The sequence below is a fragment of the Aplidium turbinatum genome, chromosome 11 (assembly GCF_918807975.1).
Source record: "Aplidium turbinatum chromosome 11, kaAplTurb1.1, whole genome shotgun sequence".
Classification (NCBI taxonomy): domain Eukaryota; kingdom Metazoa; phylum Chordata; class Ascidiacea; order Aplousobranchia; family Polyclinidae; genus Aplidium; species Aplidium turbinatum.
In genome coordinates, this window is record NC_137482.1 from 21,857,191 (window position 1) to 21,929,279 (window position 72,089).

Here is a 72,089-nt window from a genome sequence, read left to right on the forward strand (position 1 = left end):
TTAAATCTGAGCAGAAACAAGAAAACTACAGCAAGTTTAGTTGAAGCACTATTTACCGATCACTGCAAACAGGGGGTGGCTTATACTGAATAAGGATCGATTCGCCTTTACAATGCATTGAAAAAAGCTTCGCTGGGCGGTTAAGTTTTAACGACGATCGCTCGTTTGGTAGATGAGATATAAATCTGAAACTTTTCAGGTGCATAAAGCAAGACATGTTCTTTCAATTTGTAAAGGATTAATGATTTTCTTGTGAAAATTAAATTGCTGAGAATCGTCACAAGTTGGTGAAGTTTAAGTTATCACAAGATAAATCTGGTGCTTAAGTTGTGCTTGCATTTAATTGATTCGGGTATATATATAATTTTACTTTCCAACGATGGCAAAATTGTTAAAATCCGAGCAGAAACGTATAAACTACAGCAAGTTTAGTAGAAGCACTATTTACCGATCACTGCAAACAGGGGGTGGCGTATACTGAACAAGGATCGATTCGCCTTTACAATGCATTGAAAAAAATCTTCGCTGGGCGGTTAAGTTTGAACGACGATTGCTCGTTTGGTAGATGAGATATAAACCTGAAACTTTTCAGGTGAACAAAGCAAGACATACTCTTTCAATGTGCAAAATATTGATGATTTTGTTGTGAAAATTAAATTGCTGAGAATTGGTACAAGTTGATGAGGTTTAAGTTATCACAAAATAAAGATAGTACTTACTTTGTGCTTGCATTTAATTGATTCGGGTAGATATATAATTGTACTTTCCAACGATGGCAAAATTGTTAAAATCCGAGCAGAAACGAAAAAACTACAGCAAGTTTAGTGGAAGCACTATTTACCGATCACTGCAAACAGGGGGTGGCTTATACTGAATAAGGATCGATTCGCCTTTACAATGCATTGAAAAAAATCTTCGCTGGGCGGTTAAGTTTGAACGACGATTGCTCGTTTGGTAGATGAGATATAAACCTGAAACTTTCCAGGTAAACAAAGCAAGACATACTCTTTCAATTTGCAAAATATTGATGATTTTGTTGTGAAAATTAAATTGCTGAGAATTGGTACAAGTTGATGAGGTTTAAGTTATCACAAAATAAAGATAGTACTTACTTTGTGCTTGTGTTTAATTGATTCGGTAGATATATAATTGTACTTTCCAACGATGGCAAAATTGTTAAAATCCGAGCAGAAACGAAAAAACTACAGCAAGTTTAGTGGAAGCACTATTTACCGATCACTGCAAACAGGGGGTGGCTTATACTGAATAAGGATCGATTTGCCTTTACAATGCATTGAAAAAAAGCTTTGCTGGGCGGTTAAGTTTGAACGACGATTGCTCGTTTGGTAGATGAGATATAAACCTGAAACTTTTCAGGTGCATAAAGCAAGACATGTTCTTTCAATTTGTAAAGGATTAATGATTTTCTTGTGAAAATTAAGTTGCTGAGAGTCGTCACAAGTTGGTGAAGTTTAAGTTATCACAAGATAAATCTGGTGCTTAAATTGTGCTTGCATTTAATTGATTCGGGTATATATATGATTTTACTTTCCAACGATGGCAAAATTGTTAAAATCCGAGCGGAAACGTATAAACTACAGCAAGTTTAGTGGAAGCACTTTTTACCGATCACTGCAAACAGGGGGTGGCGTATACTGAATAAGGATCGATTCGCCTTTACAATGCATTGAAAAAAATCTTCGCTGGGCGGTTAAGTTTGAACGACGATTGCTCATTTGGTAGATGAGATATAAACCTGAAACTTTTCAGGTGAATAAAGCAAGACAAGCTCTTTCCATTTGCAGAATATTAATGATTTTCTTAAAAAAATTAAATTGCTGAAAATCGGTACAAGTTGGTGAAGTTTAAGTTATTACAAGATAAAGATAGTACTTGTTTTGGATTTGTAGCCAATTGATTCGTGTAGATGTATGATCGTGCTTTCCAACAATGGCTAAATTGTTAAAATCCGAGCAGAAATGTGAAAACTACCGCAAGTTTAGTTGAAGCACTATTTACCGATCACTGCAAACAGGGGGTGGCGTATACTGAATAAGGATCGATTCGCCTTTACAATGCATTGGAAAATAGTGTCGCCGAGCGGCTACGTTTGAACGACGATTGCCAGTTTTGTGGATGAGATATAAACCTGAAAGTTTTCATGTGCGTAAAGCAAGACATATTCTTTTAGTTTGCAAAGATTTAAAGATTTTATTGTAAAAATTAAATTGCTGAGAATCGTTACAAGTTGGTGAAGTTTAAGTTATTACAAGATAAAGCTAGTACCTATTTTGTGCTACTGTTTAACTGATTCGTGTAGATGTATGATCGTGCTTTCCAACGATGGCAAAATTGTTCAAATCCGAGCAGAAACGAGAAAACTACAGCAAGTTTAGTGGAAGCACTATTTACCGATCACAGCAAACAGGGGGTGGCGTATACTGAACAAGGATCGATTCGCCTTTACAATGCATTGGAAAAAAGTGTCGCCGAGCGGCTACGTTTGAACGACGATTGCCCGTTATGTAGATAAGATATAAACCTGAAACTTTCCAGGTGCATAAAGCAAGACATACTTTTTGCAGTTGCGTTAGATTGGTACTTTTATTGTAAAAATTAAAATGCGAGCTGAACTTAGATAGCTACAACACATTTAGTTGCAAACGTTTCATATTTTTATTTTTAAAGTTTAATTGGGTAAATTTTTAGCTGAATTGATGCAATTTGGTAAATTTTATGTCATTCTAGGTAGTTATATTCAACACTCGACGTTGGTTTAATGTTTTTATTGTAAAAACATTATTGTACAAACTTCACTCTGTCAATCTCGGTGACCGGGCCTGCGTCAGTGATTCAAAGCCTCTACGAGTATGCGAAACTGCCAGGATTAAGCTCTAAAAGAAGCTTTCCCAGTCCGAGGATAAAGATTCAATCAATCAATCAATCAATCAATTGTTAAAAAATCCATATCCATTCCGCTTTATCACCTTCATTCCGCCGCTTTTCAGCATCCTTTTTTTCACCCCTTATGTAGTAGTTGCGTCCGTTTTGTGACGTCATGTTGACTAGGGTGGCGGATTCTATATTTGCACCTAATTTTTTTGGTATGAATGTTGTTCAACTTGTTTCAGTCAGCTATACATTTTAGGATATTAGTAGTTTGGTACAATGATGAAAGTAGTTGTAGTTGGAAATTTAGCCATTTTGCATTTATCGCTGGGTATAGAAAAATGGAAATTTGGAAATCCAGGTGTTCTTAATTTTCAAAGATATTTTGATTTTAAAAGTTTTGATGGTACATTAGTTTCATCCTACAAGATTGATGATATTTCTGGAGTCAGTCGCACATTTGATGGAATCGGAGGTCTTTCTGGTGGGGGTGCAACAAGTAGACTGCTTGTTAACTATCCGGTTAAAGCAAGAAATGAAATTTTAGATTATTTGTTTTTACCTGGATTTGGAGCATCTTTGCACATCTTGAAAGTTGAGATTGGTGGTGATGCTCAGAGTACTGAAGGAACGGAACATTCTCACATGCGAAGTGCAACTGATGAAAATTATACCAGAGGGTATGGTCTGCAAGCTTTTTTTATTTATATGCATGGTTGCATACTGCATAGGTTATGAAATTTAGTATGTTGCTTAATTTGTATGTTTACTATTAAACTATTAAAGCATGCTTCTGCACTCAAATATTTTTGTTAACGTAGGTGTTAATGGTCCTCTTTTAACTTGCAATGCAGTTAATTTAAGGTTTTATTCCACACTTTTTCAAAAATTAGCAGATATTAGAATATTAAGACCCATTTCATTATGTCCATTTTAATTTTACATGTTTTTTCTCCTTAGGTACGAATGGTGGCTTATGAAAGAAGCAAAACTTCGAAACCCAGAAATTAAGTTAATTGGCCTTCCTTGGGGATGGCCAGGCTGGATAGGGCAGGGGAGTTCTTGGCCATACGAAAATGTCACATTAGCAGCGACATGCATTGTCAAATGGGTTCAAGGTGCAAAAGTTTACCATAACTTGACCATTGACTACATTGGTATTTGGAATGAAAGGCCGTATAATGTAGCATACATAAAGGAACTGCGGAAGATTCTAGATGCTTTTGGCTTTAAGTGAGTGAGTATATGTAATATCACTTACCCTTGCTTTACTACATGCTACAATCATGTATAATATATTAATAAAGAACATCCTAACCAGAGACCTACCATTTTTGAAAATCAATGTAGTTTTTGTAGTCATTACTGCACTGATGAGACTTAAAAAGTCGAAACAGTTTCTGCAGTGATTGTTCTTCAAGATACAAGTTTTGAAGTTATTGCTATTTAATTGTAAATTAATTGGTTGTGTGCAACTGCATTGTAAAAAAGAGTTTACATCATCTGCACAGTAGGCTATTCATTAAGTTCAAAGTATGGTTCGCAATTGTTGCAAAATTGGTTGTGAAAATTGTACTCTGATGCTGAGAAAGCTTCAAAAGCCCCACCTTTGCAAATGGCATGCTTATGTAGGTTGAAAATATCTGACACAAGTTGGGTCATTGACAGTGTAAAATTTTACACTTGTATCTTACAAAATATCACATCCCTTTAATGCTGCTGAATAGGGTGGAGTGAAAAATAAAAAAATTGAATTTCAAAAAGTGGTTTTGATATATGGCCCCAAATATCAAATGAAATACTTCTATCATAATTTTGGGTTCTTGCACCCTCTAGTGGCCGTGCAATTTCACCAAACGAGCTGAAAATAGCTAATTTTGCCATATCTCGATAACCGCTTATACTAGAAAGTTAGTTTTTGGCTTAAATGCTGCAGAAGTAACATGTTTCTATCTTATTTCCAAAGAACTTTCTCTTAAAAATGTACAGAAAAAAAGTTACAAGCAAATTACTGATTTTTTAAAGTAAAATCAAGCACTGATACAGTGGGTGCGATGTCAAAAGTGTATAATGATTGATCTTATGACTGTGAAACATACCCCATCAAGTAGAACTACTTTTAAAAACTTACTCAAACAAATGAAGTCCTCTTCTAGTATAAATGCACTTGATCTTAGCAATCAAAGAATCAATAAAACAGTCTAGTTTTAAAATGGACTTCGGGTAACCCACTATTTTTATGGCTGATTCACACTGTCACAGTTCGGCTTCGATGAGGCAGAATATAGTTTTGTTTTAGAAATTCTTAAATAAACTAAATTCATTGTGTGCATATTTAATTTGTATTTCAAATGTCATATTGAAGTCAAAGCGCTTAGTGTGAATCAGTCCTTCACATTCTTACAGCTGTTGTATGGTTTGTATCACACAACTCCATATTGAAAACACAAAAATTTCAAAGCTGGTTTCAGCATCACACAGTATTAGTCTGCACAAACATTAAAATCATGTTTGGTATTAAAGAATTTCGTCAGCTTTCGGGACTTTAGTTTTTGTCTGATAGTGATGAGGCCATCTCTACGTTTTAATCCAGATACATGAGCAGATGCTTCAGTCACCACTTTCACATGTCTTTCCACTGCCTGGTTGTGGCAATGATGATTGAGCCTTAATGGTGATTTTCTCAGATTTTTTAGCTCGAAGTCTGACAAGTTCTTGATTACTGGCGGCTGTTCAATATCTTTGAGGTTTAAGTTGACAACTTGGTGAAAAGATTTAGCCTTGATGTTAATAACTGGAATTTGGAACAATCTGATGTTGGTATCAATGTTGCTGTTTGGAGGTTTGGGTTCATTTACATAGATACCCACCTTCAAAGTTGTCAATTGGAATGTGGTATTGTGCGTTTGATTTATGCATATCTGTGATCTTGTTTATTGCAAGTCTTCGGAGGCCTTCATCATTATCACCAAGCATTCCCAGCAAAACATTTTCTGGATGTGCAAAATATGCATTTCTTTGTAACACAGATAGTGCAATGGTGCGAATTCGTGTATTAGGCAGCTTTGTGACAAGGAAAACAATATTGAAGAAATTCTTAGCACTATCAACAATGGAATTGTGCATTCTGATTTCAAACCACGATGGAAAATACACCTCCATACAAAATTGTGCAAGATATTTCAGATTGCTTGATGGCTCACTCTGTCCCACATAGAACCTCAATATTCGACATGCAAGAGTCAATCATCTTGAATGAACAATCGACCCAACCTCTAAATATTGAAGATCTAGTTCAACTCAATCATATTTAGCAACATTGACACCAACATAAGATTGTTCCAAATTCCAGTTATTAACATAAAGGCTAAATCTTTTCACCAAATTGTCAACTTAAACTTCAAAGATATCGAACAGCTGCCAGCAATCAAGAACTTGTCAGACCTCGAGCTAAAAAATCTGAGAAAATCACCATTAAGGCTCAATCATCATTGCCACAACCAGGCAGTGGAAAGACATGTGAAAGTGGTGACTGAAGCATCTGCTCATGTATCTGGATTAAAACGTAGAGATGGCCTCATCACTATCAGACAAAAACTACAGTCCCGAAAGCTGATAAAATTCTTCAATACCAAACATGCTTTTAATGTTTGTGCAGACTAATACTGTGTGATGCTGAAACCAGCTTTGAAATTTTTGTGTTTTCAATATGGAGTTGTGTGATGCAAACCATGCAACAGCTGTAAGAATGTGAAGGACTGATTCACACTAAGCGCTTTGACTTCAATATGACATTTGAAATACAAATCAAATATGCACACAATGAATTTAGTTTATTTAAGAATTTCTAAAACAAAACTATATTCTGCCTCATCGAAGCCGAACTGTGACAGTGTGAATCAGCCATAAAAATAGTGGGTTACCCGAAGTCTATTTTAAAACTAGACTGTTTTATTGATTCTTTGATGGCTAAGATCAAGTGCATTTATGCTAGAAGAGGACTTCATTTGTTTGAGTAAGTTTTTAAAAGTAGTTCACAGTCATAAGATCAATCATTATACACTTTTGACATCCCACCCACTGCATCAGTGCTTGATTTTACTTTAAAAAATCAGTAATTTGCTTGTAACTTTTTTTCTGCACATTTTTAAGAGAAAGTTCTTTGGAAATAAGATAGAAACATGTTACTTCTGCAGCATTTAAGCCAAAAACTAACTTTCTAGTATAAGCGGTTATCGAGATATGGCAAAATTAGCTATTTTCAGCTCGTTTGGTGAAATTACACGGCCACTAGAGGGTGCAAGAACCCAAAATTATGATAGAAGTATTTCATTTGATATTTGGGGCCATATATCAAGACCACTTTTTGAAATTCAATTTTTTTATTTTTTACTCCACCCTACTGCTGAATGGAGTAACTGTCCTTAAAGTAAGCTAAACTGCATACCCTGAGAGTTAGTATCATTCCTTGATCTGATTGTAATTAATATTTCTGTAATTAATAATCTGATTGTAATTATACTGAAACAACAAAAGCTCATTACAAGACTACTGATGTTATAACCGGAATGGCCCGTTTCGGCTAGTCCGATTCGGCTGATCCGATTCGGCTAGTCCGATTCGGCTGTTACCCTTTTCGGCTACAGCCCGATTCGGCTAGTCCGATTTGGCTGATCCGATTCGGCTAGTTCCCTATTGGGCTACAGTCTTTAGCGGTTAGTTCCTTATTCGGCAATTTTTTGAAAATCCAACGATAATCCTTCTGTAATCCAACAAAATCCAACATCGTTTCTTTTGCATTCCGACAAATTTAGCGAAAACTGTTCGAATTATTAAATTTCTTTTATAGTTGAAATTATCGAAGCTTTAGATGAGTGGGGTTTTGACCTAACCATTGAGATCTTAAAACTAAAAAGCGAATTAAATTTATTTTTGAACTATTACTGTTTGCTCAGATGAAATTGACATGTGTCATGCATCGCCGTCTGCATGCAAACTTAGAATATATTATAATCCTCAACTATTACAAAATTCCACTATTACAAATTTACACAATTCCACTATCAACTATTACAAATTATTAAAAAAAACAAAATCTAACGACTCCTTCTGTTTATTTACAGTAGAGAATTTTGTATTTTGATCTCGAAGCTTTAGATGAGTGGGGTTTAGACCTAACCACTGAGATCATAAATCATATTTATGACACCGGCATAGGCGCCGACTTTTATTTTTGCACGGGGTGGCGGATAGCACAATATGGCAACCTAAAAACTTTCAAACTGCATGTTTTTGTTTTTTACTAAGCGTGTTTCGTAGATGCAATTGTCTTTTCACACCTGATTTGTAGCTCGATAATTAATTTACAAAGCAACTTTACAACAAAGCACAGGAGGTATGTCGTGAATTTTATTGTTACGTTGTCGCTCTGACACTTAGTATTTGGCAAAAGTATTTTTGCGAACGGCAGCTCTGTCAATCCAACTGTTAATCAACTGGTCAAGTTGTAACCGTTAAGCTTCAGCTTGATAAACATTTAAAATTAGGATGTGGTTCTATCGCTGTTGCGTCATGGTAGATCACAAGTAGGTTTTTATGCGCCTGAGTGCACTACTAAACGATCGCTCCGCCTCGCAGGTGGTGGAAGGCAACAATAAGTATATTTTCACAATGCAGACCACGTTTGGAAGCATTAATGATCTTGTTTCATTGCTTGCAAATAGATCAAACAGTTGCGACAGTTGAACGCTTTTTCGGTGGCATCTTTAAGCTGAATAAAACTGGAATGTCGGAGAAAACTTTTACAGGACGACTTTGTGTAATTTTTTCTATGATGTAACAAGCAACTCCTATGTCAGACCAATAAATTCCCGCCTCACAATTTGTCACGCATTGACACGCAATATTACTGCATGAAGTAGATAACAAAGTAGAAATTAAAGCAAGAAGTAGATGACAGTACACTCCAATTGAAATCGGAAAATAATTCAAAATACAAAATCTTGACTAATTGAAAAAGGCTGCTTTCATTATTGGGAATTGGCAGGGGGTGTAGCTTTCCTCGAATAGAATCATGTAAACGTGTAAATTTGCAGAACGTTAAAACTGCTGCTTTACTAGGTGCACTTTTTAAATAAAACTCAAAAAGTTTCGAAAATTGCATTTTTTGAATAAAATTTGAAAATAAATATTCATTTAGGGGGTGGAGCTATCAATCATCGAGATAATTTTATTTCCAAGTATTTTATAGCTGTCATAATTTATAGCGATTTTATGAGCAGTTTAAAATTTTTCAAAAAAGATTTTTGAGGGAGGCAATGGAAAGATCGTATTTTATTGATTAATAAATCCCATTGTAAACCTAACAAATGTAACAATGACTTATGACAAGTATCAAATAAAACGATCGCAACAACAACAAGGAAAAAATCGTAGCCACGTGTTGCGTAATCTTCACGTAGCTTGCTTGATGTTACGCGAGTATCATGCTTGTGACAAAAACAATCATTTTCTTTGCAATACTGTATTGGTTCACCTCTTGCTTTACGTTGACTTGAAGCGAAAACCAATGATCAAAAAAAGATTTAAACGTCCGTTCAAATTACATTTATTTGCAGTAAGTAATGTAACCTAAGCGGGGTGGCTGCCACAGCGGTTATGGGATGGCATGGCCACCCCGTAAGTCGGCGCCAGTGGACACCGGTTACATCCCTAGTGATATGGTACTTTCCATATTCATAACTTTACCAAAGAAAATCGGAGCAACAGAATGCTCACTCCACAGAACAATTAGCCTTGTGAATTACGTAACAAACAGCTTACTCCAAATTAGGGATGTGCCGATTACAAAATTTTTGCCGATGCCGATTCTTAAATATTTGCCGATTCCGATGCCGATTTTTTGGTTAAATGATTAAAGCTGCTTTTAGTTGGCACTCTACAAGTGGTTGCGATTTTGTTACAAGTTGCTGCCTTTGAAATGTCTAAAAGCGTTCACTTTGTCGCCTGCTCTAGACAGCGTGATTTTTTACGGTAGTTCTTCACTTCTTGCGCGCTACAAAGTGGTGATAGACACGCGTTTTATTTGTTGCGGAAATCAGTGAAAAGAGAAATATCGCCATTGCTCACAGAGTTCAAAATAAACGTAGCTTAATGCAGTGTGCAAAATATTATCTTGTGCGGTTTGCAGTATTTTTCAAGAAGGTGCCAGAAACAAGAAGAGAAAAAGACTAGAGTGTAAAAGAAAATGAACGCAGCGGTATTGAATATACAAAAACCTTTAAAAAAGTAACACACCAGCCTTGCATTCAAAGTGTATCAATAGGCGAAAAAAGAAAAACATCTTGTGAAGAAATTACTATTGTTTTTGAACGCAGAGTTGCAGCCAATCTTGTTGCTTAGCAAACACGTGAAGATTACCGGGTAGCTGGTTTGATTACGTTTGCGCAATCACACGATTGTTTGTTGAACGCATTTAGCGTAATCGGCCTATACAGTACTTGGAATTTACTTCTCTCTGCTTGGTAAATTAACATTAAGCAACTTTCAGTAACTGCAAATTTTACAACGATTAAACAATAATTACAAAGAACATTTCCGCTTTTTAATATTCAAAATTAAAGGCACGTAAATTAAAATGCAATAACATCAACTTTTCTCCAGTTGCTGAAGTAAGTTTGTTCCGTTGAGGCGTAAAAATATTGCCACCTGTGCTAAAAATTCCTTCGCTTTCGATCGACGATGGTGGTGACGAAAGCAATTTATTTGCAATCTTTTAGGTAATCTTTTTTCGCGTGTTTACTAAGTGACAAGATTAATTCACTGCAATTCAGCGTTTGAAAAGATATAACTTGCAACTTCACTCGTTGTTTTCCATTGGCGCCCTTTGTTTTTTTCTAAAAGCGTTTTGAATCTTTCAGACAGTTGCTCTCATTTTCTTTGCAGTTTATACTCCCTCGCTTTTTATCTTCTTGCTTTTAGCGCCTCGCATACTGCAAGCGGCACTAAAATAATAACTGTTACGTAACAATCCATTTCTCCTTTAACTTCTAACGGTGAAATCATTCAACTTTTATACTTTATCTGGTCTGATTTTCACTGAACGTTTTTCGTCATTTGAAAGAAAGAAAGTATTTTGATCTCGTGCCTACTAAACAAGAGTTTACAAAATGGCGGGCAATCGTCATAATTTAGATTTTAGACTACCGCTCTCCGAATGCTAGTTAACTCTGATGCGGTTGTTCAGAGAAGCCATTCTTTGATCGGTATTTCCACGCGCTCGCGCTACTTTTGATTAGGAAACTTTGATAAAGAATCGGCATTTTTTTCCGATGCCGATTCTCCAAAAGTTGCCGATACCTGCCGATTCCGATGCCAATTAATCGGCACATCCTTACTCCAAATCATGATGATGAGATTGAGACCAAAACTACAATCGGAAACTTCAACAGCACAGTTTTTATTTGTTCCTGACAAAGGGACCACAAAAGGAATTTTTACATCAAAAATGATAACAGAGAGATGTGTCCGATCTCCAGATCTTATCAACGCTTACAGTGAGATGATTTTAAGAGACATCGAACATATGAATGGAGTAAAGGTTGGGGTACAAAATGCAACAAGCTTGAGATACGCTGATGAATGATGATACAGTCCTGATAGCAGAATCTGCAAACGATCTACAGGACTTATTAAATTGTGCTGTCAATAACAGTACACCAATGGGTTTAGAGTTAAATTCAAAAACAGAATGTATGACCGTATCAAAAAAGAAAACTTATCCAAATTGCAACCATACGCTCAATGGTGTGTTGCACTCAATGGTGTGAAACAAGTTGATAAATTGAAGTATCTTGGGTACACTATAACTTGCGATGGCAAAGTGACACTGAAATTAAAAAGAGAATCGCTATAGCAAAGGATACTTTCAGTAAAATGAGCACAGTCTTCAGGAATCGCAAAATGACAACAAAGACCAAAATTAAACTTTTGAAAGCATATGTAGAATCAATTCTAACGAAGGAACTAACCAAAGGAATTTCAGGTGATGTAACGCCGAAACCCAGGTTTACTCTAAACTGCCACTTAGGTTTTAACTTCATCTTTTATGGCAAACGCTATTTGGCAACTGTGTTTTTTTCGTTGACACGTTTTCGTTGAGACTTTATCTCATTAACCCCTATTGGTAATCATGAAAACTGTTGTTTTCATGTAAAACACATATTTTGAACGAACCCAGACATCAAAACTCGTCATTTTTACATTGATTCAACGTCTGCAGACGTTGAATGAATGTAAAAATGACGGATTTTGCCGTCTGGGAAGGCACTCAAAGGTAAGCACTGGATAAAATGCAAGAATGCAAAAGATACCATATTGTCGAATTAAAATACAAAATTCTCTAAATAAACAGAAGAACCGGACATACATTTCTCTGTTATCATTTTTAATGTAAAAACTCCTTTTGTGGTCCCTTTGTCTGGAACAAATAAAAACTGTGCTGTTGAAATTTCCGATTGTAGTTTTGTTCTCAATCTCATCAACATGATTCGGAGTAAGCTGTTTGTTACGTAATTCACAAGGCTAATTGTTCTGTGGAGTGAGCATTCTGTTGCTCCGGTTTTCTCTGGTAAAGTTATGAATATGGAACGTACCATATCACTAGGGATGTAACCGGTGCATGGCGATCTATACTACTGGCCATCCCAACGTGGCAACAGCCAAATAATGTGGGGGCCTATACAAAATTTCAATATAGCGACTGAGATAAATGTTACAACATGAAATCAGCAATTTTCATTGGTCAAGTAATGTTTTTTAGCCTAAAAATTGTAAATACAGTGCCAAAACGTAATTAAGATGTAACATTATTAAATAAGTGGGAAGAAACCAGGACAATAGCTACGGTACATGTTAAGAATACCATGAAAATCAAGATATCAACAGAATCAAGGTACACGAAATCAAGAGTGACCCAACTTTCACAACAGTCCGTATGTTAAAAACTTCGTTTTCTAATCCAGAAGTATTTGTTTTTAGTAATAATTCATGCAAAACGCCTTTTTTACGCCTAATATCTGTTAGTTGCCAAAACTTAATAGGCCCCCACATTATTTGACTGTTGCCACGTTGGGATGGCCAGTAGTATAGATCGCCATGAACCGGTGTCATAAATATGATTTATGATCTCAGTGGTTAGGTCTAAACTCCACTCATCTAAAGCTTCGAGATCAACTATTGTGGAATAAAATACAAAATTCTCTACTGCAAATAAACAGAAGGCGTCGTTGAATTTAGAATTTTGTAATAGTAGAGGAGTCTAATATATACTAAGTTTGCATGCAGACGGCGATGCATGATACACGTCAATTTTATCTGAGCAAACATTGATAGTTCAAAAATAAATTTAATTCGTTTTTTTTGTTTTAAGATCTCAATGGTTAGGTCTAAACCCCACTCATCTAAAGCTTCGGTGATTTCAATTATAAAAGAAGCGATATTACAACATTCTCTAAATAAACAGAAGACGTTGTTGTCCATTTTATGTGAGCAAACAGTTCAATTTAATAGTTCAAACATATTACGCTAAATTTCATTTCAATTTGTTTTTCTTTGTCGGAATGCAAAAGAAACGATGTTGGATTACAGAAGGATTATCGTTGGATTTTCAAAAAATTGCCGAATAGGGAACTAACTGATGAAGACTGTAGCCCAATAGGGAACTAGCCGAATCGGATCAGCCAAATCGGACTAGCCGAATCGGGCTGTAGCCGAAAAGGGTAACAGCCGAATCGGACTAGCCGAATCGGATCAGCCGAATCGGACTAGCCGAATAGTAGCAGACCCGTTATAACAGTATTATATATATTTCACATGCTGCATCCTGGATTACAACTATCAAGAGTTTAAATTTGTATTGTTTATTTTTGCCACAAGACGTTCTACTCTCAATTTCTACAGCAATGATGTGCACATTGCACAAATGATATTTTCTGTGGAAAATATTGCCATTATACAATAGCACTGCAAAGCTTATTGCTAAAAGAAATCATGAAACAATCCATATAACTTATTGAATGTTGTGTGATAATATCTTTATGACATATATACATCTTCCTCTAATTTCAACAGTAACGTGATTATCATTGCTGATGATGACTCTTTTGTGAGTATTTCTTATTCCATTTTGGATGATGCTGAATTGGCAAAAGCTGTTGGAGTCATCGGAGCCCATTACCCTGGAACAGTATCAACTGCCAAGGCTGTGGAAACTAACAAACCATTGTGGGCTAGTGAAGACTACAGCACTTTCAATGATGAAGTTGGTGCCGGCTGCTGGGCAAGGATATTGAATCAGAATCATGTAAATGGAAACATGACAGCGACCATTGCATGGAATTTGATTGCAAGTTATTACGACGATCTTCCATACAAAAGGTGGTTTTAAGAATAGTTCATGCATTAATTCTATGCTCATTGCTTGCTTTGGTTGTGAAAAAGCATTTAATGTCACATTTTGATTATCGAAAGACTGTTTATCTAACAACAATTCATCAAAACGACAGTTCATCAAACCGACTGTTTATCGTAACGACAGTTCATCGACCGACTGTTAATCGAAACGACACTTTATCAAACGACGAAGCACATATGCAATTGAACACTCAGGGGTTAAGGGTTAGGATTAGGGGTTAGGGTTAGGTTTTTGATTAACTGTCGTTCGATAAATTGTGTTCGGTGAACAGTCGTTTCGATAAACAGTCGTTTCGATTAATTGTCGTTCGAGAAACTGTCGTTTCGATTAACTGTCGTTCGATCAATAGTCGTTCGATAAACTGTCGTAGTACCATAATTCATATGTGACATATATAAGACATATTCAAGAAGTTAAAGATTTTAATATGTTTTTCTCCAGATCTAGTTTAATGACAGCTAACGAGCCATGGAGCGGATACTATGACCTTGCCGACCCTTTGTGGATTACAGCTCACACCACTCAGTTTACAAAGCCCGGATGGTCGTATCTGCACACTGTTGGCCACTTGGCTAAGGGAGGTAGTTATGTGTCATTGACAGATGGAAAGGGCAGTTTAACCATCATTATAGAGACAATGTCACACGATCGCTCCATCTGTATACGGCCTCCTTTGCCAAAGTATACAGTGGAGAGCCAAAATGCATCATTTGTGATCGGAGGAAGTTTCAAGGGGAAAATCAATAAATTAAGATTCTGGATGAGCAACCTTGGATCATCTTCCACTCCGGAACAGATCTTTGTTGATAAAGGTACAATCTTTCAGTGGATCCGATAAAAAGAAATTTCTTTACTGTTTTATCACTTGATAAAACAACTCCTTCTTTAGTGTTTGGCCTCTATTATGACAAGGATGACAATTACACATGCCCGGCAACTTCATTGCGAACCTGAGACTTTTTTAAGCGTGTTTTGTGATTTTACGTACATTTTCGAAACCACGATAAGTTAATATTTAATGTGTCTTACCAACTAATCATTAATTTGATAATCTGTTGTGTGATGTTATGTAACTTGTCCCACACACTACCAGGGCTGCGATTTTTTCTTTCTTGTCGAACGACCAAAAATTCTGCGTTTGTTTGTCGAATAGTGGTATGACGTCACAAGAGTTAGATTATAAGCGTTCGATTATAAGCGATCGCCCAGTACGTTCATCGCATCGATCAGCGATTTTGTAATGGCGAGATGGTTTGCCTTTGAAGCGAATGCTTGATTCGTAGTCGCCGTTTGCTTTATGGCGGAGGAACTTGGCCTGTTGCGTCGAGTTTCTTCCACTATAACGCCAGCCATTTTTTTATGATTTAAATTTTTCTGTGTTAAAAACTCTTAGGTAAGAATGGATATACAGCACTGCAAGTTACAGAAATCAGCCGAAGATGTTAGATGTGTTTACCGTAGTTCGTCTCGTAACTCGTTGGAGAGCGTTCCAGCTTCAGACCTAGATCTATCGATTGTTGGTGGTACTTCAACATGAGATTGAGACGTCGTTGCAACTTCCTGATCGCTTCCTGATGAGCTTGAACATCTAGTGAAGACGTGCTATCGCCAGGGCCTGGCCTTATATTTGCAGATGGAAGCTCACCGACCGAACTTGAACTGCTTGTTGGTTGTGCTTGGGCAAACTCAGAAACGTTATCACTGTCTCGTCGAGAAGCATGCTTTTGCTTACCCCTTTTCAATTAAACATGTTCAAAATTGAGAATGCTTTGCGACGCTAGGCTACTAAACGCTATTAGCCGGAAGTTTACCTGAATGATAAGTTCCAAAGTGACGTGGCAATGCTTCTCTCGATAGCTCTTTCGAACAGATCGCGCACTTCACTCGCTGTTTGCTGAACCATAACCGCTTCTCGGTAAGACCGACCGAAGCTTTTGCCATCCGTGTTGTCGGAGGATTCTATCGTTTTTTAGTCATTACCGGATACTGACTAACTGAAGATTATCCTATCTGTAGTTGGGCAAAGCTATGCTGTGTTTACAACTTGCCTATTACCTTGCCTTGTCCAATAAATGTCCACTCCCAGTGACTACCTCTACCTACTATTCTTCTAAAAGCGAACTCTTATATATAGCGACCTTTCTTATCTCTGATTCTGAACATCTGGTCGGAAACTAGGCTATTTTCTTGATGTAAAAAACTTGCGTAATAAGTAGGCTTTATTGTGTTCTTTTATTATGTGCTTCTGCGATTATTTTCTCGTGTATCAATCACCTGCTTTAAGTTATATAACAGAAAGGAAATCTTAAATTTGTTTTCGTCATCATGCACTGGCTACATAAATCCATCATTGTTAAATCTTTCAAAGGATGGCATCTCGCCTGGTGCGAGACAAATTTCCTGCAAATGTCCAGACTTCCCAGCCAGCAAACTTGTTGATACATGTCATGCATTGTGATTCAACATCTGCAGACGTTGAATCAATGTAAAAACGACGGGTTTTGCTAGCTGGGTTGTGTGCTTTTGTGAATGTGCAGCATCGCCCATTACGTAATCACAGAAACTCTTTTAGTGGAAGGAAGTCGACTTCCAACCGTGTTTATCTGTCTACTATTCTTTATTCACATTGCAAAACATTTCAGCAATCTTGGAACAACAAATGCATAAGTCAGACATAAATACACACTTGCAAACACGTTGACAACTAAAAGTAGCCTACTTCAGTTATTTTATCTATAAAAGAAACCCGTTGTGTCGAATAGCACGAAACGTGTGTGGCGAAATGTTTGATGGCAGGCGTTAGAACTTCGATCAAAGCATTTTCCCGCAGTGTTCAAAATGTTCTGGAAGAGAACTCCTTTCCATAAAAATAGCGGCTTTTTTATTTGTATTTCTGAACATCTGGTCGGAAACTAGGCTGTTTTCTACATGTGAAAAACTTTCATAGCAAGTATCCAACAGTCATTTTACCAGAGCAATATTGTTAATTGGCTCAAACGCGAAATACAAACTGGCATAGACGTTGACAACTCAACGTAGCCTAGGTTATTTCATCTATAAAAGAAACCCGTTGTGTCGAATAGCACGAAGCGTGTGTTGCGAAATGTTTGATGCCAGGCGTTGGAACTTCGATCAAAGCATTCTCCCGCAGTGTTCAAAATGGCGGCGCTGACGCCTTGGGAGTTTCGCGTGTGAAGCGTCGCTTTTAGACCTTGCTTTGAAGTAGGCTACCTGGCGCAAGAAAGTTTACGTAAGTCAGCACTTTTATGATTGCATCACGTGATGCCCCCCCCCCCCGATTGTTCCTCGACCTGACGATGTTTAGTCCTCTCTCAGCTTTTTTTTTTATTTTTATTTTCCTATTTTTTTTTTTTTTTTTTTTTTTCATAAGGCACGGCGTTTGTCGAATAGTGATGGCGCGTGTCGAGTGACCTCGTCACCGAAAAAGGCAAAAATCGCAGCCCTGCACACTACCTACGGTAATTCTTTTAATGCAGTGCGGTACCATACTTTACAACCATTTTGTTAAAGATATATTTTAACCATAAGCACACAAAACCAAGCCACAACACCGCAAGTATATACAAGAAATGAAATTGTAAACATTTTTGTTTGCATATCTAGTCTTTGTCAACTGTTTGAGAAAACTGCTTTGCATTGCTCAAATAGGAAATGAAAATTTACATTTGTTTTTCGAAGGCTAAACCAGAGCTAAATGCACTGCCGAAAAAGTTCCCAATTTTGTGTGTTTGTATAATACACGCCGTGTTGTTGCTTAGTTTCTTTGCTTATAATTTGACAAAGTGCCTTGTTTACTCAAGTTGTATTTTATAAGTACTTCACTTTATTAGCCGATAGAAACACTGGAAAAAGGCATTTTGTGTTAATAATTGCTTTGATTGGAGAAACAAACCCTTTCTGTTTTACCCAAACTGAGATTTCTTTGGTGAAAGCTTTCAAAGATGTGGCGTTCTTTTTGTGGGTTTTGCTTCGGCTAGGATTACCAGTGAGAATTGCGTTCCTCAAATACGTTCTGTCCAACGCACCTTTTACCATTGATTTCATTATCTCCAGGTAATTCTTTCAATGCTGTTTTGTCCGTCTTCGCTGTGGTTTCCCTTTTTTCTCTTGCCGACTTTCAGCAGTTGTATTCGTATGTAGTTGTACACCTTTTTGAAATGCAAAATGGCACATTGACGTGATGTAGCTTCAAAGCAAATTTAAGTACAGTATTGTACTCCAAGTTGTTGTGCGGTTGGATATATTTATGCTGTTGTTCCAGGTGTTATCACTGCCGACTCACAAGGGATATTCAGCTTGCATTTACCACCGGATGTTGTTGTAACGTTATCTACGGTCAGTACTGCCAAGAAAGGAAGTTATCCTGCTCCAAGTCCATCGAAGCCTTTTCCGATTCCTTACCATGAGAACTTTGATCCCAATGGATTCAGTGAAGCAAGTAACTTCGCTGATCAGTCGGGAGCTTTTGAAAGCTTTTACAATGCAACCAGCGGTGACCATAAGTGGACACTGAGACAGGTGCGTGTCTTTCTGTTGTCAGACGTTGACAGACCATTTACTTCACAAGCTTTTCACCAATTTTTTTTGCTGTTTTCTACGATGGATTTCCTAAGATTTCTCTCCTAAGATGGTATAGACATGTAGGGAGAGAAGAAGGAATTTTTCTTCGAAAGGCATTGAATTTGAAGAAAGATAGTAAGAGGAAACAGGGACGTCCAAAAAGAACATGGAAGGAACAGGTGAAGAATGAGGCAAACAAAGGCGGACTAAAGAAAGACGATGCATTGATGCGATGGATGATGCGATGACCAGATCGAGATGGAGAATAGAAGTGAAGGCAATCGCTGCAAGCAAAGAATCGGCCACCCCCACTAGTGGGGACAAAACCGAATTTGGATGATGATGATGACATGTGTCGATCATGGCTTGAACAATTCTGTGTGGTTCATGGCTTTGTGACGTGACCATTGTTGAATTAATTGATCTTGAAGAAATAGCGAAGGTCGTTCCTTTGACAGCTTCGAAAGATTTGTTGAAAATTAAAAAAACTAAAAGCAAAGTTTCATAGCATTATTCTCCCTGTATTTGTCCAACGATTGATGTTCTCCTGCTGGCAATGGAGGGTTTGCACGCAGTTAAAGTTGTTTTTGTGACTGAAACAGTGTTCTGAGTTTTTAAACAGCAATAAAGCACAAGTGGCAATTCAGTGTTCGATTTCACCTGGTTATTTTTTTGTAGGTTGTCACTCAACGGCCAGTGACGTGGTGTGATGATCCCAATCTGGGAATAACTCTGATCGGAGACTATTCCTGGTCGGCTATTAATGCAACTGTGTCTGTGAAGAATGAGGGAAGCCAAGGTGTATTTTTGGCGTTAAGGTAAAACGGCATAGGCTCGTGAAAGTTAACGTATTTCTATGAAAAAGGAAGCGCTTGATTTGTTGAACTCAATAAGGAAAGAAGAATTTGTATCATCAAATTGTTTCTGGAGTATCGGTTCGTTAAGTGATTAATCCCAACCAAGAAGATTATTTCAGTTGGGAATGAATAACCTGTCTTGTCTTCTGTGGCGATCCCGTTTAATTACCGCAAAGACAAACTGCCACCCCAAAGTCTCAATTGTTGCGATATCATCTGCAGCCTGGTTTGATAGCAGTATCGTGACGGATATATGTGATGCCCGCCCAAAGGCTGAAGCACGTTGTCTATCGGTACTCTTGTCTTTTAGGCTCGACTGCCAAACACACTTTCATTTTCTTTATTGATAGGGTCGATAAAGGTGGTTGCGACGCCCGGATAGCGAAAGGTTTGTTTCTGTGGCTCAAAGTAGGCGGTGTTTGGACAATCAGCTCTGACCTCGAAAGAGAACATGTCCTCAAAAAGTGTTATTCTGACGAGAAGTGCTGGAATGTGCAGGTGCGGTTGTGGTTGGACTTGTCATCAGACTTATTAATTTGTTTAATTGTTTGCAACATCAAATTGTGACTTACTATGTCTGAAGGTAATTTATGTTTTTTGTATGAATACTAGGCTACACGTTGTGTGCAATCTAAGTGCAAAAATAATAAGTGTCATATGACTCATATCACTCAATCATATTCAATATTCATACTACCAAACATTTGTCCCTTGCAATGTTTTCTCTCGAACTAAGTTTATGTTTCAATGTTCTGTGCTTAAGGGTGAAAGGTACGGAAAACTAGGGATACAAGCATGGTGTGTAAGAGGTATCTCTGAGATATCGAGTATAGCATGACAGGCGATGAGTGCAGTTTATAAATAAAACGAGCTAACCCATTTTGATCATATATTGAAGTGTATTTTTAGAGACTACACCCTCGTAGCACCGTTCTCATTATTTAATTCCATCGTGGGAACATTTCTGTTCAGGTGAGCAAGGGTGGTTGGAACACAATCAGCCTGGCAATTGGAAAGGAAGGCAAGATGAACGCTTACATCAATGGGGTGGTTGTTTGGGAGAGAACCATTAAAGACACGGATGGAATTCCAGCTAATGGATTCGTAGCCATTGGGACCAAAGACTTCGCCTTAGCTCAATTCGATGACTTCAGCGTTGAGTCATTACAATAGCTCTCGCAACCTAGTGTCAAACTACACTCAGGCAGCAAAATCCGAAATTTTTACGTTGATTCAACGTCTGCAGACATTGAATTTATGTAAAAATGACAGATTTTTTTTTCTGGGAATATATTCAAACATAATTTAACTATAACTTTAACTTAACTTTAACTTAAACTATTAACTTAAACTTTAACTATTTACCTATCTTACAGCTATTTGTAATACAATGACATGTCGTACTAAAGTCTTTACCACGTTGATTTATGCGTAAACTTCTGCGGGTATCTTTGACGAATTGTTCAATGACTTGAAATGCAGCAAGGTTACTTGGCCCGATGTAACAGCTTAGCGAATATGACATTCCGTCTCACGCAATAACTGCTTGAGAATTAAGAGCAGATCTTGTGGGTAGAGTAAAGCTGGACTACTACTTCACTTTGCAAGCGTCAAAGTTTTTTCATTCTTCGACGGCTCTAGTTGTAACGTTTGCAAACCACCTTAGTGCTTTGGCTAAACCCTAAGAACTGTATATAGTTTATCCTTTGATCTGTAATTGGAAGAGATTGGTGCTTTTATATTTCATTGTTGAATGCTTGATCACTGATGTAGTTGTTTACAGTTTACAACGATTTTTTAAATTGTAGCAGCATTAATTTTTTACTTTTTTTTCTGTCGCCGTGCAATATAAGAGAATTACCCTTCAAATTGAATGAATATGTTGTGTGCTTTATATTCTGCTGATCATTTTATGTGTCGCAATAATTTTGACTTGTTACTGAATGGTTTATGCATTGCATACCATGGGCTTTGCCACCTACACTGTAATGTTTCAACATCGGTGCCAGTTTCTATGCGATTTGAAATCACTTTGCAATTGACCTGATGATGCAGTATGTTTAATATGTTACGAAAACCGACGTTGCATAAAAGTGTGTTGGTCGTTTATCTTCATTTTGTTTCGTAGGAATCATGCCAATTAATCTTTTTCTTCTTTCGTTGCCATTTTGCTCATTTGTAGCAATGATTGACTATCTTGTGTGCAGTTTCGAACTTGAAACACTCGCAACTCAGCCAAAAAATTAGTCTTTTTTTATGCTCATTTAACGTTTGCAGACGTCAAATCAATGTAAACAAGAACTAATATTGGCTGGGAATGTCTTCAATGAATGTCTTCCGGCTCGCTATTAATTCGTCCTGTTCGCATTAACCTATGGAGACGTTAATAAATCAATGTAAAAAATGACCAATTTTTCTATGTGGGATGGTTTGTTTTCTGGACCTTACACTTTCACCGAAGTTATGTTTTTGTTCTATCGGACGTCGTAATTGAATTGAGTTGTCGCAAAAAAATTTTCACCAATTTTCTGAGTTTCGTCTGCATTTGCTGTGAGTAGCCACAGCACGTTTTTTTACCATTTATAATTTTTGCAACTTCATGTCCAACAATGTAAAATTTAATTGTCATAGGCATCACTCCGTCCCGAGCGTCATTGAATAAGGTCGGATAAATTTTATGAATATGCTTGCTCAGGTTTATTTCCACAGCGTTAGACATCGCCATGCTGCCAGCAGGTCGCCTAGCAGCTATTCAAACATCTTATCTTTCTTGAGGAAGCGGGCTTCACAGCAGCTGTAGCTTATTACCTCGCATAGGTTGATAAAAAACGTCATATGGGGATTTGGGAGGGTGAAGGAAGTCATAAAATTTCATGATGTCTGAATAGACCGCCATACCTTTCAAACAAAGGCATGTCTTCAAACGATACTGATCTACACAGTTTGTACCTACATTGTGGGCGTCGCTATAATAATAACATCTGGACTGATACCTAAAACGCTAGGCCTCAGCTTGGCAGCAAACAGGATTGCCGTATTGTCGGTCTTAATGCCAACTTTTAGAAATTTGACGACTTTTTATTAGATTCTCAGGTTAAAATATGGCGTGGTCGCAACACCTTAGGGTTTAGGCTATGGTAGTAATCATGCTGTTGACAAAATTAGCCAAAACTACAATATTATGAAAAGGTGTTTTGTAAATAAGCTACTGCGCATTGATAAACAGAGTTTTAAACTAGTTACAATGCTGAAAGAAATGCCAAAAGCATATCAAAGTCAAAATAGCATGCCCAACACATTAAAAAAGCGCTCAAATTTGATGTTAAACCTGCCAATATGGCAACCTTGTTTGCTCCCAAGATGAGGCCTAGCGTGTTAGCTTTCAGTTCAGATGCTATTATAGCGACAACAGATTCATTATAGAAATGGTTGAGGTCTGTAGAGCCAAAGAGTAGATGGATGCTGTGACGTCGAATATCTTCCATTTGAAAACGAGTCAAACTTTGCGTTTAGTCAAGAGAAACCAGAATTTGCAGCGGCAAAGAAAAAATAATGCTCGAAACAGCAAGCAGGTATCACTTATTATGTTTCATACTCATACCACAGCTTTCGATGTGGAGCCAATTTAGTGGGCTAGCCTTCGCTCAGTCAGGGTAGTTTACTTATGTTTGCGTTTTATATATATATTTTTTGGTGGCTTGCTTGAAAAAAGACCAGGCGCTTCGGAGTCTGTAAGATTTACCTGTAGTTTAATTTCCGTTAGCAATCAATCATTTTATTTTTCGTCATTAACGCGTCCGGGACGAAAAAGATACTAACTACAAAAATCGATATAAACCTACCAGCACGTTAACGAACGGGAAAAGGTGGCAAAACCTTGAAAAGTTTAAAACGTGCCTGAATGAAAAATTATGTAGTAGGCTATATATCAGTAGTTAGCACGGCCACAAAACCCATCATCATCATTTTCAGCCTGTGAGAGCCCACTGCAGAGCGTAAGCCTTCCCCGTTTCACGCCAATTTACATGATTATGTGCTAGTTGGTACCAATTGGTTGTATTGCATTGTTTATCAATGTCGTCCCTCCATTTCACTTTTGGTTTTCCTTTCTTTCTTTTGATTTCTCGTGGTGTCCATGTTGTTAATTTTTTAGTCCATCTATTGTCCTGATATCTTGCTATATGACCATTTTAGTTTCTTGATTGTGCTTAGAATATCTCGTAATTTCGTTTGATTTCTGATCCATTCGGCAGTATTTTTATCTCGCCAAACCCATCATGATTCGTTCATGTGCTCTCTGCATAGTTTTTAGTTTAAGTGTTAATTTCTTTGTAAGGTTCCAAGTTTCTGCACCATATGTAGCGGTTGGAAGGATGCATTGATCGTACACTTGTTTCTTGAAAGAAGCAGTTTTTACTTTTGACTTTAGCAGGATACAGTGCCCAAATTACAATGAAACCATTACACATTTTGGTCGCCAGAAAAATGACTCTAATCATCTGCTTGGCATAAAACTGTACATGTCACCTCAAGAGTCTCTCAGGCGATTGATGTCAAATCACCTCTTTGTGCTAGCTGCGCTTGAACTAACACAGCCTTCATGACATCAGCTGGAAATAGCACATGGACTTGATGTACCACCAACTTTACAGTTTTGTACCTCACCCGGTGGTGCGGCCCAGTGCCCCAGTCCGGCCCACTTGTTCGAACTCAAACGATTATGAGTTAACCGCTTCCACTATAGTGCAATCAAATGGAATTTGGTTCCTTTAGCAGTCTGCAAATTTAGCAAACAGACTTTTGAGTCGTCTTTGAATGCCACATCCATAAAGTACCAAACGGAATTCATGCTAGAAGGTGTTTAGGCTGTATATTACCTGCCCTGACCAATACAAATCTCATTTTATGCGAAAAAAACACCTCGTGCAGTAGAAAAACAAATTTTATTATTTTATGCAGGCAGTTTATAAATAACCTACTCTGCGAAATAAACTTTTTATGTAATATCTACTATTACTGTGTGTTAAATAAAATGTAGTAGTGGGTGTTACATGAAAAGTTTATCCTGCAGTTAAACAAGTTAGACATTTGGCACGCCAGCAATAAAGGGTGCACAATACACACTTTCGAGTGATATTTCAACTTGAAGATTTTCTAAATTTGTGACAACGATTTGCGTTTCCAGTTGGTTTACAATAAGTAACGTAACTTGGTTTGGCTCACGAATCGAGCAAGATCAAAGATATTTGGTTTTGTAATAGGACTCATCACATTACTGGCGTAATAAACATTTTCGCTTTATGAAAACAAGCAGCCGACTTTAACGCACATCACCAAAGTACTAATGCCTCAAGTGCAAGGATTGTGAACAATAACGATGAAGTTTTTCGTCAAAACGATACATAAAATATGCGATAATAATCGACAATATTCTACCACAACTTACACACTACACAGGCAAGTCGAAAGTCCAGAAGTTTCCCAAACCCGTCTACTATGTATTCCCTTCTAAGTATATTACGTCCAAATGATTACTTGGAGAATTCAAATCAATTGCCAATTGGCTTGTGTGAGGACCTTCCGGAAATTCTATCATCGAAGGATCCGTCATTTCACTGGATTGTAATAAGTTAGGATCGACAACAGTGGGGATGACAGTCTTGGATTCAATTGCGTTAGTCGGTTCAGGGTTTTCGTTCCCTTGAAAAATGATAATTTCAGTCAAAGCTTCATCATCTTCTTCGATATTTATAACCAAAGCCGGATTATTATCATTTCCGCTCACATCGAACGTTTCTTCTGTGTGGTCCATGGCTGACTGGCTTGGCCTTTTCCGTTTTTTCTTTACTGGAGAGGCTGCTTCAAAAGGCTGGCTCTGTCGCTTAACGGTGTTGATAATTTTTTTCATGCTGTCCTTCGCTTCTATAAGCGCCTCTTGGTGACAATTCTCTATCAGGCCAATTAGTTCGTGGATGCTTCCTTCCATTTCACCCTTTATGCCAGGCTGCGAGTGGAAGTCCTCTTTTTCCACTATCGTCGTGGGTTTGTTGGTAATAGAAGACATGTAGATGTAGTCGGCGATTTCCAGTTCAGACGGGTAAAGCACCACGTTATATTGATACACTTGACCGTTGTCCTGCTTCAGCAAGATCTCTTTCACGTAATCGTGAACAATAATGCGGACGTGACGGGCGTCATAGATGCCTAGTGAGAGCAAGCTGTCTATTTTCTCGGTCACAGACGGATGTATTGTTGGCCCTATACCACCACAAGGCTGAGGATGGCCGATATGAACTTCAGGTAGCGGCATGTTTATGTAAAAACGACGGACACACTTCAAGGGGGCACCTTGGGTCTTGTTCAGGTTAATAGCGTCTTTGAGCTTGAGAAGAATCTGAGACTTTTCCTGTCGAAGATGAAATTTCGTGTCGAACATTCGATCTAAGTCTACAGAGAAGTCAGGATACATGACGACCTCTCGTACGTGCATGATAGCTGGACAATCACGCTTTTTTGAAGGTTTGTTCCGTCGCTTCTTCACTTCTGGCAAAGGAATTGAAGGATCGTTCTGATGGTCTTGATATTGTTTCTAAAGACATATATGGTTGCATAGTTATTCATTCTAGGATGGCAACTGACTGGTAGACCATACGGTTGTTTCGTTATCACCTTACCGAAAAACAAAACTTTGAACATTGTGTGTATTTTTGTTTTATGTCACTTTTGTAATTTTCTTTCGTAATGAATAGACAATATTATAAATATTGATTGACATAAAACGATGATTACTTGCAAAACTCAATAGCCTGCATTCTCAAAGTTCAGTTTCAAACAATATCGTGGTACTAAACCTCTTCTAATTGAATATATTCTATCTCGATTTAGATAACTTCAAAACAATACGATTGAAGTTATAATTGCATTAAGCTCAGGGTTGTAGTGGCTAGGCTGTTTATAAAAAAAAAACGGGATTTTAACAACTCTGATCAAGGTCGCACTAAAACACTAGAACAAACAAAACATGTTACCGTCACTCGCTCTGCAGTGGTCTTGTAATAGTGAGAACCATATTGGCAATGTAGGGTCAAACAGCTTTTTACAACGAATGGTGTTCCAGAAAATGGAACTTCTAAATTTCCTGAATGGTACTCCCAATAGATGCGATCTAAAAACAATAGCAAATTTGATGAAATTGAAAAAAAAAGATCTGAGAAGACACAGAAGTTAAACACCACAGCAAATGCAACAAATAGTGATGAAGACTCAAAGACATTGATAGTGGTCTACCGTCGACTTGTATGCAGGGGACAGACAACAATCACTGATTTTACAGTCGTAGTTGGAAATTACAGTATATATATCACAGGTTATAATATATGGATGGGTAAGTAGAAAAAAACTAAAGAAGTGCCTATCTATAGAAGATGCGGTGTAGATGCTGTTGACACTGTAAACTGCTTTTTGAACCAACACTGTCCATTCCGACAAGAGGCACATGTGGATCATCATGGTGATAAAGAGAAGATAATATTTGGGGTCCACGTCTTTTAGGCGCAGACAGTTAGGCGCCAGTCAAACAGGCGCGCACACTGTGGCGTCTGGATTTTAGGTGCGGAGCACTGTGGCGCCTGTTCATTTAGGTGCTATTCCTAGTAAAGTCTGCAGATTGTATCAGCTTGGCAGGTAGGGCAATGCTTTTCACACAAAATGTTATATTGAACAGAAAAATATGTTGTTTTTTTAATGCGCTTGTTCGGTATTTATTTGTTGTTTGTCCAGGTTTGCATCGGCGGATAAAGCAGCCCACGCCAAATTACCTGGTTATATAGTCTAAATTACAGATACTAGTATCCGTGTGAATTCGAATTTATTGATAAAGCTTTGGCCGATGCAAACCTGAACTAACAACAAATAAATGCCGAACACGCGCATTAAAAAAACAATATATTTTGTGTGAAAAGCATTACCGGTTTAAGCAGCTTCACTCACGGAAGCCATGACATATTTTTCTGTTCAATATAATATTTTGTGTGTAAAGCATTGTCGGTTTAAGCAGCCATATTTTTCTGTTCAACATAATATTTTGTGTGAAAAGCATTGTCGGTTTAAGCAGCCATATTTTTCTGTTTAATATAACATTTTGTGTGAAAAGCATTGCCGGTTTAAGCAGCCATATTTTTCTGTTCAATATAATATTTTGTGTGAAAAGCATTGCCCTACTAGTAAAGTTGATACAATCTGCAGACTTAGGAATAGCACCTAAATGAACAGGCGCCACAGTGTGCGCGCCTATTAGACCGGCGCCTAATTGTCTGCGCCTAAAAGACTTGCTCCCAACATTTGCATGGCTCCAAAAACACGGACTACACTCAATTACCACAAAGTATGGTTCAGTGTAGTATAGCTGAGAGCTGACTTCTTGTCAGGCATGTAAGTTTTTCGCCACATTTATATTTTAGGTACCAGTAGCCTATATTTATACTGTACTCCTAAAATTAAGAAGATCAGACCATATTCATTTCCCAAAATTTGGCAATAAGGTTCAACTGCAATTGAATTTCATTATAACTTTTTAACAGAAAGTTATGAAAACTCCCTTTAAATAAGTTATATATTTATACCTTCTTTGCCATAACGAGATCTTCTTGGTACATTGGATGCCTCTTTTCTCCAAGAAGTTCTGATGATAAATTTAGTTTTGCACACAGCATTGAACTCCTTTAAAAATGTTTGATATGTGTCGTCTCCATCGACATACCCTTTCACATAAAGGCCGTTCTTTTCAGCATTGTTAATGTAATTCGCAAGAATGCTAAAAATTGATTTGTGTTCCTCTAAAGACACTAGAATCTCTTCATGGCTTATTTGCTGGTCCACCATGATAGTAATAATTCATTTAAATACCCTATAAATTCCCTGAACACCTTCAAAAACCAGTGAAGTAAATGAACACAGGACACCAATGTTACAAAATACAAAAAAGATAGCATAGTACAAAGGTTTGCATTTACAATTCAACCGTTTTATGACTGCAAATTGGAATTTGTAACTTTGACATTTGGAGAGCAGCAAATTAAACAAAAAATAAGACACTAGTCATAAAAACTATATATAAAAACATATTGTACATGAGGTGTTTGTGCAATAACAACGTTACAACAACTGCTATTTTTCCGATATTTCAATAGGAAGTAGAACCTGCTAATTGCAACCTCTCCAAATTAAACCCTTATAGTAACTTAAAGTACTTGAATCGCCAAAACAATCCCAGTCACTGGTCAACTGTATTATACTATGTTCAGTGTAAAAATTATCATGCAAAACAGACAGTCACATCAAACAAATTTCCCTATATTTTGCAACATTTAATTGAAAGTTCAGTACACACCATAAAAAGCATTAGAAAAATTACTTACTGAACATTGAACATAGTATCAACTTGTAAGTTAAACAAAAAATACAAAAACATAAATTGGATATTTGTATAGCACACAGTTGAGCTAAAAGTAGTTCATATTAGAAATTGAACATAAATGTAGTTTTATAAATATGATAAGTTCCAGCCCAAAAAAATGGAAACCATTTCTACTGGGTGTAGCAGTGTAGCATTGTTGCTGGGGTGGGGAATAAGTCTATTTTCATATGGTACAAACAAGTTATAAGTTTGCATTGTATACAATGCAACTATAGAATTGTGAAGTTTCAACAAAAATTTTTTTTTAAATCTTCCACATTCTATGTAGGCTACATTCAAAATTGGATTTTCAAACAAGCATTTCCAAATTGTTGTATGTTCTCCGGTTTGATTCAATAAATTCCACGACAATGCAGGGTTCGATCTTAGCACTGGTCCTCTGGCCAATGTCTAGTGCGAGTTCCCCACGGACCAGTACGAATCGTTTCGCACTGGTCCGAGTGCCCAGTGCGAAAATGTCATCATATTATGTCGTTTGATTGTTTAGAGTGAGTGGTTCTCGACTTCTCGTTTGCGCTTCTCTTCAAACAACAAAACACGTGATCTGTGCGTGTTAAACCCAAGCCTTAAAGCAGCTGGCGGCCATCGTAGTGCTGGAATGACCGCCGGTGCTACCTCCTCAGTCGGCCAATTTGGCCGCTGGTTTCTTTTAGCTAATTATTTAATTTCACAATACAATGATCATGGATTAACTGTCGAAAATATCTAGCACAAATGAGTGACGCAGAATTAGGTCAGCGCGTCATAATCACCACTGTTGCATTGTGCGAAAACATTTGCTATTGTATGGAAAATATCCAGCTGTGATCACCAGCTATAACTCTTGTTTGTAATTCCCGAGGTTTATTTTAACAAAGTATTAATCCGAAGTGCTGATTTACATCAGCTGGCTATATTGTTGTTTTTATATCGATTCAATGTTGTCGGACATTGAATGGTTGTTAAAAAGGAGAACTACCCAGACAACAAAATTCGTTATTTTTACTCTGATTTAAGAATTGCAAACGTAGAATCAATGTAAAAATGACGGATTTTGTTGTCCGGGTAGTTTAGTTGACATACGAGGGGAACCCACATGTCTTCAGAGTTGAGAAAAGTTTCCGCTGTGGGTTAGTGACTTCACACCCTCAATGGTGACATCATAATGGTATAAATGGTCAGGTTTTATGAAAGGCGGTAATGCAGTTGAAACATTTTACTGAGCAGCGAGCAGTTCAAACAATTTAGAGTCGTTAGGTGGTCCCGCAATACCGCATTACAATCCCGATAAAGCAGTGATTGCGTGTACAACGACTCTATTGCAGAACGTCGCCCAGACTTCAACAACGCTAAGTGATCAATGTGGCATTGTTGCAAGTTTAATTCTATTTACTTGTGCTATCGTTATTTGTATTTTGACCTCCAAGCACGCAGATTTGGCCGCCGAGAAGGAGCTCTCGGTAGGCCACGATGGTTCTCGGAAAAAAAACACGAGTTTTAAGGCCTGTAAACCGTAAGAAAAAGGCAATCGCAACATCACGTGTTAAATCGTAAGAAAAAAGCAATTGCAACATCACGTGACGGTGTTAAATCGTAAGAAAAACGAAGCTGAGGTCAAGGCTCCGTGCTGACCACGTAACAGATCTTCTGACCATCCAGCTACAGTCAGCACAAATAAAAGATTTCGACCCCAAACCTGCCATGGTAAACGATTCATCTGTGAGGTCAAGAAGGCTCGACACTGGCTATGTGTTTACAAGGCCAGACAAACAGTCACACATCGGATTCCGATTATGACCCATCATCGGATTCAAAAATTGAAGAAGAGCCCCAAGTAGATTGAAGACTCAACGTAGATTGAATGTCTTGCCTGTGACATAAACTGTTGTTACTGTTATTGCCATTGTATCTTTTCATGTTATTGCCACCATTCATTATTGTCGTTTTAAGGTGGTTTTCCCTGGGTTGGCCTCGTGCTTCCCACGACAATCTTGTTTTTATCAGTAAACGGGACGGACCAGTGCGATCTCATGCGGACCAGTGCAAATGGTGAGCCACTGGTCCGGTTGGCCAGTGCGAAAAAAAGTTAAGGTCGAACCCTGCAATGCAACTCAGCTGTAATGATGCAAAATAGTTCCCAAGAAGAAAGCAAGTGACATAATATAACTGCAACATGGCATGTACCATTCTTTGTTTGGTTTGCTGTGTATGTCTTTCTACGATGCTGAGTTTTGTTAAAATCAACTTTCTGGCCAGAAAGAAAGGCTCCTTATGCCAGACAACAAAATACAGGACTTTGATATCAAATTGGCACACCCATTAATGGAATGTTAGCATAAACTCACATTAACACATTAACATTAGTTGTTTAACATTAGAAACCAGGCTAAGGAGTAGTAAAACAGTTTATGGTAAATTGTAATTGGATCTATTGGCAAATATAGGCTACGTAGCATGCAGAATTTGTAGGAAAATAACCTTTTTGAGAAGAAACACTTTGACAAAATGGTTAATAAAACAACTTGTATCATTTCTATTATTTAAGCATTCATAATATGAACACTGCAACTACAGCTAGAAATGAAAAGAATGGCTATGGACCTATGGTTATAAGTAAATGTGAACACAATAAATGAATAATAATTTTTACATCTACAGAATCCTAAGAATCACAACAGCTATCATAAAGCTTTTTATTGACTTCCTCGCATGTTATTTGAAAGTTCAGTTATCATGAGAAGTGTTTGCGCTTGTTTGTCAAGTTTTTGTTTCAGAGCATTAACTTCTGCTTCCTTGTCATCAACGATCTGATTCACTTTGGATATCTCTACTTTCGAGGCTTCTATCTTCCTGTGCAAAGAATCAATTTGTTTGTTTAGTTTTTTTACTTCAGAGTTACGTTCCTTTAATTGATGTTCTACTTGTTGTTTGTTGCTTTCTTGGGAAGACACTTTTATTTTTAGGTCTTTCATAGCTTCATCACGTCTGAGAAGCTGTTGCTTCATGCTCTTAATGGCTGTATCTTTTTCAGCCTTTTCTTGCATGAGGATTTGAGCCGCGCGATCCTGTTCTTCAACCAACTGTGTTAAATCTGAAACACTGCTTTCTAGTTGAGATACTCTTTTTAACAATTTAAGTTTCTCTTCTTCTATATCTTCAAGGCGAGCTGAGGCTTGGCTGTGTTGGAGTTTTATCTTTTCACTGTGTTTTTGAATCATGTCATGAAGTTCTTTCAAGGTGTCATATTCTTGTCGTGATGTGTTCAAATTCCTTTCTAAAACCTCATTTTTATGAGAAATATCTTGAAAAGCATTTTGCAGCCCATCATATTGGTCTGCTACTTTTTGCAAATTTCTGTTTTCCTCAACAACAGTTTGCAATTCTCTCTCCATGGATGACCTGTCACATTCTGCAGCACGAAATTGGTCTATTAAACCTTCACTTCGTTTCTCTGACTCATGCAGAATTTCTGCTAATTTTTTTGCATCTTGTTCACACCTTGCAAGTTGAAGTCGATTTTGATTGATGATGCGATCAGCCTGAGATAAAGCAAGAGTTTTTGCTTCAAGCAAGTCTTCTAAGTGGGTTTTGCTGATAGTCAATGACGATACTTTATTTTCATATATTTCTACCAACTTTGACATGTTTTGTGGTGCATTAACATCATCAGCTTTCACCTCACCACTTATAATTTTTATGTTTTCAATTAAAGAATTGACGTTTTCCTTATCATCACATTGATCTGTATGGTTGTTAGGAGAGGTCACTCGATCAAGTGAAAATTTAGAAGGTTTACAAGAATTCACCAATGCAGAGTGTTGCAAGGTACCTCCTTTGAATGAGTCACGATCCAGAGGCAACATTCCCACATAAGATGATGGCATTGCCATTGATTCTCTCTCATTTAAATAACACATCGTTTCAGCAAGCAAAACATTTGGAAAGTCAGGCAAAGGTAATGCTTCTTGATGTAGTCGCAAGGCAATTTGTAGTTCAATGCGATCACAACCAGTCATAGCATGGGCAAGAAATGGAACCAGACGTGTATCTTGTAACTTGGAATATAGCAGTTGCTCCAAGTCAGAGGAAATATGCTTGAGGTAAAGCATAACCTGCAGCAATGATAATACAACTTTTGCCCCGATATTACTCCATTCTAATGGTTGCCTCGTTCCTATAGGGTTATGTGTCAACTGAAAATCTACAAGCTGACACCATGATTGTGCACTGATATGGCTAACAATAGTGCTGGCTAAATTTTTGTCAACACTGAAGCAGTTTAAGATTTTGATGCACTGCAATTGTTTTGTCAATTTGAAGTTTTGAAATAAATTAACTGTGGGAGATCTTTCTGGAGTGTTAGATACCGCAAGCAATTGTGTCAACAGCGAAAGTAAAGACGAAAACCATGAAGTTTCGAAAAGATCTAAATGTAAATCTACAACTTCTTCACACAACTCTTTGATAAGAACAAGTGCCTTAATAGAAGGTTGATGATCATTTTTTATCAACGCCTGAAAAGCTACATTTAACAAAATCTCCCAAGTTTGATTGCAGTCAAACATTTTCAAAGTCAGGTTATGTCGAACTGTTGAAATCTGACAAAATGCCAACAAAGCATCAAATACCTTACACGAAGCAGAAGGATAAAGATTTTTTTGCAAAATGATAAGCAACCTGGATGTACAATTGTGTTCTGATTCATAAATAGAAAATTGTTCAGCAATTTCATTGCGCTTTAGTAATTCTATGCAAAGATCTGCAGCTCGATGTTGTGTCAACAATTCATCAGTAGAACACATTTGCGAAAATAGCAGCTTAATAGTTTGTGTTACATTTTTCACACTATACAATTTCTTGGCAAAATCATCATCCCAACAAACATATGTGACAATTGAAAGCACACAAATCCTGTTTGCAATGGAGTCCTGACGAAGATAATTCATTAAACCTTTCATCTTTGATACACTCAGCATCCCTTTCACTTGTGATTGAATTGCAAGATTGTTTGCTACAAAATTGCTCAAAATACCAAGACAACTACTTGATAAATTTCTTTCATCTGATTCAACTTCTTCAAGAAGAAATGACAAAAATTGATCGACACAATTTGATGAGTCCAAGACTTTAAATTTGTATGTGGTTTCTTCTAATAAAGAAAGACATTCTTGGAGACAATTTGTTTGTTGCAAATCTGTGTTTTGAATAGCATACTCCATCAAGGCTAAAGTTAGGTTTGTTGACTCAAAATACAAACATGACAAGGGAATTTTGAGAATAATTGTGAACAGGTTAATAATTTTATGAACAATAAGATTATCTTTATTTTGAGTCGCAATAACACTGACAAGACTACCAATGCCTTCTTTGCTGATTGTGTCATTTTTGAAAACATAATCAATGTCATCAACATTTTTCAAATGCGCCAGCAACACTTCTAGATGTCTTATAAGCTGAGATTTGGTGTTTTCATTCTGATTTTGAAGATATTGTGATGCAGCTAAAGCAACCATCTTCACACAGCTGACAGGATCCATCACACTGGGCTTTTACCATAAAATAATCCTGTAATTCAATATCCTGGTTATTCTGTAAAATGTTAAAAAAGTGAAAAAAAGACTAATTAAAAAAGTTTTAAATAAAATCAAAAATCAAATAAAAAAATCAAATAATAAAACCAAATAAATAATCCTAAATAAATCTATTGCTAATACAAATATATATACTGTATTATATTTGAGAAGGTCATCAGTTGCACTGCCAACTCAGGTCTGTTGAAATGGTACAAAACTTTTCAATCGCAGATTGCATAGGCTACTGCACATGTTGAAGTTGCCTTTTTCCTGACTCACTGAATCACCAGTGCATGCGCACTTAAATGAAGATAAATCGAGTAAACGGGATTGTTTGTATGTGCTGGCGTAATGCGTTTATACCGGTAGTACCTGTGCTTTCATTGCATAATGAGGCTATTTTAAAGATAGGTTACTGTAATACTTAGCTTGGCCTGTGGTTTCCATTCAGTTTGCTAAAACTTGTTAAAACTTGAAAAAGTCTACAGGCCTACTTCATTGATCTGTGCAAAACATTATCATATATTATACAGGCTAGTGTGGGGGTGTTCAGAGCCGGAGGCAAATTTACAAATGTCAATCAATCAATAGTTTATTTGTCAGTAACAGGAACATAATGGATGGAATAATTCCCTGGCAAAAAGACTTCAACAATCGGAAACTTCACTCTGTTGATCTCGGTGACCGGGCCTGCGTCAGTGATTCAAAGCTTTTACAAGTATGCGAAACTGCCAGGATTAAGCTCTGCAAGAAGCTTTCCCAGTCCGACGATAAAGATTCAATCAATCAATTGATGAGTAATGTCATCACTGCTATTGTGTTCTCAAGTCTTTAAAATGTTTGGATTGATATTTTTTCACTAAATAAATAAGAATTAGGAAAATAGCGGATCCGCAGTAATTTATACATATTATATTTTCCAACAGACCAACATCGTTTTCAGGATCCATTATGCCAAGGTTTGTTTTTTTTTTCGAATAAAACTATGTGAAAATAATCAGTAGGTATGCAGGAGCTAACCATGTCAAATGGAAACAAATTTATTCCAAAATAAACGTGCAATTGAAAGATTTGTTGTATCCACGAATTTCCTCAATTGCGCATTTACGCATTAGGGATTTTTCCCTTTCCACAAAAATCCTGCTCCCAATTCACGATCTTCTTCCGTATTTCCGAAGTTGATGGAGTTTTCGCCTGAAATAAATTGTTTTGTAAGGTAGAAGCAAGTAGCTTGAAGTGGATTACCACCAAAAAAATATATCTTCATTCTTCAGAATTAAAGAGTGGGTGATGAAAAATATTTCGTGTTTCAGAAAAAAAATTCGTGCTTAGGGGAATGACCATACATGGTTTGTTTCACAAATGTGTTCAGGCCTCGAAATTCCGGCGGTCATGGCGGACATGACCTCCGGAATGACCTCGAATGTCTGCCGAAGCCGACTTATTGGTCGGTCATAAATGACCGCCGCAAAATTCTTGACAAAAATAGAGAAAATGCAGCAAAAATATATATATTTTAAATTGGAATTGTTTGTTTAACGCGAACAAACACAGAGCTGAAACAATAATCGTACAGGCAATTGCTTTAAAGATCACATTAGAGTGGTGTGGTTAACGAGCTGATGGCAAAAGTAGCCATTTTTACATCATTTCAACGCCTTGCAATGTTGCCTTGAAATAAAGTTGTCTGAACTTTTCGGTAGGATATGTATTCTAATTTTAACAATGAGGATTATTGCGTTACATTGATCGTTTGTTAAAAAGAAACGTCACAGAGAAGCAAGTCTCAGCTGGGTTCCGCACGTGCTTAGGCGAATGTGGCGACCTTATTCACGCTGATACTGATAGAATTTCTGCACATAAGGGAGGGTGTTAGACTAACACTATTGTGTTAGTTAGTTAACACTAACACTATTGAGGGCTAACATTATTGCGTCACTAATGCGCATTTGTCTGGACAGTCCTGACATGAAGATTTACGACCCCGCGCCGGCAGTAATCGCTTGGCACAACGATTCTATAACGCGAAAACCACCAAATAAATGATCGGAGTTGCGTTTGTAATAAGGAAATTTGGATTGTTGTTTTCAATTGTGTTTATTGCGTCATTACATGACTGTCATTAACGCACTGATTTATTTGCAAGCAAAAAATATGTCCGGTTGAGATATTAAATGTCCACTGAAAGGGCCAGTCCGGTAGGACATGCTTGACCGCCGGAAAAAAGTACAAATTTCGAGGCCTGGTGTTACATATAAGCTGCAAATATATATACAAAAAATAAATGTTAAAGGAATAATTTTTTAAAAAGACAAAAAGTTGTTTAAACTATAAATGAGAATGAAATTGATTATATTCAATAATTACCTATAAAAAAACTGTCAAACAAAACATAGGCTACCAACATTCAAATGTTGTTACATTCAGATATGCAAAATTCAACTTTCCTAGCCTATACAAATTATAGATTTCCATTTTCTCATCATCAACCTAAGTTCCTTCCTCTTATCAAGGGTTGGAGGCAATGAAGCGTTAAGTTTCTTTGTAATTGTTGTAAGATTTTTCTACTGTAGTTTTGTAGTAGGCTACTTGATCAAAAAAAATCATAATTTTTAGTCAAAAACTTTGATCAGCAACTTTAATAAATTCTCCCAATCTTTTTGAGGGGACAATTGGGTGCTCTTCCACAAGACGCCCTGTTGGTCAACCAGACAAAATCATGACGTCACACATTGGAATGGACTATTATGAAGGAGGAAGTGCGGGGTGGAAATGGAACGAAATACACCAGAAGGAAATTGTCTCCCATTCATTCATTTCTTGTTCAATTTCAACAAATTTGCTATTGTTGGAAAGCACAAGCATAGATCTAACCAACTAAATTAGTACCAAGTCCCAAAATACTACTAGCTCCATCTGGTGGCCACCTAAACTTGACCAAATTCAAACCATCACCAAAACTTCATTTTAAATGATAAACAATCTAAATCAAATCTAATTAAAAGAACATGTTACTGTTTGTTGAAGTGCTAACTTTCATTGTTATATCTTATTCAATATGCGCGCAATCGTGGCCACCTAAACTTGACCAAATTCAAACTATTATCAAAAGTTTATTTGGAATGATCAGAACATTAAACGACAGCCAATTAAAAGAACATGTTACTGTTTATTGAAGTGCTAACTTTCATTGTTATATCTTATTCAATATGCGCGCAATCGTTGTTCGAAGACAGCCCCCCAACGAAGCTTTTGCCCAATGCATTTCAATGGCGAATCGATCGTCTTCCAGTTCACGCCCTGCATGTTCACGATAATTAATTGTCTCCCATTTATTCATTTCTCGCTCAATTTAAACAGATTTGCTATCGTTGAAAAGCACAAGCATAGATCTAACCAACTAAATTAATACCAAGTCCCAAAATACTACTAGCTCCATCTGGTGGCCACCTAAACTTGACCAAATTCAAACCATCACCAAAACTTCATTTTAAATGATAAACAATCTAAATCAAATCCAATTAAAAGAACATGTTACTGTTTATTGAAGTGCTAACTTTCATTGTTATATCTTATTCAATATGCGCGCAATCGTTGTTCGAAGACAGCCCCCTAACGAAGCTTTTGCCCAATGCATTTCAATGGCGAATCGATCGTCTTCCAGTTCACGCCCTGCGTGATCACGATAATTAATTGTCTCCCATTTATTCATTTCTAGCTCAATTTTAACAGATTTGCTATCGTTAAAAAGCACAAGCATAGATTTAACCAACTAAATTAATACCAAGTCCCAAAATACTACTAGCTCCATCTGGTGGCCACCTAAACTTGACCAAATTCAAACCATTATCAAAAGTTTATTTGGAACGATAAGAACATTAAACGACAGCCAATTAAAAGAACATGTTACTGTTTATTGAAGTGCTAACTTTCATTGTTATATCTTATTCAATATGCGCGCAATCGTTGTTCGAAGACAGCCCCCCAACGAAGCTTTTGCCCAATGCATTTCAATGGCGAATCGATCGTCTTCCAGTTCACGCCCTGCATGTTCACGATAATTAATTGTCTCCCATTTATTCATTTCTTGCTCAATTTCAACAGATTTGCTATCGTTGAAAAGCACAAGCATAGATCTAACCAACTAAATTAATACCAAGTCCCAAAATACTACTAGCTCCATCTGGTGGCCACCTAAACTTGACCAAATTCAAACCATCACCAAAACTTCATTTTAAATGATAAACAATCTAAATCAAATCCAATTAAAAGAACATGTTACTGTTTATTAAAGTGGTAACTTTCATTGTTATATCTCATTCAATATGCGCGCAATCGTTGTTCGAAGACAGCTCCCCAACGAAGCTTTTGCCCAATGCATTTCAATGGCGAATCGATCGTCTTCCAGTTCACGCCCTGCATGTTCACGATAATTAATTGTCTCCCATTTATTCATTTCTTGCTCAATTTCAACAGATTTGCTATCGTTGAAAAGAACAAGCATAGATCTAACCAACTAAATTAATACCAAGTCCCAAAATACTACTAGCTCCATCTGGTGGCTACCTAAACTTGACCAAATTCAAACCATTATCAAAAGTTTATTTGCAATGATAAAAACATTAAACGACAACCAATTAAAAGAACTTGTTACTGTTTATTGAAGGGCTAACTTTCATTTTGACACCTTATTTAATATATGAGCAATCGTTGTTCGAAGACAGCCCCCCAACGAAGCTTTTGCCCAATGCATTTCAATGGCGAATCGATCCTCTTCCAGTTCACGCCCTGCATGTTCACGATAATTAATTGTCTCCCATTTATTCATTTCTTGCTCAATTTCAACAGATTTGCTATCGTTGAAAAGCACAAGCATAGATCTAACCAACTAAATTAATACCAAGTCCCAAAATACTACTAGCTTCATCTGGTGGCCACCTAAACTTGACCAAATTCAAACCATTATCAAAAGTTTATTTGCAATGATAAAAACATTAAACGACAAACAATTAAAAGAACATGTTACTGTTTATTGAAGTGCTAACTTTCATTTTTATACCTTATTTAATATATGAGCAATCGTTGTTCGAAGACAGCCCCCCAACGAAGCTTTTGCCCAATGCATTTCAATGGCGAATCGATCCTCTTCCAGTTCACGCCCTGCGTGATCAATGGTGAATCGATCGTCTTCCAGTTCACGCCCTGCATGTTCACGATAATTAATTGTCTACCATTTATTCATTTCTAGCTCAATTTCAACAGATTTGCTATCGTTGAAAAGCACAAGCAGGGATCTAACCAACTAAGTTATAACCAAGTCCCAAAATACTACTAGCTCCATCTGGTGGCCACCTAAACTTGACCAAAATCAAACCATTATCAAAAGTTTATTTGCAATGATAAAAACATTAAACGACAACCAATTAAAAGAACATGTTACTGTTTATTGAAGTGCTAACTTTCATTTTTATACCTTAATTAATATATGAGCAATCGTTGTTCGAAGACAGTCCCCCAACGAAGCTTTTGCCCAATGCATTTCAATGGCGAATCGTTCGTCTTCCAGTTCACGCCCTGCGTGATCAATAGCGAATCGATCGTCTTCCAGTTCAAGCCCTGCATGTTCACGATAATTAATTGTCTCCCATTTATTCATTTCTTGCTCAATTTCAACAGATTTGCTATCGTTGAAAAGCACAAGCATAGATCTAACCAACTAAGTTAATACCAAGTCCCAAAATGCTAATAGCTCCATCTAGTGGCCACCTAAACTTGACCACATGCAAACCATCACCAAAACTTCATTTTAAATGATAAACAATCTAAATTAAATCCAATTAAAAGAACATGTTACTGTTTATTGAAGGGCTAACTTTCATTTTTGTATCTTATTCAATATGCGCGCAATCGTTGTTCGAAGACAGCCCCCCAACGAAGCTTTTGCCCAATGCATTTCAATGGCGAATCGATCGTCTTCCAGTTCACGCCCTGCATGTTCACGATAATTAATTGTCTCCCATTTATTCATTTCTTGCTCAATTTCAACAGATTTGCTATCGTTGAAAAGCACAAGCATAGATCTAACCAACTAAGTTAATACCAAGTCCCAAAATACTACTAGCTCCATCTGGTGGCCACCTAAACTTGACCAAATTCAAACCATTATCAAAAGTTTATTTGGAAGGATAGGAACATTAAACGACAGCCATTTAAAAGAACATGTTACTGTTTATTGAAGTGATAACTTTCATTTTTGTATCTTATTCAATATGCGCGCAATCGTTGTTCGAAGACAGCCCCCCAACAAAGCTTTTGCCCAATGCATTTCAATAGCGAATCGATCCTCTTCCAGTTCACGCCCTGCATGTTCACGATAATTAATTGTCTCCCATTTATTCATTTTTTGCTCAATTTCAACAGATTTGCTATCGTTAAAAAGCACAAGCATAGATCTAACCAACTAAATTAATACCAAGTCCCAAAATACTACTAGCTCCATCTGGTGGCCACCTAAACTTGACCAAATTCAAACCATTATCAAAAGTTTATTTGGAAGGATAGGAACATTAAACGACAGCCATTTAAAAGAACATGTTACTGTTTATTGAAGTGATAACTTTCATTTTTGTATCTTATTCAATATGCGCGCAATCGTTGTTCGAAGACAGCCCCCCAACGAAGCTTTTGCCCAATGCATTTCAATAGCGAATCGATCCTCTTCCAGTTCACGCCCTGCATGTTCACGATAATTAATTGTCTCCCATTTATTCATTTTTTGCTCAATTTCAACAGATTTGCTATCGTTAAAAAGCACAAGCATAGATCTAACCAACTAAATTAATACCAAGTCCCAAAATACTACTAGCTCCATCTGGTGGCCACCTAAACTTGACCAAATTCAAACCATTATCAAAAGTTTATTTGGAAGGATAGGAACATTAAACGACAGCCATTTAAAAGAACATGTTACTGTTTATTGAAGTGATAACTTTCATTTTTGTATCTTATTCAATATGCGCGCAATCGTTGTTCGAAGACAGCCCCCCAACAAAGCTTTTGCCCAATGCATTTCAATGGCGAATCGATCCTCTTCCAGTTCACGCCCTGCATGTTCACGATAATTAATTGTCTCCCATTTATTCATTTTTTGCTCAATTTCAACAGATTTGCTATCGTTAAAAAGCACAAGCATAGATCTAACCAACTAAATTAATACCAAGTCCCAAAATACTACTAGCTCCATCTGGTGGCCACCTAAACTTGACCAAATTCAAACCATTATCAAAAGTTTATTTGGAAGGATAGGAACATTAAACGACAGCCATTTAAAAGAACATGTTACTGTTTATTGAAGTGATAACTTTCATTTTTGTATCTTATTCAATATGCGCGCAATCGTTGTTCGAAGACAGCCCCCCAACGAAGCTTTTGCCCAATGCATTTCAATAGCGAATCGATCCTCTTCCAGTTCACGCCCTGCATGTTCACGATAATTAATTGTCTCCCATTTATTCATTTTTTGCTCAATTTCAACAGATTTGCTATCGTTAAAAAGCACAAGCATAGATCTAACCAACTAAATTAATACCAAGTCCCAAAATACTACTAGCTCCATCTGGTGGCCACCTAAACTTGACCAAATTCAAACCATCACCAAAACTTCATTTTAAATGATAAACAATCTAAATTAAAACCAATTAAAAGAACATGTTACTGTTGATTGAAGTGCTAACTTTCATTGTTATATCTTATTTAATATGCGCGCAATCGTTGTTCGAAGACAGCCCCCCAACGAAGATTTTGCCCAATGCATTTCAATCGCGAATCGATCCTCTTCCAGTTCACGCCCTGCGTGTTCACGATAATTAATTGTCTCCCACTTATTCATTTCTTGCTCAATTTCAACAGATTTGCTATCGTTGAAAAGCACAAGCATAGATCTAACCAACTAAATTAATACTAAGTCTCAAAATACTACTAGCTCCATCTGGTGGCCACCTAAACTTGACCAAATTCAAACCATTATCAAAAGTTTATTTGCAATGATAAAAACATTAAACGACAACCAATTAAAAGAACTTGTTACTGTTTATTGAAGGGCTAACTTTCATTTTGACACCTTATTTAATATATGAGCAATCGTTGTTCGAAGACAGCCCCCCAACGAAGCTTTTGGCCAATGCATTTCAATGGCGAATCGATCCTCTTCCAGTTCACGCCCTGCATGTTCACGATAATTAATTGTCTCCCATTTATTCATTTCTAGCTCAATTTCAACAGATTTGCTATCGTTGAAAAGCACAAGCATAGATCTAACCAACTAAACAAATACTAAGTCCCAAAATACTACTAACTCCATCTGGTGGCCACCCAAACTTGACCAAATTCAAACCATTATCAAAAGTTTATTTGCAATGATAAAAACATTAAACGACAACCAATTAAAAGAACTTGTTACTGTTTATTGAAGGGCTAACTTTCATTTTGACACCTTATTTAATATATGAGCAATCGTTGTTCGAAGACAGCCCCCCAACGAAGCTTTTGCCCAATGCATTTCAATCGCGAATCGATCCTCTTCCAGTTCACGCCCTGCGTAATCACGATGATTAATTGTCTCCCATTTATTCATTTCTTGCTCAATTTCAACAGATTTGCTATCATTGAAAAGCACAAGCATAGATCTCACCAACTAAATTAATACCAAGTTCCAAAATTTTACTAGCTCCATCTGGTGGCCACCTAAACTTGACCACATGCAAACCCTCCCTAAAACTTCATTTTAAATGATAAACAATCTAAATCAAATCCAATTAAAAGAACATGTTACTGTTTATTGAAGTGCTAACTTTCATTTTTGTATCTTATTCAATATGCGCGCAATCGTTGTTCGAAGACAGCCCCCCAACGAAGCTTTTGCACAATGCATTTCAATTACGAATCGATCGTCTTTCTGGATTCACATTGCGTGATCGCGATAATTAATTGTGTCCCATTTATATTGAAAAAATGCTAAAGTCATAGAAAGTATTAGGATCAGGCACACAAATAGCCTAGTTGGTGGTGTGATGGCTTGTCCGAATCAAGTAATGTAACAAACACTGATCAATAGGAAAGCGATGTGTGCTCTAGAGCGGTGTAGAACTTTGATCCTTTGGGAGGTCGTGGAAGAATTCTTGTCACTCGGCCCTCAGTCGACATCTATTGGAAAAGCTCGGTTGAGGAAGCAAGTGATGTCAGCTCCAAGTGCAGGAGCCAGAAAATTGTTCCTATTTGGATGGAGAAACCTCTGTAAATAATAAAAAGCAACAACAACCAGCGAGACAGTGGGTGCGGATACTTATGTTTTGTTCAATGCTTAGCCAAGAAATTTTTTCGCAACACATAGGCTAAGCCTAATAAACCTAGGCTTAAATATGGATCAAAGGTAAGTAACGAAACCGTAATGAAATGACTTGGGCTTGCATTCTCGTGTTCTTTCATTACCACACGAAGTCTTTTTCCCAAAGGCATCCGTGTGTGTAAACAAAATGATTCATAGGTCCAAACCTTAAACGTTAACACACAAAAATCATGTTACAAACGTAAGTTAAAAAAATTATTTTGTTTCATGTGACATTGCACTTTTTTTAGCCTAGTTTGTTTGTTATAGAATAAATATCACAAAGTAGGCTATGTGGGCAGCAACTCTTTTTTATCATTAGGTAGCCCTGAAAAGGGCTGTTTTTTTTTTTTTTGGCAAATGGACGATGTGGCGGCTACAGTAAGGGGTAGGACTCCCTTATGGCGCGGAGAACTTCCGGAAAATGTCGTCCCCGTGGAAACTGATGTCGCCACATAAATTCATCAAGATACCCAGGTATCATGGGCCTTGTGGTGCCACCCATTCTTTTAAATTTCCGTTTACAATTCAGCCACAGGTTTTCAATGTGGTTCGTATGAACCCCTGTGGCCGAAACATAATGATGGTGATGGTTGACCGTTTGGTGGCGATATCCAAGATCTAAAAAATACGAAAGCAACTTTAAATAAATTTCAGCCTAAAATGCTTGCTGCAACGGTTTCCAAATAGAAATAACAAAAACATGTTAAATTGTTAAATTTATTTTTAATGGATGCATAATTGTTTTGGCATGAGCCATCGTGCTTTTTGAAAAGGAGCTGTGCAGTTAAGTGGCGAGGTCAGTTGATTTTTTTTTCTGCTCCCAAAGTAACTTTAAATGGTTAATTGTTGTTAACAGTTTCTACACTATGAATAAGTTGTATCAAGTGGGACCTGGCATGACAGTTTAAGCCAAATGGTTGGGTCTGATGCCATCACAACAGAAAAGTACACATTGTACTGTGATATGTCTTCAGACAAGCTAAACACAAACTGGTGGTTGAATGACCAATGGGACTGTGCAAGCAATCACTTTTGGGACATATTCCTACGTTATTTTAAGGCTGAAAGAAATTTTTTTCACTTAAAAAGTATTTTTCACTAGGGATGTAGATAAGAGCTACTGCTTTATTTTGTACAATCTTGAAAAGCCTTATTACACTACACTTTGCTATAGATCATGGCAAAAGTATATACCTTTTTAGATTTCAATTCATTGAACCTTTAAAGTGTCTTATTTTATCATGTCTGAAAAGAAAAGCGGGTCTATTTATTGATGAAAACCAAGAAAACAAGTTCTGCTTCTTTTCTCTTGAGTCTCTTTCATTCCATCATACCCTTGACAATCAATTGATGTATCTAGAAAAGTGTCTCCTGGGACATAACCCCTTGTCCCATTGATCATGTATGTAAGCAACCTATGGGACAGTTGTCTGACACTTTTTAATGATGAAAAAAAAACAATAAAGAATATTAGCCTACAGTCATCACTGTTTTGATTTCATGTTAAGAAACAATGACTAAACTTTGCAATAAAATTGCTTTAGTTCATGATTTGCTTTAAAATAACGTTTTTTTAGAAATAATGTCATATTCGTCCCATAGGTGCCACATCTCCCCTACACATTTTTACTCTCAGTACACCTAGTCTACACAAATGTTTAATCTACATGCATTTTATGTACTTCATCCAATCCATTTAATGTTTAACATAATCTACGTTAAGTGTTTACATGTTAGTGTAGCCTATGTCATTTTAAAATAGAACTACAAGAAACACTCACTAGACAAGTTAGAGTATGCACCCCATTCATCGGAATGAATCTCTGTTCCTGGTGCTATGTGGCGTAGAATTTCTGCCTCCAGTGTAGCCCTGTCCCGCCGCGGTACCATTACAATGAAGCATTCTCTAATAGCACAATTTTACTAGGGATATCTACAGGCATTGAGGTGCAAAAGAACGTGCCCTAAGGAGGGTAGGTTAAATAAAAGTGTTGTCAAATATTCCTTCAAATCCCAAGCCCAAGTGATATTGCTCACCTGCTCGAACGTAGTTGACTAGGCGTAGGCCTAGTTGTAGGGGGTAAACATGCACATAATATATAACTTACTTTGTTGTGGTGTCAATCCCGCCGAAGATCCACTGCTGTGGCACTGGGCGCCCTTGTGAATTTCCTGGTTTTCGTCTGGCCACCAAGGACTCATCGATAGCGACGATGTGGCCAGGTCCACCGATTTGATGCTGATTCCTCAACAAATCCTCCGAACAGACCTGTACGTTATCAACAAATGGCAAATATTCGTGTTCATCAATAGTGATGGTGTGGCATGAAGCCACATAGTAGCCTATGCTTTTCGTACAAGCACGAATGTTTGTAGTTCCAAAACCGTTTGTGTTTGAATGTTTTGCTTGGAGACCCAGGGCCTATGAGAGGGGGATACTGAGGGTACGGCGTACCCTTGAGGGCCCAGGCCTGTGATTGTTGGGAGGCCCAAAATTGTGATTTTATACTTTACGCGAAAACATGATGGTTAAAACCACCCTAAACGACTAAATTCAAGCATAAAAGTTGTTATCATTTAGTCCTGGGGGGCCCGTAATGTAGCAAAAAGGCCCGGAGAAGTAATTGAGTGCATTGCGCGCAAATTAGGGGCCCAAAGTGGTGATTTAATGCTTTACGTGCAAAAATGTTCCATTTTAAAGCACCCAAAATTAAATCGTAAAAGTTGGTTTTTCTCCTGTTCGGTTAGGACATAGGGAAGCAAAAGCAGGGTTGAGAAAAACTCGGGCTTTTCTTAAAAAGCTCGGGTGTTTTTGGGCTTTTTTGTGTTTTTTTAAAATTATTTGAAAAAGGTAGTTTCACGCTTATTTCACTTCAAAATGAATTTAGAAGTTGGAGCAAGAGCCGAAGTGAATACTTTCGGAGCAGGAACGGAACCGAGTCAAAAAAAAGTAACTTCGTTCACCTCTGCTAGGCATGTGGTGAATACAAAAGTTAATGAAGAAAGCTTATTGGTCAGACGATTAATTTGATGATGTTTTGACAAGATGTTACGTTTGAGCCTTGGTAGAGAGCTTGACTTGTTGTACCGCAGATACATATAACACTCAGTAACGTTAGTGGATTTAACATTTTTTATTAAACACACAAAAAAACAAGAAAAAACTACTAAATCCAACGTTTTCGACACCAAATCATAGTGTCCTCATCAGGACTAATTATAGGCTACATCTAAGAGAAATAAATGAATGAACTTGCGTTGGAGCTTCGTTGGGGGGCTGTCTTCGAACAACGATTGCGCGCATATTGAATAAGATACAAAAATGAAAGTTAGCCCTTCAATAAACAGTAACATGTTCTTTTAATTGGATTTAATTTAGATTGTTTATCATTTAAAATGAAGTTTTGGTGATGGTTTGCATGTGGTCAAGTTTAGGTGGCCACTAGATGGAGCTATTAGCATTTTGGGACTTGGTATTAACTTAGTTGGTTAGATCTATGCTTGTGCTTTTCAACGATAGCAAATCTGTTGAAATTGAGCAAGAAATGAATGAATGGGAGACAATTAATTATCGTGAACATGCAGGGCTTGAACTGGAAGACGATCGATTCGCTATTGATCACGCAGGGCGTGAACTGGAAGACGAACGATTCGCCATTGAAATGCATTGGGCAAAAGCTTCGTTGGGGGACTGTCTTCGAACAACGATTGCTCATATATTAATTAAGGTATAAAAATGAAAGTTAGCACTTCAATAAACAGTAACATGTTCTTTTAATTGGTTGTCGTTTAATGTTTTTATCATTGCAAATAAACTTTTGATAATGGTTTGATTTTGGTCAAGTTTAGGTGGCCACCAGATGGAGCTAGTAGTATTTTGGGACTTGGTTATAACTTAGTTGGTTAGATCCCTGCTTGTGCTTTTCAACGATAGCAAATCTGTTGAAATTGAGCAAAAAATGAATAAATGGGAGACAATTAATTATCGTGAACATGCAGGGCGTGAACTGGAAGAGGATCGATTCGCTATTGAAATGCATTGGGCAAAAGCTTCGTTGGGGGGCTGTCTTCGAACAACGATTGCGCGCATATTGAATAAGATACAAAAATGAAAGTTAGCACTTCAATAAACAGTAACATGTTCTTTTAAATGGCTGTCGTTTAATGTTCCTATCCTTCCAAATAAACTTTTGATAATGGTTTGAATTTGGTCAAGTTTAGGTGGCCACCAGATGGAGCTAGTAGTATTTTGGGACTTGGTATTAATTTAGTTGGTTAGATCTATGCTTGTGCTTTTTAACGATAGCAAATCTGTTGAAATTGAGCAAAAAATGAATAAATGGGAGACAATTAATTATCGTGAACATGCAGGGCGTGAACTGGAAGACGATCGATTCGCCATTGAAATGCATTGGGCAAAAGCTTCGTTGGGGGGCTGTCTTCGAACAACGATTGCGCGCATATTGAATAAGATACAAAAATGAAAGTTAGCACTTCAATAAACAGTAACATGTTCTTTTAATTGGATTTAATTTAGATTGTTTATCATTTAAAATGAAGTTTTGGTGATGGTTTGCATGTGGTCAAGTTTAGGTGGCCACTAGATGGAGCTAGTAGTATTTTGGGACTTGGTTATAACTTAGTTGGTTAGATCCCTGCTTGTGCTTTTCAACGATAGCAAATCTGTTGAAATTGAGCAAGAAATGAATAAATGGGAGACAATTAATTATCGTGAACATGCAGGGCGTGAACTGGAAGACGATCGATTCACCATTGATCACGCAGGGCGTGAACTGGAAGAGGATCGATTCGCCATTGAAATGCATTGGGCAAAAGCTTCGTTGGGGGGCTGTCTTCGAACAACGATTGCTCATATATTAAATAAGGTATAAAAATGAAAGTTATCACTTCAATAAACAGTAACATGTTCTTTTAATTGTTTGTCGTTTAATGTTTTTATCATTGCAAATAAACTTTTGATAATGGTTTGAATTTGGTCAAGTTTAGGTGGCCACCAGATGGAGCTAGTAGTATTTTGGGACTTAGTATTAATTTAGTTGGTTAGATCTATGCTTGTGCTTTTCAACGATAGCAAATCTGTTGAAATTGAGCAAGAAATGAATAAGTGGGAGACAATTAATTATCGTGAACACGCAGGGCGTGAACTGGAAGAGGATCGATTCGCGATTGAAATGCATTGGGCAAAATCTTCGTTGGGGGGCTGTCTTCGAACAACGATTGCGCGCATATTAAATAAGATATAACAATGAAAGTTAGCACTTCAATCAACAGTAACATGTTCTTTTAATTGGATTTAATTTAGATTGTTTATCATTTAAAATGAAGTTTTGGTGATGGTTTGAATTTGGTCAAGTTTAGGTGGCCACCAGATGGAGCTAGTAGTATTTTGGGACTTGGTATTAATTTAGTTGGTTAGATCTATGCTTGTGCTTTTTAACGATAGCAAATCTGTTGAAATTGAGCAAAAAATGAATAAATGGGAGACAATTAATTATCGTGAACATGCAGGGCGTGAACTGGAAGAGGATCGATTCGCTATTGAAATGCATTGGGCAAAAGCTTCGTTGGGGGGCTGTCTTCGAACAACGATTGCGCGCATATTGAATAAGATACAAAAATGAAAGTTAGCACTTCAATAAACAGTAACATGTTCTTTTAAATGGCTGTCGTTTAATGTTCCTATCCTTCCAAATAAACTTTTGATAATGGTTTGAATTTGGTCAAGTTTAGGTGGCCACCAGATGGAGCTAGTAGTATTTTGGGACTTGGTATTAATTTAGTTGGTTAGATCTATGCTTGTGCTTTTTAACGATAGCAAATCTGTTGAAATTGAGCAAAAAATGAATAAATGGGAGACAATTAATTATCGTGAACATGCAGGGCGTGAACTGGAAGACGATCGATTCGCCATTGAAATGCATTGGGCAAAAGCTTCGTTGGGGGGCTGTCTTCGAACAACGATTGCGCGCATATTGAATAAGATACAAAAATGAAAGTTAGCACTTCAATAAACAGTAACATGTTCTTTTAATTGGATTTAATTTAGATTGTTTATCATTTAAAATGAAGTTTTGGTGATGGTTTGCATGTGGTCAAGTTTAGGTGGCCACTAGATGAAGCTATTAGCATTTTGGGACTTGGTATTAACTTAGTTGGTTAGATCTATGCTTGTGCTTTTCAACGATAGCAAATCTGTTGAAATTGAGCAAGAAATGAATGAATGGGAGACAATTAATTATCGTGAACATGCAGGGCTTGAACTGGAAGACGATCGATTCGCTATTGATCACGCAGGGCGTGAACTGGAAGACGAACGATTCGCCATTGAAATGCATTGGGCAAAAGCTTCGTTGGGGGGCTGTCTTCGAACAACGATTGCTCATATATTAAATAAGGTATAAAAATGAAAGTTATCACTTCAATAAACAGTAACAAGTTCTTTTAATTGGTTGTCGTTTAATGTTTTTATCATTGCAAATAAACTTTTGATAATGGTTTGAATTTGGTCAAGTTTAGGTGGCCACCAGATGGAGCTAGTAGTATTTTGGGACTTGGTATTAATTTAGTTGGTTAGATCTATGCTTGTTCTTTTCAACGATAACAAATCTGTTGAAATTGAGCAAGAAATGAATAAATGGGAGACAATTAATTATCGTGATCACGCAGGGCGTGAACTGGAAAACGATCGATTCGCCATTGAAATGCATTGGGCAAAAGCTTCGTTGGGGGGCTGTCTTCGAACAACGATTGCGCGCATATTGAATAAGATATAAAAATGAAAGTTAGCACTTCAATAAACAATAACATGTCCTTTTAATTGGCTGTCGTTTAATGTTTTTATCATTGCAAATAAACTTTTGATAATGGTTTGAATTTGGTCAAGTTTAGGTGGCCACCAGATGGAGCTAGTAGTATTTTGAGACTTGGTATTAACTTAGTTGGTTAGATCTATGCTTGTGCTTTTCAACGATAACAAATCTGTTGAAATTGAGCAAGAAATGAATAAATGGGAGACAATTAATTATCGTGAACACGCAGGGCGTGAACTGGAAGACGATCGATTCGCCATTGAAATGCATTGGGCAAAGCTTCGTTGGGGGGCTGTCTTCGAACAACGATTGCGCGCATATTGAATAAGATATAAAAATGAAAGTTAGCACTTCAATAAACAATAACATGTTCTTTTAATTGGTTGTCGTTTATTGTTTTTATCATTGCAAATAAACTTTTGATAATGGTTTGAATTTGATCAAGTTTAAGTAGCCACCAGATGGAGCTAGTAGTATTTTGGGACTTGGTATTAACTTAGTTGGTTAGATCTATGCTTGTTCTTTTCAACGATAACAAATCTGTTGAAATTGAGCAAGAAATGAATAAATGGGAGACAATTAATTATCGTGATCACGCAGGGCGTGAACTGGAAAACGATCGATTCGCCATTGAAATGCATTGGGCAAAAGCTTCGTTGGGGGGCTGTCTTCGAACAACGATTGCGCGCATATTGAATAAGATATAAAAATGAAAGTTAGCACTTCAATAAACAATAACATGTCCTTTTAATTGGCTGTCGTTTAATGTTTTTATCATTGCAAATAAACTTTTGATAATGGTTTGAATTTGGTCAAGTTTAGGTGGCCACCAGATGGAGCTAGTAGTATTTTGAGACTTGGTATTAACTTAGTTGGTTAGATCTATGCTTGTGCTTTTCAACGATAACAAATCTGTTGAAATTGAGCAAGAAATGAATAAATGGGAGACAATTAATTATCGTGAACACGCAGGGCGTGAACTGGAAGACGATCGATTCGCCATTGAAATGCATTGGGCAAAGCTTCGTTGGGGGGCTGTCTTCGAACAACGATTGCGCGCATATTGAATAAGATATAAAAATGAAAGTTAGCACTTCAATAAACAATAACATGTTCTTTTAATTGGTTGTCGTTTATTGTTTTTATCATTGCAAATAAACTTTTGATAATGGTTTGAATTTGATCAAGTTTAAGTAGCCACCAGATGGAGCTAGTAGTATTTTGGGACTTGGTATTAACTTAGTTGGTTAGATCTATGCTTGTGCTTTTCAACGATAGCAAATCTGTTGAAATTGAGCAAGAAATGAATAAATGGGAGACAATTAATTATCGTGATCACGCAGGGCGTGAACTGGAAAACGATCGATTCGCCATTGAAATGCATTGGACAAAAGCTTCGTTGGGGGGCTGTCTTCGAACAACAATTGCGCGCATATTGAATAAGATATAAAAATGAAAGTTAGCACTTCAATAAACAATAACATGTACTTTTAATTGGCTGTCGTTTAATGTTTTTATCATTGCAAGTAAACTTTTGATAATGGTTTGAATTTGGTCAAGTTTAGGTGGCCACCAGATGGAGCTAGTATTATTTTGGGACTTGGTATTAACTTAGTTGGTTAGATCTATGCTTGTTCTTTTCAACGATAACAAATCTGTTGAAATTGAGCAAGAAATGAATAAATGGGAGACAATTAATTATCGTGATCACGCAGGGCGTGAACTGGAAAACGATCGATTCGCCATTGAAATGCATTGGGCAAAAGCTTCGTTGGGGGGCTGTCTTCGAACAACGATTGCGCGCATATTGAATAAGATATAAAAATGAAAGTTAGCACTTCAATAAACAATAACATGTCCTTTTAATTGGTTGTCGTTTAATGTTTTTATCATTGCAAATAAACTTTTGATAATGGTTTGAATTTGGTCAAGTTTAGGTGGCCACCAGATGGAGCTAGTAGTATTTTGAGACTTGGTATTAACTTAGTTGGTTAGATCTATGCTTGTGCTTTTCAACGATAACAAATCTGTTGAAATTGAGCAAGAAATGAATAAATGGGAGACAATTAATTATCGTGAACACGCAGGGCGTGAACTGGAAGACGATCGATTCGCCATTGAAATGCATTGGGCAAAGCTTCGTTGGGGGGCTGTCTTCGAACAACGATTGCGCGCATATTGAATAAGATATAAAAATGAAAGTTAGCACTTCAATAAGCAGTAACATGTTCTTTTAATTGGCTGTCGTTTAATGTTTTTATCAATGCAAATAAACTTTTGATAATGGTTTGAATTTGATCAAGATTAAGTGGCCACCAGATGGAGCTAGTAGTATTTTGGGACTTGGTATTAACTTAGTTGGTTAGATCTATGCTTGTGCTTTTCAACGATCGCAAATCTGTTTAAATTGAACAACAAATCAATAAATGGGAGACAATTTCCTTCTGCTGTGTTTCATTGCATTTCCACCCCCACTTCCTCCTTCATAATAGTCCATTCCAATGTGTCTGACGTCAATATTTTTTCCGTTTGACCAACAGGGCGTCTTGTGGAAGAGCACCGACAATTGTTTGTTGTTCTTTTTAGCCTATTCTAAGTCAAATTGTATTTTTTTAATACTAATATAACTTGGATACCCTACTTGAACTGATCAGTTTAATTGACCCTTTTAAACTGCACTGAATTTTGAATCAGTTATAAAAATAATCTCACTACCTTGGAAATTGACAACTGGGTTCCCAGAAGAAAAGCGTAATAAGTCTACAGAAATAATTAACTGGAAAATGAGATCCAAGTTTCATGTAACCCTAAGATGGCTAACTTCTTTCTTTGGCCTGTCTGTTCGTCTACCTTCTTGAATAAATAAACAAAGTTCACAATGGCAAATGAATTGGACAACGAGAATTGGGTTGGAAGTTGGTACAATTGGTGGTTTCAGAGTCCAAACTTCAAGCGCCCACCGACCAGCAGACTTCCAGTTATCCAGTTAACTTTAAAATAGTATTACAGAGTTGCCAGAAAACAAACCACCACAAATTCTTCTTTCGTATGAGATTGAAATTTTAGGAAAGGTGATGGAAAGCCAGGTGAGTGTAGCTTCGTCCAGTGCTGGTATACCACGCACTTCATTTGGTACCTTGTAAATGGGACATTCAAGAATGATATGACCAGCAGTTTGCTTCTTCGCGCCGCATTCGCAGGCCGATGAGCAGTGCCGGATTAAGAGTCTGCTGGCCTGTAGGCACATTTCATAAGTGGCCCGAAAATCTGGGTTGCCAACTAAAAAAATTAGAATTATCAGTGTTGCCAAATCAATCAATCAATCAATCAATGTTTTATTTGTCAGTAACAGGAACATAGGTACATGTTTGAAATATGCAATATACACAGTACAAAAGTTACACAGGTTCCCATACCGACAGGGAGACAACGAGACGACCATACGGTCTACTAGTCAATTGCCACCCTACGGAAATTACGATTTTGCCATTTAAAATAAGCTTACAAGAGAAAAATAATAATTGAAACGTTCCCGCGCTTCAATAACAGCATACGCACAAAAAAAAACAACATATTGATGATAACGTAGGCCAAAACACCAAATTCCATGAAGCAAGCAGAGAATAATAAAGTTTTCGAAGCAACTGACAAGTTGGTTTCCATAACATATCACTTACGATGCACTGTAGCTTTGTAAAATTAACTTTTTGATCTCTTTTTTGAAACAATGAAATGATAAGTTTTTTAGCCTACTTGGAACCTCTGACCAGAGCATTGGTCCCAATACCTGCATGGACTTCTTGCCAAATTCTGTGTTTGATCTGTTTATAAAATAATTGTTGCCTGTTTGATATCTTGTGTTATGCTGATGAATAGATGAAGCATTTGTAAATAAATCACAATACGTAGACGGATACTCATTCATATGAACTTTGTACATATGCTTTTTTATTTCAATGTTATGTATGTCTTTTAGTTTCAAGATGTTCATTTTGAAAAATAAAAAATTAGTGTGAGCATAGTAATTTTGTTTCGTAATTATTCTTATAACCTTTTTTTGTAATTTTATTAATGGATCCAGTGCACTGTCACAGGCCTTTCCCCAGCTTGAAATACAATATTGCAAATGACAGTAAATCAAAGCGTGATACACATCTTTTAAAGTGTCTGTGTTGACATAATTTCTGAGTTTAAGCAACGCCCATGAACCTTTTGCTACTTTTCCGCAAATTTTATCTATGTGATATTTCCATGTTAATTTGTTATCTATGTAAACGCCAAGGTATTTTATTTGATCTTTTTGTTGAATGCTTGTGTTACCAATGTTAATGTTAAAATTTTTTATGTGTTTTTTATTTGTTATTAGCATGTATTCAGTTTTTGAGAAATTTAATGATAATCTATTAAGCTTCAACCAGTTGTAAACTTTTTGCATTTCGGCATTCACATTGTTCTGCAAATTTATTTCACATTTGTCGCTCATCATAAGATTGGTGTCGTCAGCAAATAGTTTAACATTCATGTTTGTTGAATTTGGTAAGTCATTTATATAGAGTAAGAAAAGAAGGGGTCCCAATGTCGATCCTTGGGGCACACCGCAGGTAACCTGTCTTGAGTTTGAAGAGATTCCATTGACGACCGTGTGCTGTAGACGATTGCTGATATAGCTTTTTAACAATTGTAATGGAAGGCCCCGAAAACCGTATGTTTGCAGTTTCTGTATGAGAATAGTGTGATCAACAGTGTCGAAGGCTTTAGCTAAATCAAGAAATACAGAGCAAGTTGTATCTTTATTATCTAGATTAGTTAAGATGTTATCACAAACGTTTGACACAGCTAACGAAGTTGAATATTGAGGTCTAAATCCATACTGATGTGGTGTGATCAGGTCTTTTTTTGTTAGATAATTGTACATTTGTTCATACAGGCATTTTTCGAATATTTTGGTGAAGGGGGACAATAGTGATATGGGCCTATAGTTGGAACAATTTTTCCTGGAGCCACTTTTGAAGATTGGGGTAACTTGAGCGACCTTTAGTACATCAGGATATACACCTTTATCGATACACTCATTGAATAAGTTGGTGAGGAAAGGGGCGATTATTGGTGAGGATAGTTTGACAAATCTTATAGGTATTCCATCATGTCCCGTACTTTTAGAGACAGAAAGATTATTAAGATGTTTTAATACTTCTTCTTGATTGACAGGTTTTAGGAAAAAGGAGAATGGGACACTTTGCAATTTCAATAATGAGCCAGGAGACGGTAGAGGGATTTTAGATGCCATAGAAGGACCAATTTCTGTGAAATAATCATTAAAACAGTTACTTATTTGTGCAGGGTCAGATATTTTTTCATTGTCAGTGCTAATTATTTCTTCTGGTATGTGAGCTGTGTGCTTATGTTTGTACTTGATGATGTCATTTATGGTTTTCCATATTTTTCCAGTGTTGTGCTTGCTTTGCGTAATAAGAAAACTGTAATGCATTTTTTTTGCTTGCTCTTTGGTATGAGTAAGTACATTTCTGTACTTTTTGTATGTTGCTTGGGCAGAAGTGTTTGTTGGGTCTTTTATTTTTAAGTGATATAGTCTGTTTTTAGTTTTGATGGAGTTCAAAATTCCTTTTGTTAGCCATGGTTTGGTCTTGAGTTTTCTTTCTCTTCGAGACAACAATCGTAAAGGTGCATGCTTGTTTAAAGTGTCATTAAAAGTGTCGATGAAATGATTAAATTTACTATGAACTGAATCATTCCTTTCTGTGTATTGGTTGGTCAAGCTATTTTCCAGATCACAAACGAATTCATCAGCAACAAAGTTTTTCATGTTCCTTACTTTTTGTGTATATTTTTTTTGTTTTGGTTTTACAGAGTTTATCACAACTACAATAGGAAAGTGGTCAGAAACATCGTGAATAAGAACATGGCATTGAATTTTATTTGATTGGTCGTTGCTGTATACATGATCGATTAAAGTTGAACTTGTGGAAGTTACACGGGTTGGGGATTGTACTAATTGATTGCAGCCTAAAGAGAGAAACGCATCACAGTAATTTTTTACAGCAGAATTTTTTGACTTTGCTAACATATCAATATTAAAATCACCACAAATGTAATATTGTTTTTTGAAATTATTTAACGAATCAATGCACTCACAGAATTTGGTTTGAAACTCAATTAACTTATTTTTGGGATGCCTGTATACTACACCAACTGTGCACTGTCTATTGTTTGATAAAGTAATATCCACCCAGAGATCTTCACATTCCTGTAAGTTTAGACTTAAATTATTAATTTGATTATACTTTATTGAACTGCTTACGTATAGCCCGACACCACCTGCTTGTATTTTAGCATCAGTTTGTTTGTTATTAAAGTGGACAAAATTATAGCCTTGCAAGCTAACAAAATGCAATCGATTTTCATTCAGCCAGGTTTCTGACACAGCAATAAGGTCCGGTGCTTCTTGCATTTCGACAAGCAGTGATTCTAATTTTTCAAAGTTGCCAACTAGGCTTCTCATGTTTACATGTAAAATCGATAGCTGGTTCCTATTAATATTGTTAGTTAAAGAGAAGGAGTTTTTTGAATAAAAATTTTTACAATCCGCAGACATTGCCACAAACAAAGTATGACCAACAGATGAATACAAAACCAATAACGCAGGACACGAAAGATTACAAAATGACTTTGCAACAAAACAGATTAAAAGCAAAATCACCGACACCTGCATTTATAACTTGTAGTCAGGATAATCAAAGAATTCACTTATGTGTGACGAAATAGGACGGTGTCTAACAAGCACCGAAAAAGAACAAATAACAAGTCTGGTTTAAGTGGTGTAAGAAACACTTTAGAAAATGAACAAAACACTATTATTGCGTTATAAAATATTTAATTTAGTTAATTAAAATATTTAATTTATTTAATTAAAATATTTAATTTAAAATATTTAATTATTTAATATTTAATTAAATCATTGTCACAAAGATCGTTGTTGCAACTATAACACAGGGTACCGTGCAAAAACTTGGTCATATGTGTAATTAAATAGCAACATTGCGCGTTTTTGCGATTGAAAACTCGTTTGGTTTTTGGAGGTCAATCTTACGGAGTAGATTGCTTTCAATACACAACAGTGCCAGTGTACTAAGACGTTGTTGACACATTGTTGATCGTTTAACGTCTTTACTTCGTTTCAGTTGTGAAAACGAGCGTTCCCCCGAGCAATTTGTAGCCATTAGAGGAAAATACATTCTAAGTGCTATTTCAGTGTTCGGAAATGCATTATAAACACCAGTAGTGTGCAGCATTTTAAACATCTTCTGGGCACTTCCTGTTGCTGTTGTTTCGTCGCGTCTTTGCTCTTTATACCAGCACATAAACTGACGAAATTCTGATGGGAAGTCAGAAGACAGGTCCTTTGAATACACACCAACCAGACCTGCAACAGCAACATCGATGTCTTCAAGAGACCTGGAGTCGTACTCAATCAAACTCCAAACCTCTGCAGCACCATGGAATATGCATCGATACGTTTCTGTAGTGCACTCTTCAGTTGGTCGATGATCACATAAAACGTGTTGATTGTAAATTTTTGCTGGCCCGACATTCCTTCCACATCATCTGTAGCAGCTCCATCACTGACATGCTTCTGCCGCATTGGTGCTCGCCGACTTTCAGATTTATATATGCTGCTGCTACAGCGATCACATGCCTGCTGCTCATAACAGTCAAAATTCTCTCTGCACTCATCCAAGAATTTATCCAAGCTTCAGCAAACCAATGGCTAGTGTCAGTTCGATAGTGGAACTTTGAAGCAGCTTGCTACTAGTATTGAAGCGCTGCGAAATATAAATATTGTTCCAAAGTATGCACATTAGGGCAACTTCAAGAGTGTTCATGTGTTCAGCCAATGCACCTGCTTCATTTCGTGTGCTGCCATTCTGAGTAGCATCCCCAGAGATTTCCTGGAGAGCACTTTGAAACTTGTGGTACCCAATGGTTTCTTGTGCATCAAAAGTGCTCTGCGGGCAGCACAAAATATGTCCGCGGGACGCATGCGGCCCGCGTTTGGGTTAGACTACCCTGCTCTAAATCACAACATTAGGCTAGAAAGTTCATATCAATAATCAACTAATATCTTACATTTTTTCTTCTTAGAAGCATAAAACGTCCGATAAGAAACGATTCACAAGTCACAGCTTCAATTGCACTATAAAATTAGTTTATGGAAAATTTTTGCCATTTTTGCGAAATTACGATTTTTGCAACCTTTAATACATCTGGAAAAACAGAGCTATTAAGATGAATACTTATTAATTTAGAAAATAATTATTTTGAAAACATGACTAAATTTTTACTGATTTTAAAGTGGCCTGGATTTTTGACTGGGCTTGTAGGCACGTGCCTACTTTGCCTAATGGTTAATCCGGCACTGCCGATGAGAGAGCCAAACCCCACTTGTAAGTTACATGTTGGAATGGAAGCGGCCGACTTCTGTTCGGATTCTGTCGACCTTTATCCAAGTCAGTAGGGACATGTCCATACCAAACGGGCGTGCCCAGGCTCGGATTAAAGTCAAATGGGGCCCCTGTGCTAATGAATTTTATGGGGGCCCTTACCAGCTTACGTGGAGCGTAATGGAAGTAAGCTGGTTTCGCTTGCAGAAGAAACCGAGCCTTGCTTAAAGGTAAAGTTAGATAACTTTGAAATAGCACGTGATCGATGATTAAATAAGCATGTGCAAATTAAGTCAACAATGTTTACGTTATAATGGATGCAAAATCACACACATTAAATCAACGAAACCGTGCAAGGGAAAACATTGTAGCAAGGGACCACTGTTATTACTGCACACTTCATTGCAAATTGCAATGAAAGGTTATTCTGAATTTCTATTCTAAACTGCTCTTTCATTCACTATAACTACTAATAGGATTTAGAAAACTAACATGAAATTCAGCCGAACGACTTTTTTCTGGCTTTCTTTGCTGCAAAGTTTGTAAAGATAGCATCAAAATTGAGAAGTCGCAGTTTATCACAATCTATGCTGAGAAGGCTCAGATGGGGCCCTCTGTCTGCGGGGCCCCTGTGCTTTAGCACACCCTAGCACAATGGTTAATCCAAGCCTGGGCGTGCCACAGGGTGAGGTATAAAACCATGGAGTTTGGTGTTGGCGGCACACCAAGCTGCATTCCAAGTGTCTTCTATATAATGTGTTGCAATGATGGCATGATATGATCGCTGAATGATTGTAATTTGTAATAATTCAGCGGCGCTGGTACAAAGGGGTGTCTGGACTTTAGCCGCCGGAAAGGTTCTTGTGGTGGGACGTTGAGTTTGAGTGAAGCAGGTGGTTGAGATCTTTTGCCCGGCGAGATAGATGTAACGGCTTCATTCAGCGGCACCTAGGGAATGGAATAATTCCCCGGCAACAACAGTTTAACAATCGGAAAAATTTACTCTGACAATCTCAGTAACCGGCCCTGCGTCAAGAGCCTCTGCAAGAATACGAAACTACCAGGAATGACCTATCAAGGCTTTGTCAGTCCGAGAATAAACATTAAAAAAACCAACCAAACCAAACGGCGAAGCTCAGTAGGCTACATTGGATGCCTGCAAGTATTGGAAGGTAGGCTATAGGCAGTGATGTATGCTATAGGCAGGCTATAGGCAGTGATGTACGCGCATACAAAAAATATTGGCGCCGTCAGTGTAAACGTAAACGTTCGAAAAACCATACGCCGTATGCGTCAACGTAACTTGTAAAAAAAGTTGGCGGCGTCAGCGCATACACTAGCGTAAACTAATTTTGTTTGCTAGGTGCCAAACATTCATACAGTATAAACCACTCGAAACAAACAAGTTTTATTTTGAATTTCCACGAAGAAACACAAGCATCTGAAAGTTTTCATCTGACATTTTGCTGCGTTTTGGTTCCAATATGTCTTTGCCCATTGAAAACATTCTTTCAACTGCAGCGCTAGAAGGTATTGGCGTGTTGTAGCGAAAAAAAGACATTAAAAAGTAGGCCTATGCGTTGACGTTATGCGCTAAAAAACCGCAAAAACTTTACAGCGTAGCCTCAAGCGACAGCTATCCAAAAAATGTGGCCGTAAGCGTTAGCGGAAACAAAAAGTCTACGCCGCAAGTCCACGGCGTAGAATTTGCGGCGTATACGTAGCTACATCTCTGGGTATAGGCCTACTCTGTTGGGGCTGGGCGCAAACATCCAGTCATAGTTCGCAATGCATCGTTGATTGGCCGGTCGATGAAGCGGGTGTGGGCACTGCAGCACCAGACAGGGGCGCAGTAGCTATTTAATAGTGAAGTGAACCAGAGCCAGGGTTGCAGTGCGCAACGTGTCAGCCTGCACCTCACGTTGTGCATGCTTGCCTAGCGTTTTTGCAAGGGAACGCGAAATGTCAGTTTTTGGGTAGTGACTGGATAGCCTATATGGTTATGGTAGCCTATGTGAGTGACCTATCAAGCGTAACCCCAAGGTATGTTGTCTCTGGACAAGGTGGCAAGATCTTGTCGTTGATGGTCAGTTTCAGGTTGACGTTGAGCCTCCTTGTTGTTGAGATAGAAGGCTGCCGATTGATTATAGGTCACCGTTTTTCTTTCGCTGAGCTGCAATTTCCATTGATGGAGGTTATCCAGATATGGTCGTCGACGTCATGTCTTGGCTCAAAGTCTTTCGCAGAGTGCAAGATGGCCAAGCCATCAGCGTACCGGTACGCATATTTTTCAGATGTTGTAGGTGGTAGGTCATGCATAGGCCTATAAACGTTGAAAAATATGGATGTCAAGACTCAAGACTGATCCCGGTGGGACACCGAGGACGTCTGTGCGACGCTCGACAAGAAGTCGGTTTGACACTGTTCTATAGCACACAGCTGTGTTACGCTACGGTAAAAACACTGCGTACGGTAGTATGATAAAATAATAGTAGCAGCTGACTCGAAGACCATTGAGTATTGCCTATCGGTTTTGATTTTGAACCTTCATCTTCTGACTGACAAATCCTTTGAAAGGTTATTCTTGGCGGTTTCACATACTTAGGCTAATTGTAAGACATTTTTTAAACTGGCTCAATGGTTAGCCTACGCGTCCAACTCAAGATCAAGCGACGTTGATTCGGCTCTCGGGGTGTGCGCTGAGCAACGCAAACCAAGGACACAGAACTATGCTCTCCATTTAGCCGCACCTAGTGGATAGAATATTTCTCCAACAACACTTTCACAATCGAAAACTTCACTTTGTCAATCTCGGTAACTGGCTCTGCGTTTAAAGCTTCTATATGTAGGCTATACAAAACTATCAGGAATAACCTACGAAAGGCTTTGTCATTCCTAGGATGAAGATTGAAAATCAAATCACTGACGCAAGGCCGTTTACCACGATTGACAGAGTAAAGTTTACAATACCTGTTGAAGTGTTGTTGCCATGAAGTTGCTCCATCCAGTAGGTTGAACTGAGCGATGCAGTTGCGCACACCCCGAAAGCGAACCTACGCTGATTGATCTTGAGTCGGGCGCTTAACCACTGAGCTAATGGGCAGGCAAATTTTCCTGATGTTTCTTCCTTTTCTGGTTCCTGTTGTGTTGCATTTGTCATCGCAGTGTTTATATGTTGTCGCAATAGGCGCAAAATATAACATGATGATTAGGCTACTGTATCATTAACCCGCCTTGCAGCATATCACGGCACAAACAAATCTACTCTCTCATCCACAAAATAGGTTGGTTTTGTAGCGGACGTGGCGTACTGCATGATGAGACGCACGCTCATGCACAGTCGTTGTGAGGACGACAACACTTCTGGACACGATGGTGGTGAGAAATGATAAGGACAAGGTCGTCTTCATAGTGTTGCATTTATTCTAAATCCAGGTATGGAAACGAAGGTGTAGCCCCACACAGCAAGCATAACGGAATCCAAAGTTAGAACGTTGCAGGAAACACCAGAACTAAACGCAAACAGCTCCGACATCAAAAACTAATACTAACATTAACAACGCTATGCTGCACTACATTACTGAAATGTCAAGTCTGAAGTGATTTTTTTTAGCTTAGGCCTAGTTAGTTAGTCAAATACCATTGTTGCACCTACTTAAAAGGAACTCCAGTTTTGATTGGAAATTAATGTATCTTACTGCTGAGAGTGTAGTTATACCTATTTTACGCGTGAGAATGTTAAGCGATGGTTTAAAATGTTAATTTATTAGGTAACTGGCTGTCTAATGAAACTCTGTTTGTCTCAAGGATATTTACACTCATTTGTCTAATTTATATATCTGACTCCATTATCTAATTTCCACACAATTGTTATTCGAACTATAATTTTAAGATATCAGAAGCTGTTTGTATAATGTTGTAGGTCTATAACACAATTTGAATTTAAACAGTACAGAATAATGAAATTACAGGATAGTGAAACATTATCACGAGTTATTACATTTTAATTAAACAATCAATTTAATGTTTTTCTGAGAGCTGAACTGGTCTAACTGAGCTCTCGCCAAATGCGAACAAGTCATTTTATAATCATCAGTTCCCTTTTTCTTATTGACTTCGGGAGCAGATTAAATGGAAAATTACAATTCTTTAGGAAATTACGCATGGTTTGAAATGGTTCATTTTAGTTAAAGAAAGGGAATTTATATGATGAAATAATGGATCGCTACAAGAGCAATGCATTCACTATTCACGAACACATAATTAATGTAAGGAGACCGCAAAACTACGTAGGCTATGTCATGTGTGACGCAATTGCAAGGGTGAGATTATAAGCATTCTTAAAAATCTATTGCTTTGAATTCCATTGCGAAACGCGAGAGTGCGCTTACGTCTAGCCTACGGTGTTGCACAAATTACATACATTCCAGAATTGTAAAGCGAAACAAGAGTGGGTGACGTCAGGCAGTGCCGGTCTTTGGAGAGCACAAACTGTGCGATCGCACAGGGCCCGCAATTTACTCAGAAAATGCAATAAATTTTGTCATTTCCAATGGAAAAAAATTCGATTCACAAGCAAGTAGGCTACCGGTATCCTTGAAGTCAGTTGCGGCTTTAGGGTAGGGCAATTGCTGAGATTGTCGCGTCGGGCCATCTTTACAAGCTTAGGCTACATGCTTTTAGGCCACCCACTAATATAGGCTACACTGGACAGCACCGTTATACATTAATATTCATACCCAAATTTTTGTTGAACTTGCTCTTAGAATGCACCAAGTACAAAGTAATTTTTCAAATTTTTTTGGGGAAGGCACCCCAGACTCCCAGCCGCTGGGTGTCGCCTTCGGCGAACACACCGTCAGACTTCACCCGCCGGCCGTCAAACCCCCTCCTCTTTCAAAATACCTAGCTACTCTATTGAATTGGATCATTGTCATTGGGGCCGCAAAGCATATTCCGCACAGGGCCCGAAATACCCTAAGACCGGCACTGCGTCAGGGAAAGCTCGTGGGAGCTCTGCAGCGATATCCTGGAGCTCCCAGTTTGATTTAGTTGGTTTTGAATCTGTATTCCCTGACTGACAAATTCTTGATAGGTTAATCCTGATAACTTCACACACCATAGGCTACTTGTAGTCAAGCCGGGATTAACCATTGTGCTAGGGTGTGCTAAAGCACAGAGGCCCCGCAAACAGAGGGCCCCACTTTTCCTAAACGTGAAATAAATAAAATAACAAAAAATTAAGAAAAGTGGAGCCTCTCTGTCTAAAAAAAGTAACACATTTATCAATATATCTCCCCCTTCAGGTGAAATAAAAATATGGTTCTTATATTTTTTCTTGTATGATGGTCACTAACTGTTCTGGAGAAAGATCATTCTCTAATCTCTAAGCTGAAACCCAGCTAGAAATTTCACGTGTATTACACGTAGATTCTACGTACCTTCGGTCGTGTATTATACGTTAATTTTCACGTATAATACACGCATATGTGTCGACACTATTTCACGTGTATTACACGTATATTTGGTGGTGGATTTTACGTGTTTTACGCCCGCATTACACCTAATTTCTTCGTATCTGACAACACTAATTCACGTGTTTTCCACGTTTATTTGGTGGTGGATTTTACGTGTTTTACACCCGCATTACACCTAATTTCCTTGCATCTGACACGTAGATTCTACGTTCTTTGGGTCGTGTATTATACGTTAGGTTTCACGTATAATACACGTATAAGTGTCGACACTATTTCACGTGTATTACACGTATATCTGGTGGTGGATTTTACGTGTTTTACACACGCATTACACCTAATTTCCTCGTATCTGACACGTAGATTCTACGTTCCTTGGGTCGTGTATTATAGGTTAATTTTCACGTATAATTCACGTATAAGTGTCGACACTATTTCACGTGTATTACATGCATATTTGGGGATGAATTTTACGTGTTTTTACACCCACATTCTACCTAATTTCCGCGTACCGTATCTGAAATCAACAATTTAACACATTCGTATTTATTTAACACATTTGTATAACACATATTGTTATAAGAGGCTACTGTCCAATTGTGACCCTTCTAGCACTCATTCGGAGAGTTAATGCTTGTTTTGAACTTTATTTGGAATTAGAGAAGAAAAAGAGCAATAGCAGTGGTGGGAATCGAACCCGCGTCAATGAAATGACTATTTTTTAGCCCAAACCTTAACCCCTAAGCCAACCAGCTGACAAAAAATCCATTACTTAATTTGCTTTCTATCATCTTCTTTTCGCCATTTTTACGTGACTTAAACCGGAGCTTATGATTGGTTGGCGGTTTCATTCTAGTCATTTTTAGTGGCAGAATTTCGACTTGTTAAAGTGGCTACCGTACCAAACCTTAGTAAGTAATTGTTTAATATCAGTAAGCGAGACCACTTAAATTTACACTAAGAACTATCGTTAAAAGATCAGATTAATTTGCGACTAAAAAATGTCATGAAGTTTCCTTTTTACATAACGTAATAAAAACGTGTAAAGACACCCACAAAAACACATAATCTAACTTATATCCTAAAAAATGCGGAGGAGCGTGGTTGACACCAATCCACTTGAGTGGAGAATTCTTTCTGTTTATACCGTCCTTGGGAGGTAGTTTTACCTAACACAGATTAAAAATTGCCCAAATGAACGAAAGAACTTCAACACGTTTAATATACGTGAAAAAGACGTGTTACTTTTCAACAGATGGAAACGTGCAATACATGTGGAAATAACATATAATCAACATACAAAAAATTCCGGTAAAACATCCTTCTGCTCGGGTAAACATTTTTTCTCTTTTGTATGCCCTCTTCTGGGTGTGATTTTACCTTATGTACCTTAAAAATTAGTCAAATCATCATAAGATTTTGAATACGTGTAATATACGTGGAAAACACGTGTTATTTTTGCAAGAGTTATATTCACAAAATAATCCCTTATAAAACTTCTAGAATCATATTTACACACTAGTCATACTAAATGATAGCTAAAATATGTCTCTAAAAAAATGTTTTTTAAACAAGTGAATTTTTGTTGGTGTACACAAACTCCTTAATAACACCTGAATTCTACCTAAGATACCATACTACCTAAAATCAACCAAAAATCAACGTGTAATATACGTAGCTTTCTAGCTGGGAAAGAATCAAAAACGTACTTCGGTCTACAATGACACAAGAGCGGTTGGCTAATCTGAGTCTTCTCAACATAGAGTGTGATAAACTGCGACTTCTCAACTTTGATGCTATCCTTACAGATTTTGCAGCATAGAAAGCCAGAAAAGAGTCGTTCGACTGAATTTCATGTTAGTTTTCTAAATCCTATTGGTAGTTAGTAGTGAATGAAAGAGCAGTTTAGAATAGAAATTCAGAATAACCTTTCACTGCAATTTGCAGTGAAGTGTGCAGTAGGCCTACTATCAGTGGTCTCTTGCTACAATGTTTTCCCTTGCACGGTTTCGTTGATTTAATGTGTGTGATTTTGCATCCATTATAACGTAAACATTGTTGACTTAATTTGCACATGCTTATTTAATCATCGATCACGTGCTATTTCAAAGTCGGAATGGCCCGTTTCGGTGAGTCCGATCCCTAGGCTATTCGGTGATTTTTTCAATTTTTTTTTAAATTATCGGGTAGGCTACCGTAGCCTCTAATTATCATTGCCGTTTTAGGGTTAGAGGTTAGGAACTCACCGAATCGGACTCACCAAATAGTAGCAGACCCTTCAAAGTTATCTAACTTACCTAAGCAAGGCTCGGTTTCCTCTGCCAGCGAAACCAGCTTACTTTCATTACGGTATACGTTCCACGTAAGCTGGTAAGGGCCCCCATAAAACTCATTAGCACAGGGGCCCCATTTGACCTTAATCCGGGCCTGCTTGTAGTAGAGGCCTTTGACGCAGGGCCAGTTACCGAGATTGAAAGAGTGAAGTTTCCGATTGTTGAAGTGCTAATGCCAGAAATTATTCCATCCATTAAATGTCGCTAAATCAAGAGCAATCCTTAGAATGCGTTGCTCAAGCACACACCCCGAGAGACGAGCCAGGGTCGCTATTGGTCTTGAAGCTTCTTTGTCCACAAAGTCACGCGCTAATCAACTGAGCTATCGGAATGATAATGAAAATATAACCACATCAATATCATCACCAAAAGGATCTTTTGGAACAAGCGTGGTGAAGTTGCTGGCTGCTTCAGTGCAGACAGAAATTTTCTGATTTACCGGTACGTGATATGTAGGCTAATTATAATAGCGTGGTTTTTGCAGTACGTATTTTTACAAAATGGAGTTACCAAAACACACTTCTATTTTTCGGAAAAAAAAAATTCAATTAATGTTTTGGATTTTACGTGGTTTATGCGATGTTTTTCATGCAACACAAAATTAACATAAACTGACCAAAAAATATTGCACCATAACTTTCCGCAAGGGTTCACAGCTGAACGTCATAAAAAAAGCTCAAGGTTCAGCTGGTTTATTCAAGAGGTGGTTTGGTTTTCTGTTTCGTTGCCAACAAAAATCCCAATTTTGCAAGTGAGTTTTTGTTTCGAAATTCCCTCTTTTACTTTGGCATGTTTCAAGTTGTTCAACTGCATTGCGGGCGAACTGCAATTTTGAGTGTTGGCTTTGGCATCTTTACTTAGGCTGCGCTACCGTACTCGCTTGCAAGCTAGGTTTGTTTGCGACAAAAATTTGCGGAGTGGCTAATGTTGAAGTATAGTCAAAAAAGTTTTGAAGATTGAGTTAATCCTTATTTTTTTTAACAGGGGTAGGCTAATCAATCAGCCTGCGTACAAGCAGGAGTGGTACATAGTAGCCCACTTGTAGGCTACAGGACAACAGAAATAGGTGCTCTTCCACAAGACGCCCTGTTGGTCAACCAGACAAAATGATGACGTCATAATACGTCACACACAATGAAATGGACTATTATTAAGGAGGAAATGCGGGGTGGAAATGCAATGAAACACACCAGAAGGAAATTGTCTCCCATTTATTCATTTGTTGTTCAATTTCAACAGATTTGCTATCGTTGAAAGGCACAAGCATAGATCTAACCAACTAAATTAATACCAAGTCCCAAAATACTACTAGCTCCATCTGGTGGCCACCTAAACTTGATCACATGCAAACCATTGCATTTCAATGGCGAATCGATCGTCTTCCAGTTCACGCCCTGCATGTTCACGATAATTAATTGTCTCCCATTTATTCATTTCTTGCTCAATTTTAACAGATTTGCTATCGTTGAAAAGCAAAAGCATAGATCTAACCAACTAAATTAATACCAAGTCCCAAAATACTACTAGCTCCATCTGGTGGCCACCTAAACTTGAGCAAATTCAAACCATTATCAAAACTTCATTTTAAATGATAAGAACATTAAACGACAGCCAAATAAAAGAACATGTTACTGTTTATTGAAGTGCTAACTTTCATTGTTATATCTTATTCAATATGCGCGCAATCGTTGTTCGAAGACAGCCCCCCAACGAAGCTTTTGCCCAATGCATTTCAATGGCGAATCGATCGTCTTCCAGTTCACGCCCTGCATGTTCACGATAATTAATTGTCTCCCGTTTATTCATTTCTTGCTCAATTTCAACAGATTTGCTATCGTTGAAAAGCACAAGCATAGATCTAACCAACTAAATTAATATCAAGTCCCAAAATACTACTAGCTCCATCTAGTGGCCACCTAAACTTGATCACATGCAAACCATCACCAAAACTTCATTTTAAATGATAAACAATCTAAATCAAATCCAATTAAAAGAACATGTCACTGTTTATTGAAGTGCTAACTTTCATTTTTATATCTTATTCCATATGCGCGCAATCGTTGTTCGAAGACAGCCCCCCAACGAAGCTTTTGCCCAATGCATTTCAATGGCGAATCGATCGTCTTCCAGTTCACGCCCTGCATGTTCACGATAATTAATTGTCTCCCATTTATTCATTTCTTGCTCAATTTTAACAGATTTACTATCGTTGAAAAGCACAAGCATAGATCTAACCAACTAAATTAATATCAAGTCGCAAAATTTTACTAGCTCCATCTAGTGGCCACCTAAACTTGATCACATGCAAACCATCACCAAAACTTCATTTTAAATGATAAACAATCTAAATTAAATCCAATTAAAAGAACATGTTACTGTTTATTGAAGTGCTAACTTTCATTGTTATATCTTATTCAATATGCGCGCAATCGTTGTTCGAAGACAGCCCCCCAACGAAGCTTTTGCCCAATGCATTTCAATGGCGAATCGATCGTCTTCCAGTTCACGCCCTGCATGTTCACGATAATTAATTGTCTCCCATTTATTCATTTCTTGCTCAATTTCAACAGATTTGCTATCGTTGAAAAGCACAAGCATAGATCTAACCAACTAAATTAATACCAAGTCCCAAAATACTACTAGCTCCATCTAGTGGCCACCTAAACTTGATCACATGCAAACCATCACCAAAACTTCATTTTAAATGATAAACAATCTAAATTAAATCCAATTAAAAGAACATGTTACTGTTTATTGAAGTGCTAACTTTCATTGTTATATCTTATTCCATATGCGCGCAATCATTGTTCGAAGACAGCCCCCCAACGAAGCTTTTGCCCAATGCATTTCAATGGCGAATCGATCGTCTTCCAGTTCACGCCCTGCATGATCACGATATTTAATTGTCTCCCATTTATTCATTTCTTGCTCAATTTCAACAGATTTGCTATCGTTGAAAAGCACAAGCATAGATCTAACCAACTAAATTAATACCAAGTCCCAAAATACTACTAGCTCCATCTGGTGGCTACCTAAACTTGAGCAAATTCAAACCATTATCAAAAGTTTATTTGCAATGATAAAGACATTAAACGACAGCCAATTAAAAGAACATGTTACTGTTTATGGAAGTGCTAACTTTCATTGTTATACCTTATTGAATATACTAGCAATCGTTGTTCGAAGACAGCCCCCCAACGAAGCTTTTGCACAATGCATTTCAATGACGAATCGATCGTCTTTCTGGATTCACATTGCGTGATTACGATAATTAATTGTCTCTCATTTATATTGATAAAATGCTAAAGTCATAGAAAGGATTAGGATCAGGCACACAAATAGCCTAATTGGTGGTGTAATGGCTTGTCCGAATCAAGTAATGTAACAAACACTTCTTCGTCGTATGAGCTGTTCTTCTGGACTATATGTTTGGGCATGATGTCATCAGCCACTCGACAGTCTCGTCATCCAGGGCCTTCAGTCCAAGCGCTCCATGTGGTGGTTGATGGATTGGGCAGTCATGGACGACATGATCTACTGTCTGGTCTGTGGCGCCACACTCGCATCCCGGTGAAGGAGCCAGGCCCCATTTGCACATGTCTGAACGAAAGCGACCGACGCCGGTTCGTAGGCGGTTAAGCCGGACCCACGCAAGTCTTGCGAGGGACATTCCCGGAGGGTGGGGATCGACGTCGGGTAGGAAATCACGGAGTCGGGAGGTGTTGTTTTGCCACTCCACGTTCCATGTGTAGTTCGTCCAGTGTGCCGCACTTATTCCAAGATCTTCAACGTTGTTCAGAAGCTGTCGTGCGGCGGGCACAAATGGGCGTCTTGATTTCAGTCGCTGCTGTCCTCCAGGTAGGCGCTGGAATGTACTGTGGAGGAGGTGGTCGGGGTCCAGTGCGCGACGAGCAAGGGAAATCATGGCTCCTTTACGGCGAAGCTCAGCAGGTTGGATGCCTGCAAGGATGGGAAGGCAGTCCGTTGGAGTGGGACGCAGGCATCCAGTCACAGTGCGTAGTGCGTCATTGATGGCGGTGTCAATGTGGCGGGTGTGAGAGCTGCGGCACCACACTGGTGCGCAGTACTCAGCGGTAGAATGGACAAGGGCCAAGGTAGCTATGCGAAGGGTTTTCGCATCAGCTCCCCAGCCGGAACCCGCCAGCCGCCTCAAAAGTGCAACGCGCGCAGATAGTTTTTTGCGCAGTGACTCCAGGTGTCGTCGGTACGTGAGTGACCTGTCCAGGGTTACGCCGAGGTAGGTGGGTTCGGCGCAGTAGGGGAGGTGTTCGTCATCGGTGGTAATGTTGATCTCACGTTTTGCTTCCTTGTTGTTTAGGTGGAAGGCCGCCGACACTGTCTTTGCCTTGCTGAGCTGTAGCTTCCATTTCTGGAGATATGTTGATATAGTTGACATGTCCTGGCTTAGGTTCCTCTCCATTGACTGCCAATCTCCGGCTGGATGCAGGAGAGCCAGATCGTCTGCATAAGCATACTTCCTGGAGATGGTGTCAGGCAGGTCATAGATGTAAGTGTTGAAGAGGAGGGGAGCCAGGACAGAGCCCTGTGGGACGCCGTTCCTGAGTCGACGTAGTCTACTTCGTCGGCCGCTACCGGTGGAAAGGGTAAAGCTGCGGTTTTGCACAAGTTCCATAATCATATGGACCATGTGCCTGTCAGGAAGGAGACGGAGTAGTTTGCAGGTAAGGCCGCTGTGCCATACAGTGTCGTAGGCAGCCGTGAGATCGACAAACACGGCGCCAGCCTTCTTTTTTGCCGAG

At 37.8% G+C, this 72,089-nt stretch overlaps 3 protein-coding genes across 3 annotated transcripts; 1 reads left to right on the plus strand and 2 right to left on the minus strand.

Moving 5' to 3' along the window:
- Positions 1 to 3,168: 3,168 nt before the first annotated feature.
- LOC145779446 (galactocerebrosidase-like) lies at positions 3,169 to 22,300 on the plus strand. Its single transcript, XM_082591040.1, has 8 exons — positions 3,169 to 3,569; positions 3,850 to 4,122; positions 14,020 to 14,325; positions 14,804 to 15,174; positions 18,645 to 18,901; positions 19,622 to 19,761; positions 20,151 to 20,298; positions 20,773 to 22,300. The coding sequence occupies exons 1-8, from the start codon at positions 3,169 to 3,171 to the stop codon at positions 20,971 to 20,973; spliced, it is 2,097 nt and encodes a 698-aa protein (XP_082447166.1). The 3' UTR covers positions 20,974 to 22,300.
- Positions 22,301 to 24,729: 2,429 nt separating this feature from the next.
- Positions 24,730 to 28,712, minus strand: LOC145779358 (calcium-responsive transcription factor-like). Its single transcript, XM_082590921.1, has 3 exons — positions 28,422 to 28,712; positions 26,829 to 26,965; positions 24,730 to 26,389 (listed from the first exon to the last, which is right to left on the minus strand). Exons 1-3 carry the CDS (start codon positions 28,678 to 28,680, stop codon positions 25,295 to 25,297), a joined length of 1,491 nt encoding a protein of 496 aa, XP_082447047.1. The 5' UTR covers positions 28,681 to 28,712; the 3' UTR covers positions 24,730 to 25,294.
- Positions 28,713 to 31,920: 3,208 nt separating this feature from the next.
- LOC145779357 (protein CIP2A-like) lies at positions 31,921 to 34,821 on the minus strand. Its single transcript, XM_082590920.1, has one exon. The coding sequence runs from the start codon at positions 34,789 to 34,791 to the stop codon at positions 31,948 to 31,950; it is 2,844 nt and encodes a 947-aa protein (XP_082447046.1). The 5' UTR covers positions 34,792 to 34,821; the 3' UTR covers positions 31,921 to 31,947.
- Positions 34,822 to 72,089: the final 37,268 nt, after the last annotated feature.

Bases quoted from the DNA above. Each gene is read 5' to 3' on its own strand.
- LOC145779357 (XM_082590920.1), bottom strand. From the start codon at position 34,791: ATGGATCCTGTCAGCTGTGTGAAGATGGTTGCTTTAGCTGCATCACAA.
- LOC145779446 (XM_082591040.1), top strand. From the start codon at position 3,169: ATGATGAAAGTAGTTGTAGTTGGAAATTTAGCCATTTTGCATTTATCG. The intron at 3,570-3,849 runs GTATGGTCTGCA...TTTTCTCCTTAG, and splicing joins GATGAAAATTATACCAGAGG to GTACGAATGGTGGCTTATGA. The intron at 15,175-18,644 runs GTACAATCTTTC...CTGTTGTTCCAG, and splicing joins ACAGATCTTTGTTGATAAAG to GTGTTATCACTGCCGACTCA.
- LOC145779358 (XM_082590921.1), bottom strand. From the start codon at position 28,680: ATGGTGGACCAGCAAATAAGCCATGAAGAGATTCTAGTGTCTTTAGAG. The intron at 26,966-28,421 runs GTATAAATATAT...TATTGTTTTTAG, and splicing joins ATCTCGTTATGGCAAAGAAG to ATCGCATCTATTGGGAGTAC. The intron at 26,390-26,828 runs GTAACATGTTTT...ATATGTCTTTAG, and splicing joins CCACTGCAGAGCGAGTGACG to AAACAATATCAAGACCATCA.